Below are 72089 nucleotides of genomic sequence, written 5' to 3' on the forward strand. Positions count from 1 at the left end.
ATTCTAAAATTCTGTTCTATACATCTGTGTCTCTTTTTCTGTTTTGCATATAGGGTTATCGTTACCATCTTTCTAAATTCCATATATATGTGTTAGCATGCTGTATTGGTCTGTGGGAGAAGGCGAGGGTGGGATGTTTCGAGGGAACAGCATCGAAACATGTATATTATCTAGGCTGAAACAGATCACCAGCCCAGGCTGGATGCATGAGACAAGTGCTCGGGCCTGGTGCACTGGAAAGAATCCAGGGGAATCGGGTGGAGAGGGAGGTGGGAGGTGGAGATCGGGATGGGGAATACATGTAAATCCATGGCTGATTCATGTCAATGTATGACAAAAACCACTACAATATTGTAAAGTAATTAGCCTCCAACTAATAAAAGTAAATGAAAAAAAAAATAAAGATTGAGAAAACCTGTTCTCCTGGCAAAAGTGGACAGCATGTATGAACATATGAGAAATTTTAAAAGAATGAGGGCCAACATTTTAAATTTTATAATACCATACTTTTTTTTTTAATACCATACTTTTAAAAAAAATCTAGTCATAGAAAAAATTGACAAATTTTACTACTCAAATGTTTCTAATAATTAAAGACACCATTTACAAAGACCGAAGACAAATTAAATTATTTGCAATGTTAGTAAGATACCAATACACACAGTGTATTAAAAAGTGTAAAATTCAGCAATAAAAAGGTTAACAAAAAGAGATTTTTATAAATAATTAACAAAAATAAAAATAAATTGCTTAAAAAGAGAGTGGGATGTTTTGAGAGAATAGCATTAAAACATGTATATTATCTAGGGTGAAACAGATCACTAACCCAGGCTGGATGCATGAGACAAGTGCTCAGGCCTGGTGCACTGGGAAGATCCAGATCGGGTAGAGAGGGAGGTGGGAGGGGGATCAGGATGGGGAATACATGTAAATCCATGGCTGATTCATGTCAATGTATGACAAAAACCACTACAATATTGTAAAGTAATTAACCTCCAACTATTAAAAATAAATGGAAAAAAAAAATACCTAGTAGTCTAGGAAATTGGATTTACTACAAGGAGCAAATACTGCCATGCATTAGATTAGAAAAATCTACAGATCTGAGTAACATTCAATATCAGTTACACCAGGGTAAAATGGATATTCCTATATGGTACTAAGGTAAGCTTATATAGACACTTTACTCAGGAATTTGGTAGCAGCTATGGAAGTTTAAGATGCACAGACCCTAGGGTTCAGCAATCCTACTTTTAAAAATCTTCATTCAAGACACATTCCTATGATTGCAGAAGATATTTACAAGAAGGTTTTTTGCATTACATTCACAAAATAGAAATATTGAAAGGTAGGTGAGCAAAACAATGTACGCCAAGAGTGAATCATAATGTAAACTATGGACTTTGGTTGATCATGATGCATCAATATAGGTGCATAACTTGTAACAAATGTGCCACTCTGGTGAGTGATACTGATAACAGGAGAAGCTATACATGTCTGGAGGCAAGGGGAATATGAGAAAACCTCTGTACCTTCCTTTATTTTGCTGTGAATGAAAACGTATCCAAGTAATACTGTCCAAAAAAATGAGCAATTTTGTTGACACCCAAATCTCTTGCACTTTTCCACTTGGCCTTCTCAGTTGCCCCTGAAACTACAACATTGATGTGGTCATTATCACCTCTTTGTTCTGAGATCACTGGTTGGCTGGGAGAATCTTTCTGATGGTTCAGTTCAGTTCAGTCGCTCAGTCGTGTCCGACTCTTTGCGACCCCATGAATCACAACATGCCAGGCTTCCCTGTCCATCACCAACTCCCGGAGTTTACTCAAACTCATGTCCATCGAGTCGGTGATGCCATCCAGCCATGTCATCCTCTGTCATCCCCTTCTCCTCCTGCCCCCAATCCCTCCCGGCAACAGGGTCTTTTCCAATGAGTCAACACTTCACATGAGGTGGCCAAAGTACTGGAGTTTCAGCTTCAGCATTGGTGCTTCCAATGAATACCCAGGACTGAGCCCCTTTAGGATTAACTGGTTGGATCTCCTTGCAGTCCAAGGGACCCTCAAGAGTCTTCTCCAACACCACAGTTCAAAATCATCAATTCTTTAGCGCTCAGCTATCTTCACAGCCCAACTCTCATATCCATACATGACCACTGGAAAAACCATAGCCTTGACTAGACAGAACATTGTTGGCAAAGTAATGTCTCTTCTTTTTAATATGCTGCCTAGGTTGGTCATAACTTTCCTTCCAAGGAGTAAGTGTCTTTTAATTTCATGGCTGCAATCACCATCTGCAGTGATTTTGGAACCCAGAAAAATAAAAATCAGCTGCTGTTTCCACTGTCTCTCCATCTATTTGCCATGAAGTGATAGGGCCAGATGCCATGATCAGTTTTCTGAATGTTGGGCTTTAAGCCAAATTTTTCACTCTCCTCTTTCGCTTTCATCAAGAGATTCTTTAGTTCTTCACTCTCTGCCATAAGGGTGGTGTCATCTGCATATCTGAGGTTATTGATATTTCTCCCAGCAATATTGATTCCAACTTGTGCTTCATCCAGCCCAGCATTTCTCATGATGTACTTTGCATAAAGTTAAATAATCAGGGTGACTATATACAGCCTTGATGTATTCCTTTTCCTATTTGGAACCAGTCTGTTGTTCCAAGTCCAGTTCTAACTGTTGCTTCCTGACCTGCATATAGGTTTCTCAAGAGGCAGGTCAGGTGGTCTGGTATGCCCATCTCTTTCAGAATTTTCCACAGTTTATTGTGATCCACACAGTCAAAGGCTTTGGCATAGTCAATAAAGCAGAAGTAGAGGTTTTTCTGGAACTCTCTTGCTTTTTTGATGATCCAGCAGATGTTGGCAATTTGATCTCTGGTTCCTCTGCCTTTTTTAAAACCACCTTGAACATCTGGAATGTCACGGTTCACATATTGCTGAAGCTTGGCTTGGAGAATTTTGAGCATTACTTTACTAGCGTGTGAGATGAGTGCAATTGTGCAGTAGTTTGAGCATTCTTTGGCATTGCCTTTCTTTGGGATTGGAATGTAAACTGACATTTTCCAGTCCTGTGACAACTGCTGAATTTTCAAAGTTTGCTGGCATATTGAGTGCAACACTTTCACAGCATCATGTTTCAGGATTTGAAATAGCTCAACTGGAATTCCATCACATCCACTAGCTTTGTTCGTAGTGATGTTTCTAAGGCCCATTTGACTTCACATTCCAGGATGTCTGACTCTAGGTGAGTGATTACACCATCATGATTATCTGGGTCATGAAGATCTTTTTTGTACAGTTCTTGTGTATTCTTGCCACCTCTTCTTAATATCTTCTGCTTCTGTTAGGTCCATACCATTTCTGTCCTTTATCAAACCCATCTTTGCATGAAATATACATAGTTGAGTGTAAAAAAGGCAACTTGAAATACAATGGGCATAGTATTAGTGAGTTAATTCTTAGAAAGAGTAAAATATTCAATTTTTTCAGGTGCAAGGCAAAGAGCCTAAGTTTGGGGCAGTGATTAGAGGCATGGTAACTTCTGTAATGTCTGAGATGTTTCAGCAAGATATATTTTACTAATGTGATACTAATATATTTTACTAATGTAACAGGTTATGTGTTAAAAAGCAGAGGCATTACTTTGCCAACAAATGTCTGTCTAGTCAAAGCTATGGGTTTTCCAGTAGTCATGTAGGGATGTGAGAAATCCACCAAAAAGAAGGCTGAATGCCAAAGAATTGATGCTTTCAAACCGTGGTGCTAGGGAAGACTCTTGAGAATCCCTTGGACAGCAAGGAGATCAAACCAGTCAATCCTAAACGAAATCAACCCTGAATATTCAATGGAAGATCTGATGCTGAAGCTGAAGCTTTGATACTTTTCCCACCTGATGCAAAGAGCCAAATCATTGGAAAAGACTCTGGTATTGGGAAAGGTTGAAGGCAAATGGAGAAGAGATCAGCAGAGGGTAAGGTGCTTAGATAGCATCACTGACTCAGTGAACATGAATCTGAACAAAATCCAGGAGACAGTGAAGGACAGGGAAGCCTGGCATGAAGCAGTCCATGGGGTTGCAAAGAGTCAGACACAACTTAGCAACTGAATGACAAGAGCAAGTTTTGTCTTGAGTTTAGAAGATAGAATACACATCCTAGTCATAAAAAATAAGAATTCTGCTGAGGGCACTGGGATAGGGACAGTATTCAAGAAGCAATTTGACACAATTTCTCAATTCTAGTAAGTTATTTAAAATTACAACATAAGCACTTAGTGCCTGTGTGAAGTGAAACTGTTAGTTACTCATCATATCCAATTCTTTGGGACCTCATGTTATGTAGCCCACCAGGCTCCTCTGTCCAAGGGATTCTCCAGGCAAGAATACTGGAGAGTGTAGCCATGCCCTTCTCCAGGGATCTTCCAAAACCAGGAATAAAATCCATGTCTCCTTAATAGCAGGCAGGTTTCTTACTGTCTGAGCCACCAAGGCAGCACCAGTGCTTATGTGCTTCACAATAAATAGAGTATAAAGAATAAGAGAGAACTTCTGAGGGTTTGGATAAATAATTCAAGTGTTCTCAGTGACTACTGGTGTTTTGAAAGAAAGAGCAAAGAGAAATGCAAAAAAAAAAAAAGAAGAAGAAGAAGAATAGAATACTAAAATTTATAAGAAAGAGCAGTAGACTGGGGACACAGACATCTCTGGGGAACCAGGTCTTATCTGTCTGGTTGTGGGGAGCCACAATCCTCCCCTAAGTGTGGGAGTCATGATGCTCTGAGTGGTGGGGGAACCATAAGACAATGTTACCAAAAGGAAGGTGTGGGGTCCGGCTTCTCACCACTCAAAAGCCAATAAACAAGCCAGGATGGTAGAAAGGAAAATTTGCTTTATTTCAGATGCTGGCAACTGTGTCGGGGGAGGGTGGCAGACACCTGTCCAAAGACCGACACCCCTCCCTCGACAAGCAGAAGGTAAGGCTTTTATAGACAGATTGTGGGAGTGGGGTGCTACATACAGTCATCTCTAACAGTCATCTTCAGATTGATTGGCTATCAGTGGTCTGGCCAGCATCATCTTGAAAGTTTTAGGTACAGCTCATCTTCAGCTCCAGGGTCCAATTGTTCCCATTTCTTTGTGGTCAATTCTCAGAATTGTGGCAGCTCAAGTCTTGGGTACAGTCTGGTCATCATGTCGCTAACTTCTCCATCTAGGGTTTTAGTATCTATAAGACAGCTCCCAGGATATGGCTCAGAATATTGTCTATAACCCTTGAGAAAGAACTAAAAGTCTTTGACTATGCTTAATGACTATATCATTATAATTTAGTCTCCTTTGACTGTTTTCTGTTGTTCCATTTCTCATTTCTCTGATTAAACTTATTCTTTGACTAAAGTTTTCCACAGGCAAAAGAAAAGCAGAGGACATAGGGGTTGGGGGAGGTGGGGTGTGGCAAGGACCATAGAGCTCTGCTCCGTTTCAATAAGAGTGTCCATAGGATCATCCTCTCCCTGCTCCTTAAGAGGAATACTCTGTTGAGTCATTCAACTTTTCTTGCCTCCCAGTATTGAAGTCCTATATTCTACAGTTGATCATGGTCCTTATCTTTTGCATATTTCAGTAATGGCTCAAGGATTTCACAACCAGGTATGGGGTCTTTGCCCTCCTCCACTTTAAGTATCATGTTCATGTACATATCAAATAATCAATCTGCACCCACTTCAAATGTGCAATTCTCCTTTAAAAATAAAATATTTACTAACAAGGCAGAGTTAAATCAGAGTTCAATTATAATAAGAAAATACATAGTGCTAGGAATAAAACCAGAAGGCATATATACTTAAAAGGAATATTTTTATGTGAAAAATGCTAGTCACATAATCCTACATATAGTTTGAAACAATATTTTAAAAATATATAGATACATAAATCCATGTAGATTAATATTTAGAAAGATTAAAGGGTTATTGCAAAATTTAAGTCATAAGTGCCTTCATAAGGGAGAAAGAAAATGCATGTACACTTGTGTTTTGGACAGGCCAGCTGTGGGTAAGGAAAATTTTTTTGTATTTTGCTGTATCAGTACATATATAACTTCTTTGAAGAGAATATTCATATATTGTGATAAAACAAAAATTATAATTGCTATCAAAGAAAAAGTAACACATGTATGAATAATTTTCCACTTCTCAGTTTAAAGTGTTCACATCTAACTTACATGGTATTTCTTCTTCAGACTATGGTGGCAATTTACAATTTTTCTCTTGGTGTGTTTGTATTTTCCATACCAGTTGCTGCTTCCAATCTCTGTTCCTGGAATCCATTATTTTCCACAGGACATACATTCTTTGGATGTGGGATAAGGAGAAAGAGTAAATCAAACCCAATCACCCCTAATATGCTACTTTCACCTCACTGCTTGAAAATTTCTAACTGTTTCCTGAAGCAGACTGTACAAAGCACTTTTCTCAACAAGCAAACCCCATGGAAACAAGCCTTCATCCACTCCTCCAAAAAGAACCCTACAAAACAATGTCTCCCAGGAGTGATCCCAGGTTCACCTCCTACCACACTCATAACTTTTCCTAGCTGGGAAATTCATTTTGTACTGAATACAGTTTAAGCAATGTCCCAGCCCTTTGCTGTGTGTTTCCCCTTGAATTATTTCATATCATATATCTTAGCTTCCTCAGTTCAATTCCCTCTCATTATTATTCCCCAATCATCTCTGCTGCCACTCCAGATTTCCCTATCTAACTCCTTCAGGACATGATCCTCTTTACTCGATCAATCTTTCATATTCTCTCATCAAGACTCCTCAACTACAGACTGTCAATCTGGGTGATCAATTTAGACCCACAATAATCTCTCTCATTATGTGACACTCAGTTTGCTTTCAGGCTCTACAGTCATCCAATTTTCACATCCACCAAGAGTAGATGGATTCTCAGCATCTCCAATGTTCAAGTCTTAGATTCTTGAGTCATGCTCCTCGATTTCCGCACACACAAGGTTTCAATTCCCCTAATTCTCGTGTTTCCATTTCAATTCCCCTAATTCTCGTGTTTCCATGGTTTCCATACCATGACAGGAAGTCATGGTACATGGTTTCCAGTCTACTCTAGTCACAAACTTCTGGTTTCCAGATCTCTGAGAATACCAACAGAAAAGAAAAGAGGTGAATCTTAGCAAAGGTCCTTTTTTATCTATCAGACAATAGGAAGTCTCTGCTCTAAATGCTTCTAAAGCATGGAGCTCAAGGAGAAGATTGGTTCATTGCAGCACTGTAAGAAGAAAACACAAGCTACTCAAATGAACCATTAATAAACTATAGCAAAATGAAAAGTCATCTCAATGTTAAGGAATGCCTGTCCACAGACCCAAAGACTTCTACCTATGTTGACAAGGAAAAATTTCCTTGTATGCTATAAAGAATGGTCAAGTTTTTGGGTGATTTTCAGTAAATGCTTCATAGTTCCAAAAGTATATGTTTATTAATATTTGAATATTTAGGGAATAGTTTGTAACTGTCAAGGTTAAAATATAGATTCTATGTATACCAGAAAAAACTATAGTTTTGTGATAGTAGATAATAACTATGAAAGGGAGACAAGATCAGGGTAGGAATCGATCATATATGTCTTGTGTTTTGGGTTTATTTTTTCAATCAATATTTATTCATGTTGTCCTTGTTATCAATTTTTTTTCAAGTTAAATAATGTAAGAATATAGCTACTGAAAAGCACCATCTAACACATGACATACATCAGCTCTGTGTGCTCTGCCAAATTCCTTATGCATACAGAATATCTGATATATTTTCTTAAAATGCAATTTATAACTCAATAACCACTGAACTTTTACCAGTAAGGAATCAGGACTTATTGTGGTGCAACCACATGGAGAACTATTAAATGTTCATCTCAAAATATTTGAACACTGGTACTTGAGTTGTCTTACAAATCTTTATCCCACCTCCAAACTCACACAAGTGCGATTAAAAATGAAAGATACAAGTGCTTGAAAGAAATACACAACAGAGTCTTTATTTGCAGAGGGCAAGTTGTCTATCAAAGAAACTTCAGCGAGTTTATTGAAAATATTGAGTTCTACATCTATAGCAAGATCAACTTGTAAAGTACAATGTTTTTTTCTATAAAAAAAAAAAACCATTTTAAAATGATATAGGAAAATTGTTTGAAATTTAAGAACAATACTAGGAACAATCTTCCAAGAATGCACGAAGTTCTTAGGCAGAAAACTGGAAAGTATAATTGAAAGAAATCATAAGCTACATAGGCTGTTATACTGGAAGGGTTGGGAAATCTTAGTTTCATAAGGAATCTATTACCTCCAAATTAATCTACAGAACCAGTTCAATCAAAATCAAAGTCCCAAGACATTTTTTATGGAACTTACTAATGTTTATATGGTATAAAAAATGTGAAAAAGGAAATTGCACAGTTCTAAAGAATGGCATTTATAAATTGCTATTTCTTACCCTTTGCTTTGCCTTGGTCAAGCTTGAAACAAGTGCTTCTCTTTTCCTACAGGTCTCTGAACTAAGTTTATCCACAAGCCTGAGTAAGAACCAAAATAAAGTAGAACATGCCTTCATTTTTAACTTCTCCTGGAAAATGACTGACCACATTAAAATCAATTTCCTGTCACAAACTGAGGATAATTTCCCCTTACTTGTCCAACTCCCCTTTCCAAAAATTAAGTTTATCTCTGCTTGTTTCCTCCTTTACACTATAAAAGAATTTTTTTTTCAGTATGATTTTGAGATCCTCACAGATTTCTGAGATCAGAGCACTCTCCCTGTTACAATAGACTTTCTAGTGAAAGTCTATTCTTATCCAACCAGATTTACACATTTAACAGGAAATACAGAAATTTGCTTCATAGCACTTATAAAAACAAAACTAAAGCATTTTAACTGTGTTACTGGTCTGGGAATGGGAAAATGGATTTCTGAAACAGAATAACAAACATACCATGTATAGAAATTTAATGTTCAGTAGATATGGCATTTCAAATCAATGTATGAAAGATGGCATGTGAAGTCAGGAAAGACACAATAACTCCTCCAATAAATCACATCAAGATAGCATGTTATTTATTCAGGAAAAATTATTGAATGAACAAATTCCAAGTATACTAACAATCTACCAAATAAACATTGGAAGATGAAGAACAATGCCCTAGTCATGGCTAAAGCAAAATCCACATAGTAAATAATTGAAAACTAGACCAAAATAAAAGTTTGTAATGACATAGCTGTCAATTTCATCTTACTTCAGTTGTAATGAGAATGATGTTTACCCTGTTTACTATCAACATGAGCACAGACATGCAGCATCATCAAATGAGCCTGATGTTCAAAGATACTCCTATCCAGAGAGGTCAGAAAATGTTCAGTGAACAGGGTGTGCACGTCATCTTGGACCCATTACACAGCATTCAAATTTTTGATGGGTGCATCCTCAGTATCTGGCTTTCTTGCCAACATAGTTACTTATTCCAACCCCTGGAGGCAGCTGTGAGCTGGACAGGGCCATCAGTAGTCAAATCCCAGTTTAGAAGGAGTGACTTGACTGTACCTAGTTAATAATGTCTTTGTTCTTCAGGTTCCTGGGGCTTCTACTATGGGTAGGAGACCAGCTGAATTCAGACAGAATAGAACTGTGACTTACGCACATATTTTCATTTAAAAAATCTGCATTTGAAAGGAGTAACTTCACCCTAATTTCTGTGTTCAAACCCCACTTGGTGTTACTGAGCTTGCTTTTCTTCATTCTTTTATCCCAGTGAAAATGGATGATCTTGCTCTAGTCTCAGCATTCCCTTTACTGAGAATATTCTTAGGGGCTTAAAATTATTGACACTGCTGCTTCCAGCATAGCTGCCTCTCAAATTAAAGTGAATATCTTCTCTTTTTTGTTTACCCTTCTCCAGAAATAAAATAGGTAACAGGTTTTCGGGGGTGGGGGGTGGGGAATATGGTAACAAAGGACTCCACAATCAGAGTTTAAAGATGTGATACCATTAAAAACTTTGCATTTTGTTTTTTCAAAACAAAGATACACACACACATCATACACATGTATATATTCTTAACAACTTAAGTAAATACAATGAATAAAATAGTTTGCAAAAGATATGAGTATATAATTCACAGAGTACCATGAAAATACAAAAATATGTGAAAATTTCAACTACACTGGTAATCAAAGAAATACAAATTTTTCTGAGATTAAAGTAAATTGTTTATCCATCAAATTGGGGAAGTTGAAAGCATTTGATAATGTATAATTTCAAGATTCCTAAGTCTCTTAATGTTTAAATGCCAACCTTACAGAATCTTACAAATGTAAAGTTGAAAGTTCCTTTACAAATTATCTAGACTGATTCTTTACAAATTATATACTTTCATTCTATTCAGGAAAAAGAAAAACCTATGCCTCCTTCAGAGACAGTAACTCATAAGCTTGAAGTTCTGACATTTTTGTATCCACAGATATGTCAGATCAGTTTCTTTCTCTCCCTTAGTTCTTGTCTCATCATAACAAAGATTTGAAATGACAAAATAATCACAGTTCAAGCAGGCAGGATTTCTCAGCTCTTGTCTCCTCATAGCAAGGATTTGGGACAATAGCCTAGTTATAACTCAAGTAGCCAGGATTTATTAAGGAGACAGCAGATAGCTCAGCCTCAAGGTTATTGTCTCATCAACAGACTAGTTACAGCTCATATAGGCTAGTTAGAGTGCAAGACGGCAGCAGGCAGTAGACAGTACACCCTCAATATGGTAGAGCAGGCTGATCCCACAGGAGAGATTTGATCTCTCTTGTCTTCCCTTTTTATACTTTCTGTCTCATCCTCCTGGAGTCTGATTGGTTCAGCCTTATGCAAAATAGAACTTGTACCCACCACCAATCAAGAAAGAGAATGCAAAAAGGCATATGCTCAAGACCAATAAGGGAATGGAACATGTTCTGGGCATGTTTTCTTACCAGAGGCTCTCACTCCAGTCTTCAGCTTCCTCTTTTAAAGGTTTTTTCTTTGTTTGCCCTCTGCATGGTTTTTCCTAGCCACCATCTTGGACTCCCCTTTCCATTCTAATGACCTAATATAAAATGAATTAACTTCCTAACATTTTTAAGTTCCTATATCTTAGTCTCCTATTAATTTCATTCTAAGTGAGATAATGGAGAAGGCAATGACAACCCTCTCCAGTATTCTTGCCTGGAAAATCCCATGGACGGAGGAGCCTGGTAGGCTGCAGTCCATGAGGTCTTGAAGAGTCAGAAACGACTGAGCGACTTCATTTTCACGCATTGGAGAAGGAAATGGCAACCCACTCCAGTGTTCTTGCCTGGAAAATCCCAGGGACGGAGGAGCCTGGTAGGCTGCCGTCTATGGGGTCACACAGAGTCGGACACAACTGAAGCGACTTAGCAGCAAGTGAGATCAATGATGGACTAGTACATATGTCACTTAAACCAACTGACAAAAAACATTTTACATTAAAAATGAAAAAAGTATGGCAGCAAGAGTGTTAACTTCATATAGGAAGTTGACCCTATCTTATAGCACCAATGGCACTCTGAGTGTCATTAAATACAAGAGTTATAGAATTTATCACAACGTAAGATATATATACTCTACAACCCAAGATTAGAACCACATAATGTCTCTTCTAAGGAAAATATCAAATGTTCTTATGGTACTTTTGAGATATTCACTGCAGCATTATTGTATGGGCATAAAAATAGAGAATGGAAAAATATAATTTCTTCATATTGTAAAATCTGGATACATGCAACAGCAGCAGAAAAGAAAAATGTGGATTTACATTCAATGACATGAAAGAACTCCCCAAGAGCTATTGCTGACTAAAGAAATTTTAAAGACAAAGTTCTTAGCATGAAAAATCTTATTTGAAACACAATGACATCCAAAGTATGTATAAACATCTTATCTATCAGACAAACATAAGACTCTAAAAGATTTAGAGAAGCAAGATAGGACAAAAAACAAGTTTGTAAATATAGAGAAGAGAGGTCAGAGAGGGGAAGTGGGTGAAGGATATCAAAAGGTACAAGCATCCAGTTATAAAATAAGTCATGCAGATATAACGTGCAACAAAGCAACAATAGCTAATAATATTGTATTGCAAGGTTTCTAACAAAGTAAACCTTTTTTTTAATGCTCCATTCAGAATTTAATGATTCTTCTAAATCAGTCTTATCCATTGACAGTAATCACGGTGAGAGGCCCTCTCTCCCTCTCTCTCTCTCTCTCTCTCTCTCTCTCTCTCTCTCTCTCTCCACACTCCCCAGATTAAGCAATCGGGAAATTTATTATCTTACATACTGGGAAGTTCTGAGGTCAAACAAACTTCAGCGTTGGGTGATTCAGCTGATCAACAATGTCATCAAGGTCCATTTTTCTGCTCTGCCTTTCTGACTGGACTGGTGCCCCTTTTCAGGCTGCTGGATGGAGCCATTCCAGCATTGCATTCAGAAATTGCAATGCCCAAAAAGAAAAGGGATGTCAGGGTTTTTTTCTTAGGAACAAGGTATCTTACTAGAAGCCCCACAGCTTTTGGTCCTCATTGCAAGAATGGAGTCACCAATCCATTCTGAAACCAACCTCTGACTGGGGATGGGGCACCATAGCTGTCTATGGTCAAACAGACTGTACCTTAGAAATGGGGGGATGGTGGTGGTGGTCATCGTTGTTCATAACTGGAGCTCTTGGACCCTGAGGACAAAGAAAATAAATGTGAGGGACATCAAAGAACACCTGCCTGTGAGTTAACTTGCCTAATTCAGTTGAATTTTTTTTGTCGAGTTAATAATTGAATTGGCCAAAAAGTTGAAAGTTCCCATCACAAGCAAAAACAATTCGCAACTGTGTAGTGATGGATGTTAATGACTTATTTCGGTAATCATTTGGCAATATATACAAATATCAAATAATCCTGTTTCACATTTGAAACTCATATCATATTGTGTGTCCATTACAATATGATTTTTAAATGTCCACTAATAAATACATAATTCTGCTCACTCTGACCTAAGAACCTCATAGGGGTAAAAAGTCCAGTATGATTATTCATGTTGGGGAGGCTTTCTTATACATAGTGTCGCACCTTCGGAGAGTGAAAAAGTTGGCTTAAAGCTCAACATTCAGAAAACTAAGATCATGGCAGATAGATGGGGAAACAGTGGAAAGAGTGGTTGACTTTACTTTTATGGGCTCCAAAATCACTGCAGATGGTGACTGCAGCCATGAAATTAAAAGACACTTAATCCTTGGAAGGAAAGTTATGACCAACCTAGATAGCATATTAAAGAAGAGACATTCTTTTGTCAACAAAGGTCCATCTAGTCAAGGCTATGGTTTTTCCAGTGGTCATGTGTGGATGTGAGAGTTGGACTATAAAGAAAGCTGAGCACCAAAGAATTGATGCTTTTGAACTGTGGTGTTGGAGAAGACTCTTGAGAGTCCCTTGGACTGTAAGAAGATCCAACCAGCCCATCCTAAAGGAGCTCAGTCCTGGGTGTTCATTGGAAGGACTGATGTTGAAGCTGAAACGCCAATACTTTGGCCTCCTGGTGCGAAGAGCTGACTCATTGGAAAAGACCCTGATGCTGGGAAAGATTGAGGGCAAGAGGAGAAGGGGATGACAGAGGATGAGATAGTTGAATGGCATCATCAACTCGCTGGACATGGGTTTGGGTGGGCTCCGGGAGTTGGTCATGGACAAGGAGGCCTGGCGTGCTGCGGTTCATGGGGTCACAGAGAATTGGACACGACTGAGTGACTGAACTGAACTGATACCAAAAAGATTCAAAAACCACCTTCAGTGAGTATTTCAGTACAAATACTATGTGAAAGTCGCTCAGTCGTGTCCCACTCTTTATGACCCCATGGACTATGCAGTTCATGGAATTCTCCAGGCCAGAATACTGGAGTAGATAGCCTTTCCCTTCTCCAGTGGATCTTTCCGACCCATGAATCGAACCGGGGTCTCTTACATTGCAGGCAGATTCTTTACTAGCTGAACCACAAGGGAAACCCAAACACTAATTCAGTATAAATACCATGCACATAGTTTAAAAATAGAACTGCAGTTTCTAAGAAGCTAATCATAGGGCAGATTAAAAGGGGGAAAAGAATCCAGATCAGCATTTTCCTCAGTCAGCTTCTTCAAAATGCAAGTGACACTTAAAACAAGAAGTCTTTTCAACACACACAGACCAAGATCAGATGTCTTCCGTGGCTGGGCTTGCTGGTCTCTACATCATGAAAAACGGCTATCTAAGGTTGCTTCCAGGTGTGTAGAATTATAACACGGGATATAGAAAAATAAAGCTGTTTGGGGACTCTATCCAATCTGAATATTCTCTTCTTTCTTTCATCCTTGATATTTAACTTGCTTTCCTACTATCTCTATAAGGGATAGACAAGTAGAAATTTTAAGGATATTAGCACATTGATAATAAGTTCCAAAGGAGAAAACCGGTGAAACTTACTTCTAGGTAAATTGGGGACTTAAAGATTTCTCATTTTACCACCTGTATTAGTCCAGGTTTCCCTGAGAAACAGAATTCACTGGAATGTTTATAGAGAAGGAAGGAGAAAGGGATTTATTGAAGGATCTTGTACATGGGACTGCAGAGGTTGGAAAGTTCAGAATCTACAGGACAGGGAGGCAGGCTGGAAACCCTGGAAAGACCTAATGCTGCTTCTCAAGTCCAAATGCAATTCTGGAAGAATTCTCTTCCTCAGTGAGGTCAGTCTTTTTACTCTAAGATTTTCAACTGTTTGAAAAAGGATCACATATATAATGGAGAGTAATCTGCTTTACTCAAAGTCTATTGATTTAAATGGGTGTGTGCAGGCATGTTTAGTCACAAAGTCGTCTCAGATTCTTTGGGACCCGATGGATTGTAATCCACCAGGCTTCTCTGTACATGGGATTTCCCAGACAAAAATACTGGAGCAAGTTGCTAATTTCTTCTCCAAGGGATCTTCCCAGCCCAGGGATTGAGCCTGCGTCTCCTGCTAGGCAGGCGGATTCTTTACCACTAAGTGACCTGGGAAGCCCTGATTTAAATGTTAATCTCATTTCTAAAAAGCAAAACAAAACTCTGCAGCAGCATCTAGACTAGTGTTTGACAAAATATCTGGGTACCATGGCTGAGACAAACCTGATAAACTTTCTTTTTTTGTTTCAGAAGAGTAGAAAACCAACCTACTTGAAAATTCTAATGACATAAGAAAAACACCATTACTTAGTCTATAGGCTTTATGTGGGATGGAATGATTTGAAGGAAACCACTCCAGTATTCTTGCCTGGAAAATTCCATGGACAGAGAAGCCTAGTGGGCTGCAGCCTATGCGGAGGCAAAGAATCAGACACAACTGAGCGACTAACACTTTCAATAGTGAATTGGTGAAAAAACAGTATCAGGAAGGTCAGCTTAATTCTGATGAATCTGTATTTTCTTCACTGTTTATAATAATACCTGTTACCTAGTAAGTCAAGTGTTCCTTATATGTTGTCCTCATTGCTTGTAAATTGTTTCCTGGTTTTTATGAGAATGGCCATATTTCTTATCTTCTGATATGTGGAACATGACTTTTCTTAATGCTGGGCACATTTGGGGAAAATTCTGTGCAGACTTACAGATCATAAAAAATATTCATAGGGTTCACTGCCTCACATGGATAAGATGACAGACTCTAATATGTGGTCCACATATTGCCTATAAGAGTAAATTTTATCTTTGCACCCATACTTTTATTTTTTATTCATTTTTTTTAATCTTTTATTTTGTATTGGAGTGTAGCCAATTAGGGACTTCCCAGATAGCACAGATGGTAAAGTACCTGCCTATCAATGCAGGAGACATAATGAGGTGTGGGTTCGATCCCTGGGTCAAGAAAATCCTCTGGAGAAGGGAATGGCAACCCACTCCTGTATCTTTGTCTGGAGAATTTCATGGAAAAAGGAGCATGGCAGGCTTCAGTCCATGGGGTTGCAAATAGTAAGACAGGACTGAGCAATGAACACACACACACACACACACACACACACACACACGTCCAATTAATAATGTTGTGATAGCTTCAGGTGAACAGTGAAGGTACTCCGCCATGCATGCACATGTATCCATTCTCCCCCAAACTCCCTCCCATCCAGATTGCCACACAACATTGAGCAGAGTTCCCTGTGCTGTGCAGTAGGTCCTTGTTGGTTATACATTTTAAATATAGCAGTTTATACAGGTCCATCCCCAACTCCCTAACTATCCCTTCCCTCCATTCTCCCCCCCTGGCAACCATAAGTTCATTCTCTGTGTCTATGAGACTCTTTCTGTTTTGCAAGTAAGTTAATTTGTATTATTTCTGTTTAAATTCCACATATAAGGGTTCTTTTCATAACAGAAAACTTGATCAGTAACTCGTTTTCTCGGACCAAACTGGCAGATCAAGAAAAAAGGCTGTGCTTTTGATACACTATAGCAGGGCCAGGAGTTCACTTGGAAGGAACCATAGAAGTCATTGGACTTCTCTCATGGCTCAGATGGTAAAGAATCTGCTGAAATGCAGGAGACCCAGATTTGATCCCTGGGTGGGATAGATCCCCTGAAGAAGGGAATGGCTACCTACTCCAGTACTGTTGCCTGGAGAATTCCACGGACAGAAGAGTCACCTGGTGGGCTAAAGTCTTTGGGATCAAAAAGAGTCAGACATGACTGAGCCACTAACTCTTTCAGTTTCATAGAATTTATTGGTGCTATATGTGGAGAGGCCATTTAACAAGGTGATAGTGAATCTACCTTAGTTCTTCTACCTTAGAAGTTGCCTTAGTTCTTACCTCTCACATGCTCTAAACTCCCTGTCTCCTGATTCCAGGGCTCCATGCCCAGCTGATGCAACTGTGAGCTAGGGTGCCAACTCAGGGCTGTTTCACTTCTACTACCCAAAGTCATCTGTGTCAGGTATGTTAAATGTGAAGAGAGATCCTGAAAGAGAAATCTTCAGAGCAGATTTCTGCCATTGTCAGAGAACAAAGAACCTAGGTACACCAATCTAAAGAACTTTCTCCTCCACAATTTAACACTTCCACTGGAAGAGGTTGGAATTTCAAAGATGTGTTGCTGACATCAGCTGTCGGTCTATGTATTGCCTGTCCTTTACCTGTAGCACCTGATTCTCCATGAGGACTGTGTCCATTGCTGCCTGACTCCTCAGGGAGATCCAAGACTTGGAGGTGAAAGGCTGAGTTCTTGATTCTGAGTACAGTAGCAGAGAATATGAGATGTCACTGGAAAGCTGAAGGATACAGGGCCCAGAAGCACATCCCCAGGACGCAAAGGCTATGGGGACAGGGGGTGAAATTGAGTCTACTCGGTCATCTTTCTGCTTCTCTGCCCCAGGATTCTTGATTCTGCTGTTTTTGCCATCCGAGGCCACATCCTTGAACAAGAAACGTAAGTCTGCTCAGCCAGCCCGATTAGTGACATAAGCTGTGGAGCATATGCTGGGGTCTGTGTCCTCTTACCAACAAAGGAAGAAGAAAGTAGGTTTATCCTGAATGTAAGGCTCGGACACAGTTTTATGAATGTAAGAGAAGCTATTCCTCCCCACTCCAACATGCTCAGAAGTTTTTGTCTCTTCCTATTCCAAGAGAGGGCTTCCCAGGTGACTCAATGGTAAAGAATGTGCCTGCCAATGCAGGAGACATAGGTTTAGTTCCTGGATCATGAAGATCCCCTGGAGGAGGAAAATACAACTCACTCCAGCATTCTTGCCTGGATAATTCCCTGGAGTCTGGTGGGCTGAAGTCCATGGGGTCACAAACAGTCAGACACGACTTAGTGTCTAAACAACAACTTCCAATGGAAGCCATCCCATCCGTTCCTTCCCTTCCTCTCCTACTAGACCACCAGCTTGAAGCGGGCTTTGTTCCTCCTTGACCTTCTGACTGAATCTCCATCTCCACTGCTTCTTCCCTCACAGCCTGTGCTTGGTGGTGCCCTCCAAACCCTCCATGTGTCAACACCGATGCCTGCCGCTGCATTCCCGGATTCAGTTCTGCATCTGAGGACAGCTCCACCAGCCCCTTGGGTTGCCATGGTACAGAGCCTTGGGGTGGTGGAAATGCTCAGACGGATTTGGGGATAGGCTGCGCTACATGTATAGCATTCAGCTCTGAAGGCAGCTCAGAAGCACTTTGTTGAGAATAAGAAAGGAAACACTTTAAGAAAGCATGAAGGAAGTGAGCAGTCCCAGAGGGGCTGCAAATTTAATTGATACCAACATTGGAAAAAAATCCTTTCCTCCACATCATCACTAACACTTGTTCTTTCTTGTCTTTTGATAATAGTTATTCTGATAAGTGGAGAAGGCAATGGCACCCCACTCCAGTACTCTTGCCTGGAAAGTCCCATGGGTGGAGGAGCCTGGTGGGCTGCAGTTCATGGGTTCACTAAAAGTCGGACACAACTGAGCGACTTCACTTTCACTTTTCACTTTCATGCATTGGAGAAGGAAATGGCAACCCACTCCGGTGTTCTTGCCGGGAGAATCCCAGGAATGGGGGAGCCTGGTGGGCTGCCGTCTTTGGGGTCGCACAGAGTTGGACGCAGATGAAGTGACTTAGCTGCAGCAGCAGTATCTTAATAAGTGTGAGGTGATATCTGATTCTGGTTTTGATTTCCTTTTCGTTGATGATTGGTGATGTTGAACACGTTTTAATGTACCTGTTGGCCATTTGGTAGTCTTCTTTGGGAAAATGTCTATTCAGATCATCTACCCATTTTTTACTCAATCATTTTGTTTGGTTCTTTTTTTGCTATTGAGTCGTATGAGTTCTTTATATATTTTGGATATTAACCCCTTATTTATGTATGATTTGTAAATTAGTATCTGATATTATAGATTTTCTTTTCATTTTTGGGATAGATCCCTTTGCTATACAGTCTTCCCTGATAGCTCAGTTGGTAAAGAATTTACCTGCAATGCAAGAAACCCTGGTTCAATTCCTGGGTCGGGAAGATCCTTTGGAGAAGGGATAGGCTACCCACTCCAAAATTCTTGTGCTTCCCTTGTGACTCAGCTGGTAAAGAATCTGCCTGCAATGTGGGAGACCTGGGTTCAATCCTTGGGTGGGGAAGGTCCCCTAGAGATGGTAACAGCTACCCACTCCAGTATTCTGGCCTGGAGAATTCCATGGGTTGTATGTTCCATGGGGTGGGACGCGACTGAGTGATTTCACTTCATTTTGCTGTACAGAGCTGTGTAGTTTGAAGGAGTCCCACCTCTCTAGTTTGCTTTCATTGCTTTGCTTTTGCTGTCAAATTCAAAAAAAAAAAAAAAAGTTATTGCCAAGATCAATGTCAAGGAGCTTATACAGTATGGTTTTTTCTATGAATTTTATGATTTCAAGGTAACCTGATTTTTGTAATTAGCAAATTCAGGCTCAAAGAGATTGAGTGATGTCCAAAGTTACATAACTAATAAGGTAGTAGTAATAGACCATGTCTAAAGGCAAGGAGTTTTTATTCTTCAAAAAAATAGAACCACAAACAAATTATTAAACATAAAGTGAAGATGAAAACTTTTGTTATAGGCGTTTTACTGCATATTTTTTTTAATGAGGGAAAATAAAATTATATGATTTTTCATCAAGAAATATTCTTCATCTACTCATAATAGTCTGAGTTACTGGTAATAAAATGAATTATTCCTAGCATATTGGAATCAATGAGTAAAAAAGAAAAAGCCTACAATATTCTAGGATACTAGACTTCTGGGTGATTTTTTCCTTTTTTTTTTTTTTTTTTCTTAACTTCTTCTCTGTTTTCTAAGTATCCATTTATTATTTAAAATTTGGGAGAAAGTAAATTTTATCAAAGAAAGGAAAAGATGTTGTGATCACTGCACAGCCCTTACTTGACCCTGGAAGTATCCAAAAGATTCCTTTGTGAACTTGCATGTGTGTGTCTCAGGGAGATATGCAGACTCTTGTACATGGAGAGAAAATCTGGCTGCTGCTGTAACTGGATTCCAGCTCCTTCCTTGGCCTACACTTGTCAGGTTGAGGAATCTCCCATCCTCATGTCTTCCCCTTCCAGTACTCATTCCAATATCCCCCCACTCCATACCTCCCTATCCCTCAGCCTTGAATATGGGTCTCCAGCTATTGCCATCATCTGAGAGGAGGAAGTCTCAGTCATCAGATGGGGGCTGAACAAGAATTCCTCAGCTATGCATCCCTTCCCCTTTCATTCATATCCTTATGTTAATACTATCAACAACCTGGACCTGGGGTCTTAGAAGGGAATGTCAAGAGTCTGGATAAGAAACTCTGACCTGGGAAAGACCAGTTGTCTACCCTGACTGATCATGACCCTGTGAGTCCTTCCAGGCTCTAAATGTCTTTGGTCCCCTGACCGGAAGAAGCTCATACATGTACAAGAGCCAAACATTCTATTCCTGCATTTTTACTAAGTTACTGTGTTCTTAGCATTGGTGTCCAGAACTTGCTTTATGGTTCCCTGACCTATCCCAAGGGGACCGGGCTCGTGGGCACCTTTCCTCCTAAGTTTAGGAACAGGGAGAGGTAAAACACCAGAGAATACCTGCAGTGACTCAGCTGTGAGCTGCTTCCTCTTTCCCATGCATAACAGGCTCTGATAAAATGGGATTTCTACAGAAATGGAGAGAGCAAATCTCCCCTAAAGACATCCTGGAGCATCTCGAGAAGTCTTAACATTGAGAGCAGGGGGAGTGCCTGATAAAATTGTGGGGAGTACTAGGGCTTCTATGACTAAAGTGGAGGTGGAGGGGATCACTGGGTAGGAGCCTGATCACCTAGCCCTATCCTCTGCTGTAAATGATGGATATCACTCTGGACAATCCTCCAGCCGTGACTGCCTCCATTTCCTCAGCATTGTGGGATGCCTTCAGTGTCACTGTCACTCACAGTTGGGATTGACTGGAGCTCACATGCATGTCTCTGATGATGCAAACAGCAACAAAGAGAATGGTCTGGAACCAAGTCATTTTTTCTGTCCACCCCAAAAGGCCTGCAGTGGGGATGCAGACCTCCTTCCAGTCCCCATATGACACAGCAGAGTGTTTTAATCAAGGTACGTGCAGATCCAGTCAGAGAGCAGGGATGAGTAGAACAGTAAGCCAGCTTTCTGGAGCAACTGGTGCTAGTTCAGCCTAACCCTACAAGAGCTAATGAGGAGCTGAGTCAGTTCAGTCCTTGTGTCAAGATCAGGATGGAGGTGAGTGCCATGTGAATCCAAAATGGAATTCATCCCTTTGAGAGGTGACCTTTTGCCCTGTTGTGTTCCAGACATCAACAAGTGTGGACCATCATGGAACGTGTCCTGTGGAATATATGTAGACTGCCAGAACTTTAACAACACACGGCGTCAATGCAGAGGAATCAGAACTCTTTCTCAAAAAGAATTTGAGAATGAGTGTACTAAGAAAACACGTGGTAAGAAGGAACCAATTTTTTCATTTCCTCATTCATTAAGTTTGGCCACTTACTCCAGGCCACAGGCCTATTCTCAGCACCTACTGGTATCCCCTCTCTCTCCAAACCCCAAGGGTCATAACCCCACACAGAGTGTCATTTCTACAATATTTGATGCCCCCTTGACACTTGGCACCTTATTTTATCAAAATAAACAGAGGAGTGGTATTCAAGGCATTTCAGGAGTTGACATCCAGTGCAAGGAGTCCCAGGACACGACCTGTATTCTTCATCATTAATTACCAAGATGAGACCTTTCTCACCTGGATCCCATACAGGTTTGGGCAAGCTAGGGGTCCTTTCAGACTCTCCTGGAATGATGGACCTGAGAACTCTGTCTAGAAATGTTGAAAGGGGGATATTCAAGGGTGGTCCCATCTTCCCCAGCCAGCCCTGTCCCTGGATAACTTTACCCAGTTCCTTGGCCAGTCAGCCTTTGTTTATTTCACTATGCAAGTATCCACCATGCCCCTAACCAATAATTTCGATTAACGAGCCTATGGGAAACTTAAATGCCTGGAACCTGGGAGGATGTTATGTCAGAATGGGTGGGTGACATGAACCACACCACATATACTCAAAGTGGCTCCCATCTGGCACAGATGGAAAGGGAGAGTGTCACTGGCTTCATTGTCCTAGCCCGACTCTCTACTTAGGAGGTCAACAAAGGCCCCACATTGACTCAGACCACTTGAGCCTTGTGCAGAAGGACCCCACAAGTTTTCATCCTTAGTTGGATGCCCAGGGCCAAGGAGACAGAAACACCAGCCACTCCTCATCCATCACCACCTGCTTCCTTCTTCAGCCACCCAGCCCTCACACAAAGCTGGCCTCACTCAGATGATGAGTCTTATCATTTCATTTCAGTTTGGAAAATGCCTTCCAGGGGTACAGGAAATGGATCCTCACAGCACCAAGCCTGCATGGCTTGAAGTAGACCCCCGTTGTACCCCCAGTCTGGTCCCCAATGTCCAGGAGCCTCTGGCCTGTCTGGCATCATCTTTATACTCCTCACCCCTTCCTGAAAGCTTATTGTGGGTCCTGACTCAGGGAAGGGTCTTGGACCAGCTTCATGGAGCTAGAGTCTGAGCTGGCATGGATGGGAGAGCACTATTCTTTCTACAAACGTGTAGAACATAAGGTTCCACTGGGGCTGTATCTATCAGTGACTGATCCCTCAAGAGGCCTGAGAAATAGAGGGAAAGTGTTGATTCCTTTATTTCAAGTAAAGTACAAGAGCCCCAGGAATGTTGCTGAGAGTGAGCCAGAGACATCCAATAAGAAGGCAAAGGCTGTGGGGATAGTGGTTGCAATTAGAGTTCAACTCTCCCCTCTTTGTTATCTCTGTCTTTCTGCCGCAGAACTCAATCTACTACTGCTGAATACAATGAAGACTGCAGTCCAGAAACTTAAACGTGAGTCTCTGTACCCAGCTCCATTGGTGACGTAAGCTGGCATTGGTGTACGCCGTGGTCTGGGTCCTCTTACCAATAAAATGGGGAAAGGAGGTTTATTCTGCAAAAGTATCCTCTAAGGATACTAACAGCTGTTACTCTTCCCCACTATGTCCAGAGTTTTCTGAGGCTTTTCACTTCAGATGGCAGCCATTGAACATTTTCCTCCCCTCCTCTACTATTGGGTCTCTAGCATGCAGCTGACTTCCTCAGTTTCTTGGGTCTTCTGACCATGATCTTCATCCGCACAGACTCTATCAAAACACGTTGTGCTCGGTGGTGCCCTCCAAACTCCAAATGTGTTGATGCCAACACCTGTCGCTGCATTCCAGGATTCACGTCTTCAACTGGGGAAGTCATCACCAGCCACTCAGAGACTTGTGATGGTACAGAGGCTTGGGGGTGGCATTAACTTGCAGGTGGCATATGCTGGGGGGTGGTATGTAGAGATTGTGGGAGGACACAATGGGACCTCCAGAGCCCTCAGCCATGGGAGCAGCACAGAAGTATTTTAACAAGAGTAACATAAAGGTGACAGCACAGGAAAGTATGAGGGGAGTGGGTAATCTTGTTTTCATGATCAGTTGGGAAAGGGCTGAGAGCTGACACAGCAGAGTTGGGCAACCTGGTGCAAAACGTAGCTCAGACACAGGCTCTTTGACATTTAGGAAGTTGTTTTTCCTCTCTGTGCATTATTTGCTTGTCTGTAAACCAGAGGTAGTCATCGTACCTACCCCATATGGATGAACTTAGATTTATTATTTACCTTAGTGAAGAAAAGCTAAAGTTTCAGTTCAGTTCAGTCGCTCAGTCCTGTCCGACTCTGTGTGACCCCGTGAATCGCAGCACACCAGGTCTCCCTGTCCATCACCAACTCCTGGAGTCCACCCAAACTGATATCCACTGAGTCAGTGATGCCATCCAACCGTCTCATCCTCTGTCATCCCCTTCTCCTCCTGCCCTCAATCTTTCCCAGAATCAGGGTCTTTTCAAATGAGTCAGTTCTTCACATCAAGTGGCCAAAGTATTGGAGTTTCAGCTTCAACATCAGTCCTTCCAATGAACACCCAGGACTGAGCTACTTTAGGATTGACTGGTTGGATCTCCTTGCAGTCCAAGGGACCCTCAAGTCTTCTCCAACACCACAATTCAAAAGCATCAATTCTTCTGCACTCAACTTTCTTTATAGTACAACTCTCACATTCATACATGACTACTAGAAAAACCATAGCCTTGACTAGACGGACCTTAGTGCGGAGAAAATTGTCAACACATGAGAGTTATTATCGTCATTCATACTGTTAAACTATTGTTATTTTTATGGAAAAAAGAAATGGGGGAAATAAATGAACCAACAGAAGGAAAGAAACTCCCAGGAGGAAGCTCAGACTCTCTCACTATCTCAAGCTCACCAGGAACTCCTCACTGACCATTGTGATTTCCCACATCAATCCTCACAGCAGACCCAGGATGCTAGCACACTTAGAATTTTTTTTTCCCCACCTTCTCCCAGTTTGCCCAAGCATCATATTTTATTCTAGGAGTTTTACTTTTTCAGGGCAGAATCTATTTTTCAATAATCATATTTGGGCCCAAAGAGCTTAAGTTATATATCCAAAGTCACACATTTAGTAGGATCATAGAACCAAGATGCAGATCTAAAACTTAGAGTTTATTTTCAACAATGTAAGATCATAAGGGAAATTACATTGCTTAAAACATTTTTAAGATGGTAAATTTTATGTTTTATGAATTTTACCACAATACTAAAAAGTAGGGGAGAATTATACGATTTTTACAAGAAATAGTCCTTGTCTACTGATAAAAGTTTTTGATGGACATTTATTGCTACTGAAGAAAAATATTCCTAATATGTTCAATATGATGAGAAAAAAAATTCAAAGAAGTTTCAAGGGATCTGTGTAATGGCCATAGGAGTGATTTTCTTTCTTCTTTTTTTTTTCATGTTTTAAATTATCTTGTTTTCCAAGTATCCACGTGTTACTTAATATTTTTTATAAAAGTAAATCTTATCATCAAAAAAGTCTTTGACTGATGTTCAGTCTTTCTGACACTCTAGAGGTATTTCTAGAGTTTCCTTTATGCATTTATATGTGTATCTCATGAAGATTTATAAACAGCTGAACATGGAGAAGAGATCTGGCTGCTAGTCCCAGCTCCTTCCTAGGAGCACACTTGTCAGGTTGAGGAATTCCAAACCCTCATATCCTCCCTTCTTCACACCCCATTTCCACTATCCTGCACTCAATTCCATCTCATCTCATCAACCTTTAAGACAGGTCTCCATTGACTGCCACCATCTAAGAAGACAGGAAGATGTCTCAGTGTCCAGTTAGAGGTTGAACTTGAGTCTCTCAGTTATGCATCCCTCCTACATCTTGTTCTGTCTTACTGCAGACCCTCCACCTGGGTCTGGGGCCTCAGAAGAGAAACCCTTAGATCCAGAGATGAGGACCCTCATCTGGAGGGACTAGACAGCTGCCCTGACTCATCATGATGTCATGAGTCCTCTGAAGCCATAAAGTCTTTGGTTCCCTAATTGGAATATACAGTATCAAGCATTCTGTTCCTTGTTTTTGATTTGTTCTTATGTTCATGGTTCTTCTTAAACTGTTACTCTGAGTAACCAATATTCAGGGATTAATGTCTGGGATGGTACCTGACCTGACCTGACCCCAGATCCCACTCACAACACACACACACACACACACACACACACACACACACACATACACACACACATATGCTCTCACCCCTAATGATCTATTGTACTGTTCCCTGCAGAAATCTCCATCCACACCTGGACCGCACCCTCAAGTATCAACAGCTCGGTGAGTGACCAGCAGACAACACGTGAAAACCTTCCATATATTCCACCTATTTCCCCCAAGTTCTAACCTGCTCATATTTCTCCTCCCAGACGCTCTCCTGCTTCTTCAACAGAGTCCAGAATCTTAGTGAAAACGTGAAGTCAGTCCCTGTCCAGGACACTATCCAGGTAAGGGTAGGACCCAGGGAGGCAGGTGGAAGCTTCCTACAGGTGCTGTGGGAAAATCTGATCTGGGCAGAGATACCTCAACGTAATGGTGCACTGCTCTGAGGCCCTGCCTCTCCCAGGGTGGGTGGGAAGTGTAGACATGTGTAGTCACTGTTACACTCCCACGTGCACCTTCTAAAAACTTTTAATCTTGCAGCTCCTGAATATTGGGTTTATGTCGTCCTTGGCATTCATGTACAAGATTGACCTCTGAATGGCTGGATTCCAGGGGCAAAGACGACCCAAAGAATCCCACCTGGCCCTGCCTTTATCACTCAAACAGTTTCCAAGCCCTATTCTCTGTGAGTGAGTGGGTAATATCTTCATACAACCTCTCAGGTGTGTGATCTACTGGCTCTGTGTCCTTATCTCTGCAGAACCTCATACAGGGGGTAGATGAAATGCTGGAGGCCCCCCGGGACCTGGAAACCCTGCCCAGCTCAGAGCAGCGCCTTGTGGCCTCTAACCTGCTCACTGGCCTGGAAACTGTCTTGAGAGGACTGAGCAGGTCCCTGGACAATGAGTCACTGCACTTCAGTTCACCTTCAGGCACAGGTAATTACCTGGAACAGCCTCCAGGCTCCTGCTCTGCTCATTCCTGGTTCATTCCCTTTCCAATCTCACTAGAGCCCAGGGATCAGAGTTGTATTTCATGTTGATCTCATAAATAAAAACAAATTTTAAAAAATAAATAAATTATTGTGTTAAGCAAAACAATAAGACAGAGGAAGACAAATACCCAGGCTTCTCTAATGGTTCAGATGGTAGAGTTAGTCAGCCTGGGCTCAATCGCTGAGTCAGGAAGATCCCATGGAGAAGGGAATGGCAACCCACTCCAGTACTGTTGTCTGGAGAATCCCATGGACAGAGGAACCTCGCAGTCTACAGTCCATGGGTTGCAGAGTCAGACATGACTGACCATTAACACTTTCAAAAAACAATACAAACACCAAAGTCATCAACATAGAGAACAGATTGGTGATTGCCAGAGACCAGGATAGCAGTACAGGAAATGGTGCAAAGAAGTCAAAAGGTACAAGCTTCCAGTTAAAAATAAGTTATGGGAATGTACAACATGGTAACTATAGTTAATAGAACTGTACTGTGTATTTTAAATTGCTTTGAAAGTACATCTTAAAAGGACTTACCACAGAAAAATTTGGAACTCTGTATGATGACAAATTTTAGCTATCTTTTGTGGTGATCGTTTTGTGATATATTCAAGTATAGAGTCACTATACCTGTCAATTATACCTCAATAAGAAAAACATAAATGAATAAAATTATATATAATATACACTTTCATTGTAAATAAATTATGAGCATAAAAATCATGATAATGAAAAGTTTAAGACAAAATAGAAATGGTTACAAAAGGGAAAATCTTTAATTTGGAATAACATAATTTCCTCATGTTATTTGTCATGTAGATATGATCTGTTTCAATTGAGTATTTGTTTTGCTTAGCACAATTATTTATTTATTTAAAAAAATTTATTTTTATTTATAGCAGTTTCAGGAGTATAGCATAGTAATTTGTATTTTTACACAATACACTTCATTACAAGTTCTTACAGGACAATGGCTATATTCATTATCCTAAACAATATATCCCTGTTGCTTATCTATTTTAAACATAGCAGTTTGCACTTATTAATCCCATAACCCTAACTTGCCCTTCCACCCTACCATCTCCCTTTTGGTAACTCCTCTTTTCAATATCAGTTAATCTGTCTCTGTTTTGCATACCTTGGTTTATATTATTTTTATATTTCACATAGAAATGATAGACAGTATTTGTCTTTCTCTATCTGGCTTATTTCACTAAGCATAATACTCTCTAGGTCCATTTACAATGTTGCAAATGACAGAATTTCATTCTTTGCTGTGGTAGATTAATATTCTATCCTACTTAATCACCACATCTTTTTATCCCATTCCTCCACTGACCAACACTAAAGTTCACAATTTTAATCAAAGTGTAAAATCTAGTAGCATTTAGTACATCATAAGGTTGTGATCATCACCTCTATTTATAAAATAACTTCACCTCTCCAAAAGTAAAAACTGTAGCCACTGAACAAACACTCCTCAGTCCTCTGTTCTCCTGGTCCCTGGCAACCACTGATTGTGTTTTCTGTCTCTATGAATTTGCCCTGCTGGAAATTTTGTATAAATAGAATTAAAGGTATATGACCTGAATGTCTAGTTTCTTTCACCTATCATAATGTTTCCAAGGTTCATCCATGTTGTAGCATGTATCAGTATTTCATTCTTTTATGGCTGAATAATAATGTATTGTAAATTCCATATATATGTGTTAGTATACTGTATATTATTGTAAAGTAATTAGCCTCCAACTAATAAAAATAAATGGAAAAAAAATAATGTATTGTACATAGATGTACCTCCTTTTGTTTATCCATTCATTCATTGATGGACATTTGGCTGGCTGCCACATTTTCACTCTTGTGAACAATGCTTCTATGAATGTGGTGTTTCTTTTTTGCCCACACCTCACAGCATATGGGAAGTAGGATCTTAACTCCTTGACCAGAGACCAAAACTGTCTCTTGCATTGAAAGCACGGAGTCTTGGAAGCACTGTACCACTAGGGAAGTCCCTGTAGCATAAGTTTTGGTTTGAATAACTGTTGAATAAATTTTGGGGGCACATAATAGAGTATAGAATTGCTTGGTGATGTGGTAGTTCTATTTTCAGTTTTTTAAGGAACCACCAAACTAGTTTTCCAAAGTGGCTATTTCTTCGTTTTACATTATCAACAACAATGTGTGAGGGTTCCAATTTCCTCATCCTCAGCGACACGTTACTTCCATTTTGCTTTCTTTTTCTTGTAGCCATTCTAGTGTATGCCCAGTGATATCTCATCATGCTTTTATCTGCATTCCCCTAGTGACTAAGATGTTGAACATCTGTTCATGTCATTGTTGAATTTGTCTATATTTTATTGGAGAAACATATACTTGAGTGTTTTTTTTCTTTGCAATTTCAATTTTTTACATTTGGTTGTTAAGCTATAAGAGATCTTCATAGATCTTAATTCAGATCCTATGAGATATGTCTTTGCAAATATATTCTCCCTTCACTTTTCTGTGGTCTTTTCACTTTAATGAATAGATATTTCCACTTTGATGAAGTCCATATAATCTATTGACACTTAGTTTTAACTTTTAAACGTAGATCTTTGACCCATTTTGACCTCAATGGGTCTTTGACCCATTTCTTTATTAAAATTTGTTGTGTGAAGTAGGTCACTGAATTCCTTCATTTGCTTGTGGAAAGCCGGATGTCTCAGCATCATTTTTGAAGAGATTTTTCTTTGCCCACTGATGGTCTTGACACCCCTTTGTGAAAATCAACTGACCATAGATGTATGGATTTATTCCTGGGTCCTCAGTTCTGTTCTACTGCTCTGTATTCATATAGCAATTTCCCACCATTTTGAATACTGTAAGTTGGCAGTAAGTTTTGAAATCAGAAATTGTAATGCCTCCAAATTAGTTTTTCACCTTTAAGATTGCTTTGTTTATCCAGGTTGCTTGCAATCCATTATGGATTTTAGGATGAACTTTCCATTTCTGCTGAAAATTAATTTAATGATGTCGGAATTTTGATACAGATTGCATTGAATCCATAGATCATTTTGGGGACTACTGAGATCTTAATAGGATGGTTCTGATCCATGAACACAGGATGTCTTATGATTTATTTAGAGTTTCTAATTTCTTTCAACAGTCTTTTACAGTGATCAATATACAAGTCTTCAGTTTCCTTGGATAACATTTTTCCTTGTATTTTGTTGACTATTTGTGTATCTATGTTCAAATTGACATTGGTTTATTGGGATTGCTGTGATGCATTATCTTGTTTTGTTCTTGGGATAATGGTGGTCTCATAGAACTATTTAGGTAGAGCTATTTCTCTTCTATTCTATAGAAAAGTTTACAAAGGTTTAGTGTTAATTCTTCCAGAATGCCTGGGAACATTGACTGTAGAAGCCATCTGTTCTGATCTTTTCATTTTGGAAAGTTTTGGATACTGATTCAATATACTTATCTGTTATTGCTTTGCTATGATTTTCCATTTTCTTAAGTCAATTTTTTGTATTTTGTGTCTCTAGGAATTTCTCCATTTTATTTAGGTTGCATTTCATGTTGTTGAATAATTGCTCATATATTTTCTTACAATCCTTTGTAAGTGTAAATGATATATGTATATACCACTATTATGTGTACCAAATGATATTGTTTATAATAGTAATAATATCATTATTTATAATAAACATTATTGTAAATATTATTTATATATCATTAATAAAATGATATATAATCATTTATGTGATTGTGCAATCACATAAATCACATAAATGATCACACATATAAATCATGATATGTCATATGATTTAGATATTTTGACATCATATTTAGATAGCATGTAAATCAATGATAAAAATATATCATTGTTTCCTGATCTTCCACAAAAGCCCATATAATATACATTATGTAATATATAAAGTGTCTACATATTTATATGATATATTAAGGGGCTTCCCTGCTAGCTCAGCTGGTAAAGAATCTTCTGGCAAAACAGGAGACCCAAATTTGATTCCTGCATTGGGAAGATCCTTTGGAGAAGGGATACACTACTGATACTAGTATTACTGAGTTTCCCTGGAGGATCAACAGTAAAGGATCCAATATTAACCCAAAGTTTCCAGTGCAGGATACCTGGGCTTGATCCCGGGGTTAGGAAGATCTCCTAGAGGAGGGCATGGTATCCACTCCAGTATTCTGCCTGGAGAATCCCCATGGACAGAGGAGCTTGGCAGGCTACCGTCCCTCGGGTTGCAAAGATTTGGACACCATTGACCAAATAAGGGCAGCACACAGCACATAATATATTAAAATATTTATTTCTATGTATGCAAATAATGGTAGTATGTGCACCATCATAGGCACAATTACTAATCTAACTCTTCTGTAACCCTCACAACTCTTAGAAATGTCACTGAAGGCACTGGATAAAGAAGATAAGAATGTCACCTTGATTCAGAATAACATAAAGATGATACTGATCTGGGATACAGTGCATGAATCTAATGACTCAGGTAATGGTTATGGCAGGGTACAGGTCCCTATGGATTCAAAGTGAGATGTGATATTCAAAGGTGCAATAAACAGAAATGTATACTTTAAAGGAAACTATGGGTAATGGTGAGGCCACAGGGACATAGTTCATTAAAGGAGGAGTCATGTTGGATACCCCAAGATATAAACCTTGCCCTTGTCCTGCAGGTCCCATGGTGGTGGGCCTTGTCTCCATGCCTGGGATTGAAAAGTTGCTGGATAAAGTTCCCCTGATAGTGGATGCTGAGGAACAGGCAGTTCCACATGAGACACACAAGGAATTGCTGCAGGAAACTCCCCCTATCCTGCTGTCAGATGTCATATCCGTTTTTATCAGCAACAGTAACACACAAAACCTCAGTTCTCCAGTCAAATTTGTCTTCAAATATGTGAGTCCTGGGGGGGATGAAGCTGTGGGTGTGGGAGAGACCTGAGTCCTGGGCACAGCCTTTGTGCTTCAGGGATGTCTGTCACGGATGCATCATATCCCAAGGAAAGTCCATCATAAACTAGATTTGGGTCAGCATTTCTAAGCAACAGAACCACCAGCTCAAACCTACTTCCTGTTTCTACAGTCAAGGACCCCTGAAACAAAGGGGAAGGTGCACTGTGTCTTCTGGGAGCAAGGCCAGAATGGAAGTGGCCACTGGGCAACCAGAGGTTGCAGGACGATGGACAGCGGAGATGACAGCACCACCTGCCAATGCACCCACTTCAGCAGCTTTGCCGTCCTCATGGCCTACTACGATGTGCAGGTGACACCCCTCAGAGGGGCTACATTCAATATCTTGATGTGGAACAAATTCTCACACATGTAAAACCTGAAAAAAGTACTATCTCCCAGTTATCGCAGGTCAGTGATCTGGCATGGTGTAGTGGAGATGTCTGCTCAGGTTCTTCCAAGGCTGAATCATTCTGTCAGCCTAGACTGCATTTTGATCTGTGGTTTGCTGTCCTCCTCTAACCTTCTAATTTTTGCCACAATTCAGTTCCTTGTGATAGTAGGACTGAGGTCTCCTTGACTTCCCATCTGTCAGCAGGTGTCCATGTTTAGCTCTTAGGGGCTACCTGCATTTCTTCCCATGTGGACCTCTCTTGGGAACTTTAATACAGCACAAAAATTAGTTTTATGCAATAATCCAAATAGTCTCAAAAGTTAAAGTGTGTCAGAATCATCTGGAGGGCTGGTTATTTATTTTTAAACATTTCATTCCTAAACAAAATCATATGTAGAAACATGCTGCAAAAATAAATTTGGTACTATCATACTCAATTGCTTTTTATCAAGAAGCACCTAATTTGCAGGTTTTAACACTCATTTTCTTCATCCTTTGTGCACCTCCCTCTTTCTTATTCCCTCTCTCGCTTCACCCAGACTTATACTAAAAGGAAATTGGCAGATATTTTTTCCTCGTCCTCAGGTATTTAGGATGATTTCCAAAAAGAGGTGAGCTTCCCAGGTGGCTCGGTAGTAAAGAATCCACTTGCCAATTCAGAAGAGGCAGGAGACTAAGGTTCAATGCCTGGGTTGGGGAGATCCCCTGGAGAAGAAAATGGGAACCCAGTTCTCTATTTTTGCCTGGAAAATTCCATGGACAGAGGTGCTTCACGGGCTACAGTCCTTGAGGTCACAAAGAGTCAGACACACCTGAGTGACTGAGAACACATGCACACCAAAAAAGAGGCAGACATTATCAATTTTAAGCTACAGCCAACATCCAAGTATAGTAATGTTTCTCTTTTACCCAAGAATTTAGTTCTAAATCTGTAAGGATTGGTGGCCATCATGAAGAAATAGTACAGGGATAAACTGTGCAGAATTCAGAGTTGGGAGTTGATACCTGGACATCATGACAATGGGTAGAGACTTTGTCATACATCATTACATTATGTGGATGGACGATGGTGCTCAAAATGTAGCTTCTCACCTCTGTGGACCTATTGTGGTAACTGGGAAGCTTAGTCATGCTCAAAAGTCTAGAGGGAAATAAACCCTTGTGAGAATCAGGGCTTGGTATTCATCAGTTCAGATCAGTTCAGTTGCTCAGTCATGTCCGACTCCTTCAGACCGCATGAACTGCAACACACCAGGCCTCTCTGTCCATCACTAACTCTCAGAGTCCACCCAAACCCATGTCCAACGAGTCGGTGATGCCATCCAGCCATCTCATTCTCTGTCATCCACTTCTCCTCCTGCCCCCAAACCTTCCCAGCATTGGGGTCTTTTCCAATGAGTCAACTCTTCACATGAGGTGATCAAAGTATTGGAGTTTCAGCGTCAACATCAACCCTTCCAATGAACACGAAGGACTGATCTCCTTTAGGATGGACTGGTTGGATCTTCTTGCAGTCCAAGGGACTCTCAAGAGTCTTCTCCAACACCAAAGTTCAAAAGCATCAGTTCTTCGGCACTCCAGCTTTCTTTATAATCCAACTCTCACATCCATACATGACTACTGGAAAAACCATAGCCTTGACTAGACAGACCTTTGTTGGAAAAGTAATGTCTCTGCTTTTAAATATGCTATTTAGGTTGGTCATAACTTTCCTTCCAAGCAGTAAGTGTCTTTTAATTTTACGGCTGCAATCACCATCTGCAGTGATTTTGAAGCCCAGAAAAATAAAGTCTGACACTGTTTCCACTCTCTCCCCATCTATTTGCCATGAAGTGATGGGATCAGGTGCCATGATCTTAGTTTTCTGAATATTGAGCTTTAAGCCAACTTTTTCACTCTCCTCCTTCACTTTCATCAAGAGGCTTTTTAGTTCCTCTTCACTTTCTGCCATAAGGGTGGTGATATCTGCATATCTGAGGTTATTGATATTTCTCCCAACAATCTTGAATCCAGCTTCTGCTTCTTTCTCTTGATGTACTCCAGCCCAACATTTCTCTTGATGTACTCCTCATATAAGTAAATAAGCAGGGTGACAGTATACAGCCTTAATGTACTCCTTTTCCTATTTGGAACCAGTCTGTTGTTCCATGTCCAGTTCTAAACTGTTGCTTCCTGATGTGCATACAGGTTTCTCAAGAGACAGGTCAGATAGTCTGGAATTCCCATCTTTTAAAAATTTTCCACACTTTATTGTGATCCACACAAAGGTTTTGGCATAGTCAATAAAGCAGAAATAGATGTTTTTCTGGAACTCTCTTGCTTTTTCAATGATCCAGTGGATGTTGGCAATTTGATCTCTGGTTCCTCTGCCTTTTTTAAAACCAGCTTGAACATCTAAAATCAGCTTGAACAGCTGAAGCCTGGCTTGGAGAATCTCACACTAGCGTGTGAGATGAGTGCAATTGTGCGGTAGTTTGAGCATTCTTTGGGATTGCCTTTCTTTGGGGCTGGAATGAAAACTGATCTTTTCCAGTCCTGTGGCCACTGCTGAGTTTTCCAAATTTGCTGGCATATTAAGTGCAATACTTTCACAGCATCATCTTTCAGGATTTGAAATAGCTCCACTGGAATTCCATAACCTTCACTAGCATTTTTCCTAGTGATGTTTCTATGGCCCACTTGACTTCATATTCCAGGATGTTTGGCTCAGGTGAGTGATTATATCATCATGATTATCTGGGTCGTGAAGATCTTTTTTGTACAGTTCTTCTGTGTATTCTTGCCACCTCTTCTTAAGATCTTCTGCTTCTCTTAGGTCCATATCACTTCCGTCCTTTATTGCGCCCATCTTTGCATGAAATGTTGCCTTGGGGTCTGTAATTTTCTTGAAGAGATCTCTAGTCTTTCCCATTCTGTTGTTTTCCTTTATTTCTTTGCATTAATCACTGAGGAAGGTTTTGGGTTTTTTTTGTTTGTTTGTTTTGTTTTGTTTTGTTTTGTTTTTTAATCTCTCCATGCTATTCTTTGGAACTCTGCATTCAAATCTCCTTTGCTTCTCACTTCTCTTCTTTTCACAACTCTTTGTAAGACCTCTTCAGACAGCCATTTTGCTTTTTTGCATTTCTTGTCCATGGGGATGGTCTTAATCCCTGTTTCCTGTACAATGTCACAAACCTCTGTCCATAGTTCATCAAGCACTCTGTCTATCAGATCTAGTCCCTTAAATCTATTTCTCACTTCCACTGTATAATCATCAGTTCAGTTCAGTTCATTTCACTTGAATCGCTCAGTCGTGTCCGACTCTGCGACCCCATGAATCGCAGCATGCCAGGACTCCCTGTCCATCACCAACTCCCAGTGTTTACTCAAACTCATGTCCATTGAGTCAGTGATGCCATCCAGCCATCTCATCCTCTGTCGTCCCTTTCTCCTTCGGCCCCCAATCCCTCCCAGGATCAGGGTCTTTTCCAGTGAGTCAACTCTTCGCATGAGGTGGCCAAAGTATTGGAATTTCAGCTTCAGCATCAGTCCTTCCAATGAATACCCAGGACTGATCTCCTTTAGAATGGACTGGTTGGATCTCCTTGCAGTCCAAGGGACTCTCAAGAGTCTTCTCCAACACCACAGTTCAAAAGCATAAATTTTTCCGTGCTCAGCTTTCTTCACAGTCCAACTCTCACATCCATACACGACCACTGGAAAAATCATAGCCTTGACCAGACGGACCTTTGTTGGCAAAGTAATGTCTCTGCTTTTAAATATGCTATCTAGGTTGGTCATAACTTTCCTTCCAAGGAGTAAGAGTCTTTTAATTTCATGGCTGCAGTCACCATCTGCAGTGATTTTGGAGCCCAAAAAAATAAAATCTGACACTGTTTCTACTCTCTCCTCATCTATGTATAATCATAACAGATTTGAATATAGGCCATACCTGAATGGTCTAGTGGTTTTCCCTACTTTCTCCAATTTAAGTCTGAATTTTGCAATAAGGAGTTCATGATCTGAGCCACAGGCAGCTCCCAATCTTGTTTTTGCTGACTGTATAGAACTTCTCTATATTTGGCTGCAAAGAATATAATCAATCTGATTTCAGTGTTGACCATCTGGTGATGTCCATGTGTAGAGTCTTCTCTTGTGTTGTTGGAAAAGGGTGTTTGCTATGACCAGTGTGTTCTCTTGGGAAAACTCTGTTAGCCTTTGCCCTGCTTCATTCTGTACCCCAAGACCAAATTTGCCTGTTACTCCAGGTGTTTCCTGACTTCCTAGTTTTACATTCCAGTCCTCTATAATGAAAAGGACATCTTTTTTGAGTGTTAGTTCTAAAAGGTCTTGTAGGTCTTCATAGAACCGTTCATCTTCAGCTTCTTCAGTGTTACTGGTTGGGGCATAAACTTGGATTACCGTGATATTGAATGGTTTGCCTTGGAAACGAACAGAGATCATTCTGTCATTTTTGAGATTACCTCCAAGTGCTGCATTTTGGACTCTTTTGTTGACCATGATGGCTACTCCATTTCTTCTAAGGGATTCCTGCCCACAGTAGTAGATATAATGGTCATCTGCATTAAATTCACCTGTTCCAGTACATCTTAGTTCAGTGATTCCTAGAATGTCGACGTTCACTCTTGCCATCTCCTGTTTGACCACTTCCAATTTGCCTTGATTCTTGGACCTAACATTCCAGGTTCCTATGTAGTATTGCTCTTTACAGCATCGGACCTTGCTTCTATCACCAGTCACATCCACAACTGGGTATTGTTTTTGCTTTGTCTTCATCCCTTCATTCTTTCTGGAGTTATTTCTCCACTGGTCTCCAGTAGCATATTGGGCACCTACCGGTCTGGTGAGTTCATCTTTCAGTGTCCTATCTTTTTGCCTTCTCATACTGTTCATGGGGTTCTCAAGGCAAGAATACTGAAGTGGTTTGCATTCCCTTCTCCAGTGGACTACGTTCTGTCAGACCTCTTCACCATGACCCGCCCGTCTTGGGTGGCCCCATACGGCAAGGCTTAGTTTCACTGAGTTAGACAAGGCTGTGGCCCGTGTGATCAGATTGGCTAGTTTTCTGTGATTATGGTTTCAGTGTGTCTTCCCTCTGATGCCCTCTCACAACACCTGCTGTCTTATTTGGGTTTCTCTTACCTTGGACGAGGGGTATCTCCTCACGGCCGCCCCTCCTGACCTTTAATGTGCAGTAGCTCCTCTCGGCCCTCCTGTGCCCATGCAACCACTGCTCCTTGGATGTGGGGTTGCTCCTCTCAGTTGCTGCCACTGGCCTCGGAGTTGGGGTAACTCCTAATGGTCTTCATTAGGACTCTCTTATTCCTCAGTCCTTCCATGCACAGATTTTATCATTCAGATCCCATAAATTTCTAAATTTCTGAACTGAGAGAAAGTTATCCATAAACATAACATAAACATAACATATCCATAAACATATCCATAACATAATCTACTCAGCACCTCCATTCCTGATTTCTGTATGTCTAAAAATAAAATTGGCGGAAGGGTCAGTACCCCACAGCAGGAAAGCATGACTGATCTTCTCTCTTCTGGGTCCCAGGAGGAGGATCCTGCACTGACTGTGATCACTTATGTGGGACTGAGCCTTTCTCTGCTGTGCCTCCTCCTGGCGGCCCTCACCTTCCTGCTGTGCAAAGCCATCCAGAACACCAGCACTTCGCTCCACTTGCAACTCTCACTCTGCCTCTTCCTGGCCCACCTGCTCTTCCTGACAGCCATCGATAGAACTGAGAGCAAGGTACATATACTGTCCCAGAATACCCCTGCCCCAGGGATGCTGAGTTCATGGGGCCATACTGCATTGGAATCCTTAATATAATGGGATTCCAGGTAATGTTAGAGGGATAAGTAGCCAATTCACATGGACTGACACAACTAGAAAGCAAACATTCAATTGATAATTCATTCATTTACATCAGAGTTATCCCCAGTGGCAAGTCATAAAAGCCCTGGGGCCATGCTCCATCCTGACAAACCATCCTGGTGACACCTTCTTCCTCCCCCAGGTGCTGTGCGCCATCATCGCAGGTGCCTTACACTATCTCTACCTGGCCTCCTTCACCTGGATGCTGCTGGAGGGTCTGCAGCTCTTCCTCACTGCCCGCAACCTGACAGTAGTCAACTACTCCAGTGTCAACAGGTTCATGAAGAAGCTCACGTTCCCAGTGGGCTACGGAGTCCCGGCTGTGATTGTGGCCATTTCTTCTGCATCCAGGCCTCATCTTTATGGAACACCCAAACGGTGAAAGCAAATTCCCGCCATCCTAACTTCTCATGCATGACTATGGCTGTCATAGAACCAACATAGCACTTTCATTTTATCTTTCTTAATTTATTCATTTTAATTTAAGTATAATTACTTTACAATATTGTGGTGGCTTTGCCATACATCAACCTGAATCAGCCTCAGGTGTACATGTGTACCCCCATCCTCAACACCCCTGCTTCATCCCTCCCCACCCTATCCCTCTGGGTTGTACCAGAGCATCGACTTTGTGTGCCTTGCTGTTTGCATCGAACTTGCACTGGTCATCTATTTTACATGTAGTAATATACACATTTCAATGTTATTCTTTCAAGTTATCCCACTGTCCCCTTCTCCTGCAGAGTCCAAAAAAATCTATTCTTTACACCTGTGTCTCTTTTCCTGCCCTGCATATAAGATCTTCATTACCATCTTTCTAAATTTCATATTTAGGCATTAATACACAGTATTTGTCTTTCTCTTTCTGACTTACTTCACTCTGTATAATAGGCTCCAGTTTCATCCACCTCACTAGAATTGACTCAAATGAGTTTCTTTTTACAGCTGAGTGATATTCCACTCTGTATATGTACCACACCTTCCTTATCTATTCATCTGCTGGTGGACATCTAAGTTGCTTCCATGTCCGGGCAATTGTAAATAATGCTGCAGTGAACATTGGGGTATATGAGTCTCTTTCAATTCTGCTTTCCTTGGGGAGTATACCCAACAGTGGGATTGCTGGGTCATATGACAGGTCTATTCCCAGTTTTAAAGGAATCTCCACACTGTTCTCCTTAATGGTTGTACCAGTTTGCATTCCCACCAACAGTGTAAAAGTGTTCACTTTTCTCTACACACTCTCCAACATTTATTTTTGCAGATTTTTTGATAATGCCCATTCTGACCAGGGTGAAATGATACTTCAATATGGTTTGATTTGCATTTCTCTAATAATGAGATGTTGAGCATCTTCATGTGTTTGTTAGCTATCTGTATGTCTTCTATGGAGAAATGTCTGTTTAGTTCTTTGGCCTACTTTTTGATTGAGTTGTTCATTTTTCTGGTACTGAGCTGCATGAACTGCTTATATATTTTGGAGATTAATTCTTTGTAAGTTGTTTTATTTGCTATCATTTTCTCCCATTCTGAAAGCTGTCCTTTTACCTTGCTTATAGCTTCCTTCATGGGACACAAACTTTTAAGCTTAATTAGATGCCATTGGTTTATTTCTGCTTTTCTCCATTATGCTGGGAGGTGGGTCTTAGAGGATCTTGCTGTGATTTATGTCAGAGACTGTTATGCCTATGATTTCCTCTAAGAGTTTTATAGTTTCTGAACTTAACATTTAGGTCATTAATCCATTTGTAGTTTATTTTTGTGTTCTAGTTTCATTTTTTTTACAGGTGACTGACCAGTTTTCCCAGCACCACTTGCTGAAGAAACTATCTTTTCTCCATTGTATATATCTGCTTACTTTGTCAAAGATAAGGTGTCTATATGTGCATGGATTTATCTCCAGATTTTGTTCCAGTGATCTATATTTCTATGTTCCAGTACCATACTGTCTTGATGACTGTAGCTTTGTCATATAGTCTGAAGTCAGGAAGATTGTTTCCTCCAGTTCCATTCTTCTTTCTCAAGATTCCTTTGGCTATTTGAGGCTTTTTTTGTTTCATTGCAAATTGTAAAATTATTTGTTCTAGTTCTGTGAAAAATAGTATTGGAGTTTCATAGGGATTGCACTGAATCTATAGATTGCTTTGGGTAGTATACTCATTTTCATTATATTGATTCTTCCAATCCATGAACATGGTATATTTCTCCATCTATTTGTGTCATCTTTGATTTCTTTCATAAGTGTTTTATAATTTTCTATATACAGGTCTTTTGTTTCTTTAGGTAACTTTTTTCCTAAGTATTTTGTTCTTAACATTGCAATAGTGTATAGGATTGTTTCCTTGATTTCTCTTTCTGATTTTTCACTGTTTGTGTATAGGAATGCAAGGGATTTCTGTGTATTAATTTTATATCCTGCAGCTTCTCTATATTCATTGATTAACTCTAATAATTTTCTTGTGACATCTTTACGGTTTTCTATATAGAGTATCATGTCATCTGCAAACAGTGAGTTTTACTTCTTTTCCAATCTGGATTCCTTTTATTTCTTTTTCTTCTCTGATTGCTGTGGTTAGTACTTCCAAAACTATGTTGAATAGCAGTGGTAAGAGTGAGCACCCTTGCCTTGTTCCTGATTTAGAGGAAATGCTTTCAATTTTTTGCATTGACAACAATGTTTGCTGTGAATTTGTCATATATAGTTTTTGTTATGTTGAGGTATATTCCTTCTACACCTACTTTCTCGAGTTTTTATCATAAATTGTTGTTGAATTTTGTCAAAGGCATTATCTGCATCTATTGAGATAATCATACCATTTTTATCTTTCAATTTGTTAAGATGGTGTATCACATTGTTTGATTTGAGAATATCTTGCATCCCTGGAATAAAATCCACTTGATCATGATCTATGATCTCTTTAATATGCTGTTGGATTCTGTTTGTTAGAATTTTGTTGAGTATTTTTACATTTATGTTCATCAATGATATTGGTCTGTAGTTTTCTTTTTTGTGGTTTTGTCTGGTTTTGGTATCAGGATGATGGTGGTCTCCATAAGGCTCTGACCCAGGTGTGCTGTGCATTTTGTGCCCTTCCCAGATCCAAGCAACTCAGGCGACCAGATGCTTGGTGAGTGCACTGTCCTAGGTGGGCCATGCCTCTTATACACCTCCCCAGTCCAAGCTGCTCAATTTATCTGTTGCACATCTATGCCAGGTGTGCTGTGTGTCTCCTCTGGGGAGCTGGTCTCAGGCTGTGACACTCCTGGCCAATGTGAACTGTCCAGGATCCAAGGAAGATGTGGTTATCGACTGACAGCCTGCTCACAGTTTGGTAGGAAATGCAGTCTTGGGGCCAAGATTGCAGCAGCCCCTTGCATTCCAGCTCTGGCTGTCACACCATTACCTCTCCAGGGAAGGAGGGTCGTAAATGGCAGCAGCTTAGTCTCCTTTGGTTTCACTAGGGCACAATATTTGTTCTGTGAGCTCACCAAGTGTCACCATGGAGCACTTGAGCCTACCTGCAGGAAAAGTCCTTTGGCTTTTTTTATCTCTCTTTGGTCCTTTGGCTTTCTTTGGTGTTCACATGGTTTGGGTTACTGTGTTACTTTAGCCCCCTCTGATTGTCCACAGGGCATTCAAACCCAGTCTTTACCCTAAGAACCAGTCATGCAACTCAAACCTCTGTACCCAGCCCCCACTAGCTGCCAGTGGACTTGAGAATCTGAGCTACTTATCCACTAGTAATTGAGGCTCAGCACGTATTCTGTGGTGATTTTTTGTTGTTGTTGTTGTTATGTTGCCCCCTGAGATTCCTCTATCTCCCAGAGTTTGTTTAAGTTTTTATCAGTTGCGTCAGTGATGCTATCTAACCATTTCATCCTCTGCCACTCCCTCCTCCTTTTGCCTTCAATCTTTCCCTGCATCAGGATATTTTCCAATGAGTCAGCTTTTCACATCAGGTAGTCAAGGTAATGGAGTTTCAGCCTCAGTCCTTCCAGTTAATATTCAGGGCTGATTTCCTTTAGGATCAACTAGGTTGATCTCCTTGCAATTCAAGGGGCCCTCAAGAGTCTTCTCCTGCATCACAGTTTGAAAGTATCAATTGTTTGGCACTCAGCCTTCTCTATGATCCAACTCCCATACCCATACATGACTACTGGAAAAACTATAGCTTTAACTATATGAACCTTTGACAGCAAAATGCTGTTTCTGTTTTTCAATATGCTGTCTAGGTTTGCCACAGCTTTCCTTCCAAGGAGCAAGCGTCTTTTAATTTCATGGCTGTAGTCACCATCCACAGTAATTTGGGAGCCCAAGAAAATCTGTCACTGAAAATCTGTTTCTGTTTCTATTTGCCACCACGTGATGAACAGGATGCCATGGTGTTAGTATTTTTTAATGTTGAGCTTCAAGCCAACTTTTTCACTCTCCTCTTTCACACTCATCAAGAGACTCTTTAGTTTCTCTTCACTTTCTGCCATTAGAGTGGTGTCATCTGCATATCTGAGGTTGTTAATATTTCTCCCTGCAGGCTTGATTCCAGCTTGTGATTCATCCAGCCTGGTATCTTGCATGATGTATTCTCAGCCTTAATGTAAGCGTTCCCCAATTTTGAACCATTCAGTTGCTCCATGTCCAGTTCTAACTGTTGCTTCTTACCTACATACACGTGTCTCAGGAGACAAGTATGGTACAGGTATGGTGGTCTGGTACTCCCATCTCATTAAGAATTTTCCACAATATGTTGTGATGTACACAGACAAAAGTTTTAGTGTAGTCAATGAAGCAGGAGTAGATGTTATTCTGGAATTCCCTTGCTTCCCCATGAGCCAGCGGGTGTTGGCAATTTGATCTCTGGTTCCTCTGCTTCTTTGAAACCCAGTTTGTACATCTGGAAGTTCTTGGTTCACATACTGCTGAAGCCTAGCTTGAAGGATTTTGAGCAGAACATTGTTAGCTTGTGAAATGAGCACAATTGTACAGTAGTTTGAACACTCTTTGGCATTTCCCTTCTTTGGGATTGGAATGAAATATATTATGATATCTGTCTTTCTCTGTCTGCCTTACTTCACTCAGTATGACAATCTCTAGATCCATCCATGTTGTCACAAATGGCACTGATTCACTCTTTTCTATAACTGAATAGCATTCCATTGTATATATGTACCACTTCTTCTTTATCCATTCCTCTATTGATGGACATTTAGATTGCTTCCATGTTCTGGCTTTTACAAATAGTACTGCAAAGAACACTGGGGTGCAATTATCTTTTTAAGCCATGTGTTTCTCCCGATATATGCCAGAGTGGGATTCCTAGATTATATGGTAGCTCTATTTTTGGTTTTTTAAGGAATGTCCATATTGTTCTCCATAGTGACTGTACCAATGTACATTCCCAGGATTAGTGTGGGAGGATTATCTTTTTTCCACTCCCTCTCCAACATTTATTTTCTGCAGACTTTTTGATGATGGCCATTCTGGCTGGTGTGAGGTGGTACCTCATTGTGGTTTTAATATCCATTTCTCTAAGAATTAGCGATGTTGAGCATCTTTTCATGTGTTTTTTTCACTATGTATGTATTTTTTGAAGAAATGTCTGTTTAGGTCTTTCTCCCATTTGTTACTGGTTTACATATATATAGAGAGAGAGAGAAAGAGAGAAAGAACTGTGTACATGAACTCTGTACACTTTGGAGATTAGTCCTTTGTCAGTTGTTTCATTTGCATCATTTGCAAATATCTTCTCCCATTATGAGGGTTGTCTTGTCGTCTGGTTTATGATTTCCCTTGCTATGCAAAAGCTTTTAAGTTTAATTAGGTCCCATTTTTTATTTTAATTTTATGTTCATTACTCTAGGAGAAGAACGGGATAAAAAGATCTTGCTGTAATTTATGTGAAAGAGAGTTCTACTTATGTTTTCCTCTAAGAGTTTTATAATGTCTGGCCTTACATTTAGGTCTTTAATACATTTTGAGTTTATTTTTGTAGATGATGCTAGGGAGTGTTTAATATCATTCCTTTACAAGTAGCTGTCTAGTTTTCCCAGAACCACTTACTGAAAAGATTGTCTTTTCTCCATTGATATATTATTTTTATTGTGTCAATATTGTTCTACAACACTCTATATGTTTTATGTGTATGACATATTTCTATGTTTTATACTCTACAATCTGTTTACCACTGATAATTGGGTTTCTATCCATCACCATACAGTCGAACCACTTTGCCCATTTCACATCTCCCCAAGCTCATGTTTTCTCCTCTGTCAGTACTCTATTATCTTCATCTATGGGGAGAGGGCATTTGTTTGATTTAGGTAGTTCATTTATTTTGTTTGTTTCTTGGTTTGTTATATTCCACATGTGAATAAAATCAGACTGTATTTGTCTTTCTCCATCTGACTTCTTTCACTTAGCATAACAAACCCATCATCCATTCATGTTGTAACAAATAGCAAGATTTCCTCATTTTTACGGCTAGGTAGTACTGCATGGCTGGTGTGTATGTGTGTGTATCACATCTTCTTTATCCTTTGATAGGCACTAAGTATGCCTCCATATCTTTGCCATTGCAAATAATGCTGCAGTGAACATAAAAGTCTGCACATCATTTTGAGTTAGTGTTTTTGTAGTCTTTATAATTACCCAGGCACGGGATAGCTGGATCACATACTAGCTCTATTCTTAATGTTTCTGAAGGTCTCAATACTGTCTTCCATAGTGATTGCATCAGTTTACATTCCTGGCAACAGTGTATAAGAGTTCCTTTTTCTCACTGACAGTGATTATTACATGTGTGTTTGATAAGAGCCATTCTAACAAGTGTGCTGGAATGTCTCGCTGTGGTTTTGATTTACATTTCCCTAACATTAGCAATATTGAACATCTTTCATGTGCCTGCTGATCATCTCAATGACTTCTTTAGAAAATGTGTCTTTAGTCCTGTGCCATTTTTAAATTAGGCTGTTGGTGGCAGAGATGTGATCAAATGCACACTGGTACTCACAATAAATTCCTATGCTGGACCATAAAAAAATCCGAATGCCAAAAATTGATGCTTTTGAATTGTGGTGCTGTAGAAGTCTCTTGAGACTGCCTTGGATAGCAAGGAGATCAAACCAGTTAACCTTAAAGGAAACCAACCCTGAACATTCACTGATAGGATGATGCTGAAGCTGAAGCTCCAATACTTTGGCCAACTAGTGCAAAGAGCTGACTCCTTGGAAAAGACTGTTTCTGGAAAAGATTGAGGGCAGGAGAAGTGGGTGACAAGGACAAAATTGTTGGATAGCATCACCCACTAGGTGACATGAGTTTGTGTAAACTCAGGGAGATAGTGAAGGACTGGGAAACGTGGCATGCTGCAGTTCATGGAGTCACAAATAGTTCGGCAAGACCTAACAACTGAACAACTCACAACAAACTCCTATGCTGGTAAAAATTGATGTCGACCTGCATCAGATGGTTTCTGGATCACTGGCCTTTCTAGATAGTTTAGCAAAAATGTCGGAAAACTTTCCCTATAAAATGTAAGATAGTAGATTTTTTGGTTTTGTGGGTCAAACAGTCTCAGTTGCAGTTATTCAGCTCTGTCCTTATAGTTCAAAAGCAGCCACAGAAAATATATAAGAAAATGAGTGTAACTCTGACCCGGTAAAACACATTTTCAAAATCAGACAGCAGCCCAGTGTGGACCACAGTCTGCAGTAAACCAACCCCTGTCTGTGTAGCTCTCTCTTTGGTTCTTCCTGGTGGATCCAACTAACATGATCCTAACACCTCCCAAATCTCACACAATTCCTAATTGGGATCAAGTACCAATTCTATCATTTCTACCAATGTGAACTTCAGTTACTGATTCTGTATCCTTGTGCCTCAGATGCCTGATCTGTAATCATTTGATTACCTATGTTATCATGAGGAATAAATTGTATAACGCACATGAGCCCAGCCATAGCAGTGTCAGGCTTGCTGTTGTTCTCTCTCTCTCAATCACTCTCTCTCCCTCTTTCTGTTCTTGTCTGTCCCCAACTTTTCATCCTATCTACACCTACTCATCCTTCACCTCTCATCATAAACACAACAGAATTCTCTCAGGGAACCCTTCCCAATATCACAAACTCCTACAGGTCTAACTAGGTTATAGATCCAACTATGTGTTCCTAAAACTCCTCATATTTGATCGTAAGTTTCATCACTTTAATTGTTTCTATTGTCTAACTATCAACAAACCTACAGAGCTAGAAAATCCTTGAAGAAAGAGATCACTCTCTTAATCATAACTGGATCTTCAGAGCCAAGTACTGACCCTGATAGAGAAAGGGAGACTCTGTATTTTTCTCATAAACCATAAGTTAATTTTTATTGATTTTTTCTTTAAAACATGTACCTTTTTTTCTGCCAGCATATGAGGGCCAAGACTTAAAAGGGCTTTTTAAAATAAATTTATATTTATTTAAAACCACTTTTTTACATTGTGATTTACATGGGGAAAACTGCACATGATTAATGTGTATAACCTGACAAATTGGGAATAAGTATACACCCATGGCCTTTACTAATATCAAGGACATACATAAGCTTTCAGTTATGCAAAATAATAAGTTCAGGAAGTCTCCTATAGAGCATAGTGCCTATAGCTAATATTGTGTTGTGTATTGAAATGTGCCAAGGGTGATCTTATGTGAAATATTCTGACAAAAAAAAAAAAAAAAACAATAATAACTATGATTAATAATAAAGGAGTCAGGAAAGACTTTGAGGAATGAGAGATATGTTCATCTATCAATTCTTTATCCACAAAGGCTAATACACTCTTGATTCTCAACCACCTCTCTTAGATGCTGGCTCAGCACAGAAAAAGGATTTGTATGGACATTTCTTGGCCCTGTCTGCACCATCTTCTCTGTGAGTAATGGATGACATCAGAGAATCTTTCCTCCATGGCTGAGGGTAAATTAAAAGCACAAGCAAGAAGAAGGCTACGGACAGGGTGACCGATTATTCGTGTTAGCTCAGGAGTGAGAGGGTCCCAGGATGCAGAAATTTCCACTTTAAAACCAGGAAGGAGCATTTCCTTAGACATGACACTCTCAGTGTTTAAACATGTAAATCCCCATGCAAACTGAGTTACTTGGAGTTCGGTCTGGTTTTCTATGACTGTTACAAAATACAAACCCATCCTACCTGCTGATTTAGATGTTGGATGAGCCACAAGGAAGAATTAGCAGATGTGGATGCACTTAATACCACTTGTGATGTTTCTGCAGATTAATTTAGTTTTCTTCCTGATAACATTCTGGATTGTGAAAAAGAAGCTCTCCTCACTCAACAGTGATGTGTCTACTCTCCGGAAGACTAGGTGAGATACATCAGAGGTACACATCGCCACCCTATCCAACCGCAACCTCTCAACCCCGCACCATTAAAAAGCATGGTCCAGGAGCAAGGACATAGAGTTCCAAGCTCCTGATGTCCCTTCACAGGGTTTCAAGGGGACTTGAGAGGAGGAATTCAGCCACCCTTCTTGGAAGCTCGAATACTGTTTTGTTGCTGACAGTCAAGTCAAAAATATTCCATTCATCTTTAACCCAAGAATGGAACTATCTTAGATACTGAGGAAATTGATTTTGTTCTGATAAACAGGGATTACCACCATGACCCTATGAGAAAAGTCCTGAGAATATGTATAAATATCTTGCATACCTGACACAGGCCCCAGCATACCCTTTCATGCCCATGTCTTTACTCATGTTTATCCCACGACCCTCATCTGCCCTGCTCTTCCTGGTGAAGTCAGGTTATTCATCCACATATCATATCTTCTAAGAAGCCAAGGATATCCTTTGATTTCTTTTCATTTACACAGAATGAATTATCTGACAAAGCTTGCTCTGGGTCAATTCATGGAGATGGAAAAGATAGGGGCATCATTGGAGAGACCAGGGCAGAGGGACCTTCAATTTCACAAGTATAATTGACCGTTTGTATTTCTCTTCCCACTAGGTGGTAAGGTTTGTGAAATCAGAAATCTTGCGTTTGTTATTTTTAATGCACAGGACGAGCACAAAGCCATGTGCACAGAGCATCCACAGTAATATTAGTTGATTGAAACTGGGAATATTCATCCTATTACTGAAAGCCACATTGTGAAGCTTCACTACCAACTTCAGTCTAAGATAATATGCCATTCTGGAATCAAAAAAAAAAAGAAAAATTCTTTTAGATAATCGTTCACAGTAAAGGTCAGAACGGCCACAACTTAGTCACAGACATTCTTTGAGTTGAAAAGAGATGGACTTGACTGTTTTGATCAGGGTACATTGTGAACCTTTTTTGTCCTCCTACTCAGGATGCTAACATTCAAAGCCACAGCTCAGCTCTTTATCTTGGGATGTACATGGTGTCTGGGAATCCTGCAGGTGGGACCAGCTCCACAAGTCATGGCCTACCTCTTCACCATCATCAATAGCCTGCAGGGTTTCTTCATCTTCCTGGTGTACTGCCTCCTCAGCCAGCAGGTACCACTGTCTAACTCCTGCTCAGGACTCTTCTCATCCTCATTTGTCTCTGTGAGCTGATGCAGAGCATGCTTTGTCTCTATAGGTGCAACAGCAATACAAAATATGGTTCAAAGGGATCAAGAAAAAGAAAACTGAGTCTGAGGAGTACACACTCTCCAGCAGGGCCATGTCGGAACCCTCTAAACACAGTGAGGTAAGATCATGCATTGCCTCAGAGCACTTCACTGATTGATTCATTGAGCAGTACATGCCTATCCTACTGGACAATTGGGTATAAAGCAGGTGATAACTTACGATGACTCACACTGCTTTACATCTAAACTCACTCAGGACATTCCTCTGTCATGAAAGAATGTCTTCCTCTTACTTCTGCTCATCGCATTTCTTTTTTTTTTTTTTTTTTTCATTTATTTTTATTAGTTGGAGGCTAATTACTTTACAATATTGTAGTTCTTTTTGTCATACATTGACATGAATTAGCCATGGGTTTACATATATTCCGCATCCCGATCACCCCTCCCACCTCCCTCTCCACCTGATTCCTCTGGGTCTTCCCAGTGTACCAGCCCTGAGCACTTGTCTCATGCATCCAACCTGGGCTGGTGATCTGTTTCGCCCTAGATAATATGCATGTTTTGATGCTGTTCTCTTGAAATATCCCACCCTCACCTTCTCCCACAGAGTCCAAAAGTCTGTTCTGTACATCTGTGTCTCTTTTTCTGTTTCGCATATAGCATTATCATAACCATCTTTCTAAATTCCATATATATGTTATACTGTAATGGTCTTTACCTTTCTGGCTTACTTCACTCTGTATAATGGGCTCAGTTTCATCCATATCATTAGAACTGATTCAAATGAATTCTTTTTAGTGGCTGAGTAATATTCCATGGTATATATGTACCACAGCTTCCTTATCCATTCGTCTGCTGATGGGCATCTAGGTTGCTTCCATGTCCTGGCTATTATAAACAGGGCTGTGATGAACACTGGGGTGCACGTGTCTCTTTCAGATCTGGTTCCCTTGGTGTGTATGCCCAGAAGTGGGACTGCTGGGTCATATGGCAGTTCTATTTCCAGTTTTTTAAGAAATCTCCACACTGTTTTCCATAGCGGCTGTACTAGTTTGCATTCCCACCAACAGTGTAAGAGGGTTCCATTTTCTCCACACACTCTCCAGTATTTATTGCTTTTAGACTTTTGGATAGCAGCCATCCTGACTGGTGTGAAATGGTACCTCATTGTGGTTTTGATTTGCGTTTCTCTGATAATGAGTGATGTTGAGCATCTTTTCAAGTGTTTGTTAGCCATCTGTATGTCTTCTTTGGAGAAATGTCTGTTTCATTCTTTGGCCCATTTTTTGATTGGGTCATTTATTTTTCTGGAGTTGAGCTTCAGGAGTTGCTTGTATATTTTTGAGATTAATCCTTTGTCTGTTGCTTCGTTTGCTATTATTTTCTCCCAATCTGAGGGCTGTCTTTTCACCTTGCTTATAGTTTCCTTTGTTGTGCAAAAGCTTTTAAGTTTCATTAGGTCCCATTTGTTTATTTTTGCTTTTGTTTCTAATATTCTGGGAGGTGGATCATAGAGGGTCCTGCTGTGATTTATGTCGGAGAGTGTTTTGCCTATGTTTGCTCATTGCATTTCTATGCTCATCTTGACTCTCCTACATAACTATCTTCTTATTCTCCACCTGGGTTGAGCACCCACTTTGTCCATGCAGCATGGACTTTTTCATGCTCAAACACTTAAGGAAGAGAATACTCCTGTGTTAAGCTCAATAAGCAAACTCTGAATCTGAAGCAGAGAGGCACAATCTAACCAGAGTCACAAGACCATCATTTATCTCATGTCAACCCCAGGACCCCTCTATATGCATATATGTGCCAAAATGCTTCAGTCATGTTTGACTCTTTGTGATCCTATGGACCATAACCTACCAGGCGTCTCTGTCCATGGGATTCTCCAGGCAAGAATACTGGAGTGGGTTGCTATGCCCTTCTCCAGGGGATCTTCCCAACCCAAGTGTTGAATTCTTGTCTACTGAAACTTTCTGTATTGGCAGATGGGTTCTTTACCAATAGTGCCACCTGGGAGGCCACCCCTGTATATAGAAAACAGTAAATACATGGTTTGTGTAGTCATAAAAGTAAAGTGAAATAAGGATTACATTCGATTGGAGAATTTCCTTAAAAGTATGTAATCTAAAAAAATAAAAATTAAAAAATTTAAAAAAAATTGTTTTAAAGTATGTAATCATTCCTGGGATTTGCAGCACACACAAATAATGTAAAACATCAGAGAATCACAGGAGTCATAGAGAGATCCTGGCAGTGTGAATCTTACCAAGAATTTGTATTTTTGAGTTCACAAAAACAGTTCTCATGTTTTCTGTTCATATATTCTTCACATCACCACATTACCATGTTTCCATTCAATAGGTGAAAGCACTGAGACCCATGGGGTCTATATGAATTGCACAAGGACTTCAACCCACCCTTTCTCTCAATGTTTTCACTCTCTCATAGTGTCAATTGATGCACAAAAGTTTCAAAATTTGATTGATTTATCTATTTTAATTGGGGGCTAATTACTTTACAATATTGTGGTGGTTTTTGCTGTACATTGACATGAATCAGCCACAGGTGTACATGTATCCACCCTCTCAAGTCCCCTCTCACATCCCTCCCCATCCCATCCCTCTGGGTTGTCCCAGTGCAGCATCTTTGAGTGCCCTGTTTCATGCATCAAACTCGGAGAGGTGATCTGTTTCACATATGGTAATATACATGCTTCAATGCTATTCTGTCAAATCATCCCATCCTCGCCTTCTCCCACAGCGTCCAAAAGTCTGTTTTTACATCTGTGTTTCTCAGATCACCAGCCCAGGCTGGATGCATGAGACAAGTACTCTGACCTAGTGCACTGGGAAGACCCAGAGGAATCGGGTGGAGACGGAGGTGGGAGGGGGGATCGGGATGGGGAATACATGTAAATCCATGGCTGATTCATGTCAATGTATGACAAAAACCACTACAATATTATAAAATAATTAGCCTCCAACTAATAAAAATAAATGGAAAAAAATTCTAATACATCTGTGTTTCTTTTGCTATGTAACATAAAGGATCATCATTACCATCTTTCTTAATTTCATATATATGCATTAATATACTGCATTGGTGTTTTTCTTTCTGATCTACTTCACTATGAATAACAGGCTCCAGTTTCATCCACTTCACTAGAACTGATTCAATGCATTCTTTTCAATAGCTGAGTAATATTCCACTGTGTATATGTACCACAGCTTTCTTATCAATTCAGCTGATTATGGACATCTAGGTTGCTTCCATGTCCTAGCTATTGTAAACAGTGCTGTGATGAACACTGGGGTACACGTGTCACTTTGAATTCTGCTTTCCTTGCTGTATATGCCCAGTAGTGGGATTACTGGGTTGTATGGCCGTTCTACTTCCAGCTTTTTAGGGAATCTTGACGCTGTTCTCCATAGTGGCTGTACTAGTTTGCATTCCAAACAACAATGTAAGAGGGTTCCCTTTTCTGCACAACCACTCTGGCATTTACTGTTTGTAGACTTTTTGATAGCAGCCATTCTGACTGGTGTGAGATGCTACCTCATTGTGGTTTTGATTTGAATTTCTCTGATAATGAGTGATTTGAGCATCTTTTCAAGTGTTTTTTAGCCATCTCTATGTCTTTATGGAGAAATGTCTGTTTAGTTCTTTGGCCCATTTTTTGATTGGGTTGTTTATTTTTTGGAATTGAGCTGCATATTTCTGACATTAATTCTTTGTCAATTGCTTCATTAGCTATTATTTTCTCCTATTCTTAAGGCTGCCTTTTCACCTTGCTTATAGTTTCCTTCGTTGTGCAAAAACTTTGAAGTTTAATCAGGTCCCATTTATTTTTGCTTTTATTTCCATTACTTTGGGAAGTGGGTCATAGAGGACCTTGCTGTGATTTATATCAGAGAGGGTTTTGCTTAAGTTTTCCCCTAGGAGTTTTATAGTTTCTGGTCTCAGATCTTTAATCCATTTTGAGTTTATTTTTGTGTATGGTGTTAGAAAGTGTTCTAATTTCATTCTTTTACTGGTGGATGACCAGTTTTCCCAGCACCACTTGTTAAAGATATTGTCTTTTCTCCAATGTATACCTTTGCCTCATTTGTCAAAGATGAGGTGTCCATAGGTACATGAAGTTATCTCTAGGCTTTCTATTTGTTCCATTAAACTATATTTCCGTTTTTGTGCCAGTACCATATTGTCTTGATGACTGTAGCTTTGTAGTATAGTCTGAAGTCAGGCAGGTTGATTCCTTAAGTTCCATTCTTCTTTCTCAAGATAGCTCTGGCTATTTGAGGATTTTGTATTTCCATACAAATTGTGAAATTATTTATTCTAGTTATGTGAAAAATACCATTGATAGCTTGATAGCAATTGCATTGAATCTATAGATTGCTCTCTGTGTGTAGTATACTCATTTTCACTATATTAACTCTTTTGATCCATGAACATAATATATTTCTCTATCTATTTGTGTCATTTGAGATTTCATTCATCAGTGTTTTATACTTTTCTTTATATAGGCCTTTTGTTTCTTTAGGTAGATTTATTCCTAAGTATTTTATTCATTTCATCACAATGGCGAATGGAATTATTTCCTTAATTTCTCCTTCTGTTTTCTCATTGTTAGTGTATAAGAATGCAAGGAATTTCTGTGTATTAATTCTATGTCCTGCAACTTTTCTATATTCATTGATTAGCTCTAGTTATTTTCTAGTGGGATCTTTAGTGTTTTCTATATGAAGGATCATGTCATCTGCAAACAGTGAGAGTTTTACTTCTTCTTTTCCAATCTGGATTCCTTTTATTTCTTTTTCTGCTCTGATTGCTGTAGCTAAGAATTCCAAAACTATGTTGAATAGTAGTGAGAGTGGTCACCCTTGTCTTGTTTCTGACCTTAGGGAAAATTCTTTTGATGTTTTGCCATTGAGGATAATGTTTGCTGTGGTTTTATCATATATGACTTTTATTATGTTGAGGTATGTTCCTTCTGTTCCTGCTTTCCATTTATCATAAATGGATGCTGAATTTTGTTAAAGGCTTTCTCTGCATCTATTGAGATAATTATATGGTTTTCCTCCTTCAGTTTTATCATATGGTGTATCACACTGATTGATTTGTGAATATTGAAGAATCCTTGCATCCCTGGGATAAAGCTCACTTCCTCATGATGTATGATCTTTTTAACATGTTGCTGGATTCTGTCTGCTAAAATTCTGTTGAGGATTTTTGCATCTATGTTCATCAGTAACATTGGCCTGTCGTTTTCTTTTTATGGCATATTTGTCTGGTTTTGTTATTAGGGTGATGGTGGCACAATAGAATGAGTTTGGGAGTTTACCTTCCTCTGCCATTTCCTGGGAGATTTTGAGTAGGATGGGTTTTAGCTCTTCTCTAAATTTTTCATAGAATTCACCTGTGAAGCCATGCAGTCCTGGGCTTTTATTTTTTTATTACAGTTTCGATTTCCATCCTTTGATAGGTCTCTTAAGGTTTTCTATTTCTTCCTGGTTCAGGTTTGGAAGGTTATACTTTCCTAAGAATTCATCCATTTCTTCCAAGCTCCATTTTATTGGCATATAGCTGCTGATAGTAGTCTCTTATGATCCTTTGTATTTCTGTGTTGTCTGTTGTGATTTCTCCATTTTCATTTCTAATTTTGTTGATTTGATTCTTCTCCCTTTTTTTCATGATGAATCTGGCTAATGATTTGTCTGTCTTATTTATCTTCTCAAGAACCAGCTTTCAGTGTGGAGAAAAGGGAACTCTCTTACACTGTTGGTGGGAATGCAAACTAGTATAGCCACTATGGAGAACAGTGTGGAGATTCCTTAAAAAAAACTAGAAATAGAACTGCCATATGACCCAGCAATCCCACTTCTGGGCATACACATTGAAGAAACCAGAACTGAAAGAGACACATGTACCCCAATGTTCGTCGCAGCACTGTTTATAATAGCCAGGACATGGAAGCAACCTAGATGCCCATCAGCAGACGAATGGATAAGGAAGCTGTGGTACATATACACTATGGAATATTACTCAGCCATTAAAAAGAATTCATTTGAATCAGTTCTAATGAGATGGATAAAACTGGAGCCCATTATAGAGTGAAGTAAGCCAGAAAGATAAAGACCAATACAGTATACTAACGCATATGTATGGAATTTAGAAAGATGATAATGATAACCCTATATGCAAAACAGAAAAAGAGACACAGATGTATAGAACAGACTTTTGGACTCTATGGGAGAAGGCGAGGGATGATCTGAGGGAACAGCATCGAAACAGGTATATTATCAAGTGTGAAACAGATCACTAGTCCAGGTTGGATGCATGAGACAAGTGCTCGGGGCTGTTGCACTGGGATGACCCAGAGGGATGGGATGGGGAGGGAAGTTGGAGGGGGGTTCAGGATGGGGAACACATGTAAACCAATGGCTGACTCATGTCAATGTATGGCAAAATCCACTACAATATTGTAATTAGCCTCCAACTAATAAAAATAATTGGGAAAAAAATAAAACTGAATAGAACAGCAGCAACAAAAAAAAAAAAGCTTTTAATTTTGTTGATTTTTGCTATAGTCACCTTTGTTTATTTTTCATTTATTTCTGCCTTAATTTTTATGATTTCTTTCCTTCTACTAACTCTGGGGTTCTTCATTTCTTCTTTTTCTAATTGCTTTAGGTGTAAAGTTAGGTTATTTATTTGATTTTTCTCTTGTTTCTTGAAGTAAGCTTGGAATGCTATGGACCTTCCTCTCAGCACTGCTTTTACTGAATCCCATAGGTTTTGGGTTGTCATGTTTTTATTTTCCTTTGTTTATCTACATATTTTAATTTCCTTTTTTATATCTTTCATGATTTGTTGGTTAGTCAAATCATGTTGTTTAGCCTCCATATGTTTCTATTTTTAATAGTTTTTTCCTGTAGTTGATATCTAATCTTACTGCATTATAATCAGAAGAGGCTTGAAACGATTTCAATTTTTTTATTTTCCTAAGGCTAGACCTATGTCCCAGAATGTGATAAATCCTGGAGAATGTTCCGTGTGCACTTGAGAAAAAGGTGAAATTCATTGTTTTGGGGTGAAATGTCCTATAGATATCAATTAGGTCTAACTGGTCCGTTGTATCATTTAAAGTTTGTATTTCCTTGCTAATTTTCTGCTTGTTTTATCTATCCATACGTGTGAGTGAGGTATTAAAGTATCCCATTATTATTGTGTTACTGTTAATTTCCCCTTTCATACTTGTTAGCATTTGCTTTACATATTGAGGTGCTCCTATGTTGAGTGTATATATATTTATAATTGTAATATCTTCTTCTTGGATTGATCCTTTGATCATTATGTAGAGTCCTTCTTTGTCTCTTTTCATAGCCTTTATTTCAAAGTCAATTTTATCTGATATGAGTATTACTACTCCTGCTTTCTTTTGGTCTCCAGTTGCGTGAAGTATCTTTTTCCAGCCCTTCACTTTCAGTCTGTATGTGTCCCTTGGATTGAGGTGGGTCTAGTGGAGACAGCATATATAGGGGACTTGTTTTTGTATCCAGTCTTTGCCTTTTGGTTTCAGCATTCAACCTATTTATATTTAAAGTAATTATTGATAAGTATGATCGTCCTACCATTTACTTTGTTGTTTGGGGTTCGGGTCTATACAACTTTTCTGTGTTTTCTGTCTAGAGAAGATCATTTAGCACTTACTGAAGAGCTGGTTTGGTGGTACTGAGTTATCTCAGCTTTTGCTTGTCTGTAAAGCTTTTGAATTCTCCTTCATATTTGAATGAGATCCTTGTTGGGTATAGTAATCTGGGTTGTAGGTTTTTCTGTTTCATCACTTTAAGTATGTCCTGCCATTCTCTTCTGGCCCGAAGACTTTCTATTGAAAGATCAGCTGTTATCCTTATGGGGCTCCCTTGTGTGTTATTTGTTGCTTTTCTCTTGCTGCTTTTAATATTTGCTTTTTGTGTTTGATCTTCATTAGTTTGATTAGCATGTGTCTTGGGGTGTCTTGTCTTGGGTTTATCCTCTTTGGTACTCTCTGGATTTCTTGGACTTGGATGGATATCTCCTTCCCCATTTGGGGGAAGTTTTCAACTATTCTCTCCTCAGGTATTTTCTCATGCCTTTTCTTTTTGTTTTCTTCTTCTGAGACTCCTATGATTCAAATGTTGGGGTATTTAACATCATCCCGGAGGTCTCTGAAGTTGTCCTCATTTCTTCTATTTTTTTCTTTTTTCTTCTCTGTTTCATTTATTTCCACCGTTCTATCTTCCACCTCACTTATGCTATCTTCTGCCTCAGTTATTCTACTGTTGGTTCCCTCCAGAGTGCTTTTGATCTCAGTTATTGCATTATTCATAATTTATTGTCTCTTCTTTATTTCTTCTAGATCCTTGTTAAACATTTCTTGCATCTTCTCAATCCTTGTCTAAAACTTATTTATCTGTAACTCCATTTTGTTTTCAAGATTTTGGATCATCTTTACTATCATTATTCCGAATTCTTTTTCAGGTAGACTCCCTATCTCCTCCTCTTTTGTTTGGTCTGGTGGACATGTATCATGTTCCTTTACCTGCTGAATATTTCTCTGCCTTTCCATTTTGTTTAGCTTGCTCTGTTTGGAGTGGCCTTTCTGTATGATAGAAGTTTGAGGTTCCTTTTTATTGTGGATCCTGCTCCCTGTGGACTAAAGGCTTGTCAAGGTTTCCTGGTTAGGGGAGCTTGCATCTGTTTTTGGTGGGTGGAGCTGGATCTCTTCTCTCTGGAGTGCAATGAAGTGTCCAGTGGTGAGTTTTGGGGGTGTCTGGGGGCTTGGTATGGCTTTGAACAGCCTATCTTTTAATTCTCATGTCTGTGTCCCTGCTTTGCTGGAGAATTAGCATGGTATGTCTTGTTCTGGAACTTGTTGGCTCTTAGGTGGAGCTTGATTTCAGTGTAGGTATGGAGGCTTTTGGATGAGCTCTTGTGTATTCGTGGTCCCTGGAGTCAGGAGTTCTCTGATGTTCTCAAGTTTGGGAGTTAAGTCTCCTACCTCTGGCTTTCAGTCTTATTCTAACAGTAACCTCAAGACTTCTCCATTCACAGCACAAATGATAAAACATCTAGGTTAATGGTGAAACAATTCTCCACAGTGAGGGACACTCAGAGAAGTTCACAGTTACATGGAGAAGAGATGAGGGAGGAGGGAGATAGAAGTGACCAGGAGAAGAACAGGGAGAGTCAAAATGGGAGAGAGCAGTCTAGCCAGTAATCAAATCCGTATGTGCTCCCCACAGTCTGGAACACCTAGAGAGATTCAGAGTTACATAGAGAAGATAAGAGAGATGAGGAAGATAGAGGTGACCAGGAGGAGAAGAGGGAGGAGTCAAAAGAGGAGAGACAAATCTAGCAAGTAATCAGTTCCCTAAGTGTTCTCCACAGCCCAGAACATCCAGAGAGATTCACAGAGTTAAGTAGAGAAGAGAAGGGAGAGGGAGGAGATAGAGGTGACCTGGAGATAAAAGGGAGAATTCAAAGAGGAGAAAGCAATCAAGCCAGTAATCAACAACCCTAAGAGAGGGTCTTTTTTTGCAAGGTAACAGTAGGTTGTAAAAATGAAAATTAAAGGAGTAATAAAGAACATAAATTTTTAAAAAACTAAAAAGTGATGATAGCAAAAGTATATCTAGGAATTTCTCTGGAGCTCTTGTGAGTAGTGTGGAGTCAGTTCAGTTTCAGATAGCTCCTTGTTCCAGCTTGTACTTGTTCTCAAGTTCTACAGGCCCCCTCCAATGCTTAGTCAGTGTTAACTACAGGGTTTTAATCTGTTGCACCTGTCACTTCCAGAGTGGTTCCCTCTTCTTTGTTAATTTTGGCTTCCTCTGTTTGCAAGTCTCTTTGGTGTCTTATTTCTGCCCTGACACAAGGGGGTGAAGGTGGTCACGTATTTAGGCTCACTTGTCCAGTTGTGCTGTGGGGAGGGAAAAACACCACAAGCTAATATGTGTGGGGAGTGCTCACAGTGTATGGACCACACTGGGTTTGTCCCAGGTCACAGCGGCGTGTGCTTTCCCGGTCTACACTGCTCAGGCTCCAGGGTGCTCTGCAGGGCACCCAAAGTGGGCCCTGCATTTCGTGCACTTCCCAGGCCTAAACTGCTCAGGTTCAGGTTCTCAGTTACTCCACAAGGGCACAGACTCGATTGGGCATGCATTTTGTGCCCTTCCCAGGTCCAAGCAGCCCAGGGAACTAGGTGCTTGGCAAGCGCACTGCCCCAGATGTGCCATGCATCTTAATCACCTCCCAGTCCCAGCTTGGTTTCCCAGGTGCAGCATGAGAGCACAGTCTCATGTGTGCTGTGTGTCTCCTCTGGGGAGCTGGTGTCAGGCTGCAAGCTTCCTGGCAGATGTCAAGCGTCCAGGATCCCAGGAAGACGTGGTTAGCAACCGGGAGCCTGCTCACAGTTTGGTAAAGGATGCTGGTCTCTGGGGCTGAGATTGGAGCAGCTCCTTGCCTTCCAGCTCTGGCTGTCATATGCCTGCCTCTCTGCCTCCAGCAGCGTGGCCTGTACACAACCAGATTGGTGGATCTGAGCTTCTGGGCTACTTCTCCACTGGCAGTTGTGGTTAAGTGCCTACTCTATGGATTTTCTTTTTTTTTTTTCCTCCCAGTTATGTTGCCCTCTGAGATTCCAAATCTCCCCACAGACCTGCCTGTGAGAGGGCTTCCTACTGTTTAGAAACTTCTCCTTCACGACTCCCCCCATCCCCCATGATGGGTCTCTGTCCCTAACTCTTTTGTCTCTCTTTTTGTCTTTTATATTTTGTCCTACCTCCTTTTGAAGAGAATGGGCTGCATTTCTGGGTGCCTGATGTCCTCCACCAGCATTCAGAAGTTGTTTTGTGGAAGTTGCTCAGCATTCAAATGATCTTTAGATGAATTTGTGGAGGAGAAAGTGGTCTCCCCATCCTATTCCTCCACCATCTTGGGACCATCCCCCAGAAGTTTTTATTTTTTAAGAAATCCAATTTCTCTATTTTTTGTTCACTTGTCCTTTGAGAGTCTTATCTTAAAACAATGACCTACCACAAGGTCACAAAAATTTTGATGCATGTTTTTTCCAAGACTTCAGTACTTTTAGAAATTGCGAATAGGTGTTGTCTATAGTAATTGTATATAAGTATTGCTTATAGTAATATAGTTTTACATATACTAACTGTTTCCCAGGTGGCGCTACTGGTAAGCAATCTACCTGCAATGCAGGAGACCCAGGTTCAATCCCTGGGTCAGGAAGGTCCCCCAGAGGAGGAAATGGCAACCAACTCCAGAATTCTTGCCTGTGGAATACCATGGACAGTGGAGCCTGACGACCTACAGACGATGGAATCACAAAGAATTGGACATGACTGAGCAACTAACACTTTTACTTTCATAGGTATATGAATTTGTAATTAACATTTTAATGGTATGAGTTTTATATTTTTTTGTGAGGTCCACATTCTTTAGCATGTAGATATGCAATTGTCCCAGCATCATTTCTGAAAACGGTATTCTTTCTCCCAGTGAACTGTACTAAAAACCTTGTCAAAATAAGTTAGCCTAAATATAAGTGCTCGTGTCTGTACTCTAGGTTCTTTCTTTCATATATCTTGATTCCAGTATTTTGTAGTATATTTCGCTTTGGAAAATTGACTCTATCAATAAGTTTCTCTCAAGACTTTTTTACTGTTTGGAACCCCATAGTCCCCTGTAAATTGTAAGAGATGCTTGTCAGTTTCTGAGAAAAGTCAGGTGAGATGTTGATAAGGATTGTGTTGAGTCTATAGATCAATTTGGGGGAATGCTGCCATATTAACTATATTACCTTCTGATCCATGATCATGCAAAGTTCATTTCTCTGAGCCTTCTTTGACTTCTTTTGACTATGTTTTATAGCTTTTGATGTAAAAGTCTAGCACTTTTTAACAAAGTATTATTTTTCACACTTTTCTTCTCAGGATAATTGAATCAGTCAGTAAACCAGATGATCTGGTATCCTGGACAATGAGGAAAATTCTGAACTATCATATCTGTGAGGGGGGAAAAAAACACACTTTTTCATGTTTGTTTCAAGTAACTCTTCATGGAACCATTGTGAAAGAAAGCATAGAGGGAACGTCTTATATTCAGATTGCTGGAGAATTTGGGTTTTCTGTTCCATGTGGGATGCTTACTTCACTCACAGCATAATCAAGGAGCTATGACCCAATTCCCCAGTTGCCTTGGATTAAGTCACCTGCCTCAACCTTTTTTTCTACAAAGTTCCTCTAATTGAAGATATATGGCAAGGGAAATGAGCTTCAGAAGTCAAACTTAAAATACAGTAAGAGAGGAAATAAGGTCAAACCCTACATAGAGGGTAATACAACTAATATGGTTTCCCAAGATTTTTCTGGATTATGTCCTAAAAAACATTTGAGTCACAGACAACCTGGGACAGATGGTCTTCATACATACATGCTTCAACTTCTTCACTCCCCATTTCTAAAGATTGCTAACTTATTCATTAGAAAAATATATATTAGTACTCACCATATGCTCCACTAAATTAAGAGATTTTCAGTTTCTAATTTCACTTACATGATAAATAAAGTGATTTATCAGAGTAAAATCAGAACCTTGTGAATAAAATCTCTTAATTCGTGTATCTTGTAAACTGAATTGGGCAAAAAAAAAGTGTATATTATTACTGCACAGTTTTGTTTTGTTTACATACATAACAAATTATTTGTTTCTCAGAATGCGACCTATGCAAGAGCTAAACCAGAGGATTACATCTACAATAAATGTCCTGCAAACACCCACTAATCTCTTTGTATCACTTTAAACAAAATGGAAAATGACTGCAAGTTATCATAATATATAAAATTTTAAATATCCATGATTTGTTGCTGTTTAGTCACTGAGTTATGTCTGACCCTTTTGAAACCCTATGGAATGTAGCCCACCAGATTCCTCTGTCCATGGGATTTCCCAGGCAAGAATACTGGAGTGGGTTGCCATTTCCTTCTCCAGGGGATCGTCCCATCCCAGGGGTCAAACCCACATCTCCTGCATTGGCAGGTGGATTCTTTTCCACTGAGCAACCTGGGTACTGCTGTTCTTCAATCAGTAAGCCATGTCCGACTCTGCAACCCCATGAACTGCAGCACACCAGGCTTCCCTGTCCCTCATCATCTCCCAGAGTTAGCCCAACTTCTTGTCCACTGAATCAATGATGCCATCCAACCATCTCATCCTGTCTTCCTCTTCTCCTTCTGCCTTCAGTTTTTCACAACATCAGGGTCTTTTCCAATGAGTCAGCTATTTGTGTCAGGTGGCCAAGTATTGGAGTTTCATCTTCAGCATCTGTCCTTCCAAAGAGTATTCAGGGTTGATTTCATTTAAGATTGACTGGTTTACCACCACCGTGTACGTATAACTGAATGACTTTTCTGTACAATGAGAATTAACACAACATTGTAAATCAGCTATACTTCAGTTAAAAATAAATAAAATTTATTATTATTAAAAAAAAAAAAAAAAAGATTGACTGGTTTGATCACCTTGCTTTCCAAGGGACTCCCAAGAGTCTCCTCCGGCACTACAGTTCAAAAGCATCAATTCTTCAATGCTCTGACTTCTTTATTGTCCAGGCTCACATCCTTAGATGACTACTGAAAAGACCATAGACTTGACTATACAGACCTTTGTCAGCAAAGTGATGTCTTTGCTTTTTAATACACAGTCTAGGTTTGTCATAGCTTTCTTGCCAAGAAACAATTGCCTTCTAATTTCATGGCTATAGTCATTATCTGCAGTGATTTTAGAGCCCAGGAAGAGGAAATATGTCCCTGCTTCCACCTTTTCCCCTTTTATTTGACTTGATGTAATGGGACCAGAAAGCTGAGCACCAAAAAATTGATGCTTTTGAACTGTGGTGTTGGAGAAGACTCTTGAGAGTCCCTTGGACCACAAGGAGATCCAACCAGTCCATCCTAAAGGAGATCAGTCCTGGGTGTTCATTGGAAGGACTGATGCTGAAGCTGAAACTCCAATACTTTGGCCTGGCCACCTCATGCGAAGGGTTGACTCATTGGAAAAGACCCTGATGCTGGGAGAGATTGGGGGCAGGAGGAGAAGGGAATGACAGAGGATGAGATTCCTGGATGGCATCACCGACTTGATGGACATGAGTTTGAATAAACTCTGGGAGTTGGTGATGGACAAGGAGGCCTAGCATGCTGTGATTCATGGGGTCGCAAACAGTCGGACACGACTGAGCTACTGAACTGAACTGAACTGAATGGGACCAGATGCCATGATCTTAGTTTTTTAATATTGAGTTTTAAGCTGGCATTTTCCCTCTCCTCCGTCACCCTCATCAAAAGGTTCTTTAGTTCCTCTTTGCTTTCTGCCATTAGAGTGGTATCATCCACATATCTGAGGTCCTAATAATCTTTATTCCAGCTTGTAACTCATCCAGCCTGGCTGACATATAGCATGAAGTGCTCTGTGTATAAGTTAAATAAACAGGGTGACAATAAACAGCCTCATCATTCTCCTTTCTCAATTCTGAACCAGTCAGTTGTCCACACAGGGTTTCAACTGTTGCTTCTTGACCCGCATACAAGATTCTCAGGAGACAGTTAAGATGGTCTGTTATCCACAACTCTTTAAGTTTTCCCAATTTGTTACGATTCACACAGTCAAAGACTTTAGAATAGCCAATGAAACAAAAGCAAAAGTTTTGGGGGGAATTCCCTTGCTTTCTCTATGATCCAGTGAATGCTGATAATTTTATCTCGTTTACTCTGCATTTTCTACACCCAGCTTGAACATCTGGAAGTTCCCAGTTCACATAATGCTGAAGCCTAGCTTGAGGATAGTGACAAGAAAAGTATCAGCCAATAAATATGGAAGATATGACAGAAATAGATCATGATAACTCTACAGTATTTAGTAAATCACCACTAAAAGTACAAGGGGAAAACCTTGTTGAAAGACAAGTCTATCCCACAGAATTTCCTAAGAGATAACTGATTAATTACGAGGAACAAAGTGTCATTTTACACTGTTAGATTAGACAACCACCAGATAAATTAATAACCAATCTCAACATCAAAAGTATGTCTGACATTTTATATTTCCTGATAAAACATGACTCTACAACATCTCACTTATGAAATAAAGGATTGTGACAAATCAGCCTAACCTAAATCCAATCCAGGCTTTAGTTGTTGGAGAAGACTCTTGAGGGTCCCTTGGACAGCAAAGATATCAAACCAGTCAATTGTAAAGGAAATCAGTCCTGAATATCCATTTGGAAGGACTGATGCCATAGCTGCTTTCAAGCTACAATTTCAAGTTGAGTGCTTGTGAAAAAGAGGGATGGGGAGGGAGGTGGGAGGGGGGATCAGGATGGGTAACACATGTAAATCCATCTGATTCTTGTCAATGTATGGCAAAAACCACTACAATATTGTAAAGCAATTAGCCTCCAACTAATAAGAATAAATGAAATTAATTAATTAATTAAAATCCAAAAAAAAAAAGAGAGAATGCAAGATCACAAAGCCGAAAATACTTACCTTCCAGCCAATTCTAGAAAAAGCTTATAGGTACCTGTACTTCATGACCAGACTTTCAGTACACATGAAATACAGGAGAAAGGCACACAAGTTAAATGACATCATGAGGAAACAATTAGGCAAATGCAGACTCTTCTAATGTCAGTATCCTTATAAAAGGTGCATAAGGCTATCCTAGATCAAAGTGACAAAAGTGACATGACAGTCAAGTTTGATGTCAATTTTAGTAGGCCTCTGGTTTGGATATATATTATAAAAATATTTGGGAGACAATGGGATAATTTGAATATGCATCAGATATTTAAAGTTACTTTGAAACTATTTATTTTCTTGGGTGAAATACTAGTATTATAATTATGCAGATCATATTCTATAAATTCTTCAATACTTGATGAAGACATTATAAAGAATAAAGTTTTATAATGTCTCCACTGAAAATCAAGTATTAACAGCAAAATAAACATACATGTATAAACATTATGAAAGATTTTATAATGTGGCACTGTGTTATTAACTGTGGTCTCGGGGTGTAGTCTATATAAGATTTTAGTATGTCATTGCACCAAATTCTCTCTATGTTTAAAATTACACATGAAATCTATTATAAAAGTAAATAAATGCATAATCAGCTATCAATTTCTTAAAAACATATATACTCATAAATTTTCAGGTTTACAAAATATGTCTTTTTTTATACAAAACTAACTTTGTAAATTGCTATAAATATATGAATTTGTTTGGCTCTATGCTGATGATTTAAAGTGTAAAACTTAAAGCAAAAATTTTAAAATATTGAAGAAAATAGAGAGTATTCACACATCTGGCTAAGAAATAGAAAATGGAAAAAGGTAATACCAAAACTAGTAATGAGAAATAGTTCTAGAAACTACAAAGTCATACGTTTCCTTGGACCCAGAGAAAGCTGATATACAAAGTAACCTAAACTCTAAGAAAAAATCATCCACAGAGATACCATCAGGAACACTGGTTGACATATGCAGTGCACACACACACAAAATGATGTGACTATTACAGAAATGGTTAAGAGGAATTTATCTGAATTTTTTTATTAAGGAAAATGCTTTCAGCTATCCACTCGAGTATGATGGCTAACTCTGGGTTGGTTTTATATGTCCTTTTTCACAAAACTTAAAGAAAAAAAAGTTCAATTTATATGGAATAGCAAAAGCAATTTTGAGAAAGGTAAACAGAACTAGAGGAATCGGAGTCCCTGAAATCTGTACTAAAACTCTGCAATTATTAAAATAGTATGGTACTGGCACAAAAATAGAAATCTACACCAATGGAACAGGATAGAAAGTTCAGAGATAAACACACATGCCTGTGGTTACATACTCTGACAAAGAAGGCAAAAATATACAGTGGAGAAGAGATAGTCTCTTCAATAAATGGTGCTGAGAAAACTGGAAATCTACATGCAAAAAAATAAATAAAATACTCCATAACACCACACAGAAAAATAAACTCAAAATGGTTTAAACTCCCAAGTGTGAGGCCAAATACTCTAAGAGTCTTAAAGGAAAACATAGGCAGAACTCTCCTTGGCATCGTAGCAATATCCTTTTAATCCCTTGTGGTCCAGTGAGTAAGAATCCACCTTGCAATGCTGGAGATGTGAGCCTGGTCCCTGGTCAGGGGACTATGATTACACATGCTTCGGGTGACTGAGCCCACATGCAACTAGTGAGCCCACACTGCAACAAAATATCCCACATGATGCAATGAAGACCCCACATTCCACAACTATTAATAAGATCTGACATAGCCAAATAAACAAATACATAAATTTTCTTTCTAAATGACAACATTCAGAATGGGAGAAAATATTTTCTGAAGCAGCAACCAACAAGGCATTGATCTCAAAAATATTCAAACAGTTCATGCAGCTTAATATTAAAATAAAATAAGCACAAAAGTGGGCAGAAGATCTATATAGACATTTCTCCAAAGAAGGCATTTGTGGGTGCGTGAATCATGTTTGACTTTTTGTAATCCCATGAACTGTAGCCTACCAAGCTCCTCTATCCATGGAATTCTCCAGGCAAGAATACTAGAGAACTATGGCTGATTCATGTTGAGGTTTGACAGAAAACAATAAAATTCTGTAAAGCAATTATCCTTTAATAAAAAATAAATTAATTTTTAAAAAAAAGAATACTGGAGTGGGTTTCCATGCCCTCCTTCAGGGGATCTTCCCAACCCAGGTATCAGTCCTGCATCTCCTGCATTGCAGGCATATTCTTTACCCAATGGGCCACCTGGGAAGCCAATGGAGCCACATAGAGATGGCCATAAAGGACATGAATGATGCTCAAGATCACTAATTGCTAGAGACATGCAAATCAAAACTATAAAGAAGTATCACCTCACACTGGTCAGGATGTCCCTCACCAAAAATTCTACAAACAACAAGTGCTGGAGAGGATGTGGAGAAAAGGAACCCCTCCTACATGTTGGTGGGAATGTAAACTGGTACAGCCACTATGGACAACAGTATGGACACTTTGGGGTGTCAGAGGCACTAAGGAGCAGCACAGAAGCACTTCATCAGGGGAATGGAGGCCAAGGGGAGAGTGAAGGGAATAGGACACCGGTGTTGTCATGTCTAAGAGATGGAGCATGAAGCGCTCAAGCTTTAGAACTAGAGGACACCAGTGATCACTGCCTTTCCACATAGAGGGGAAGGGTCACATGAGGACACAGTGAGAATGGGGCCAGGTACAAGCCCAGAGAGAGCTTTCACCAGAAACCACCCATACCAGCACTTGATCTTGGACATCCAGCCCCAGAATTGTGAGTAAATAAGTTTCTGCTGTTTAAGCCACTCAGTCTATATTTTATTGTGGTGGCTCTAGCAGACCTAATAAACACAGCCACATAGAAAATAATAAAGTTAAAAACTAAAAACAAAGAAAATTATCATAATTCCATCACATAGACTACTGGAAAATTTGAAGGGTATGCTTTTCTCATCTTTCAAAGCATATCAGGAAGATTTTCTTTTGTCAACAAATATGAATCTCAGACTATGTTGGGTCTTGTTGAAGAATAAAATCCTTAGTCTTAGACTTGCCATGGTTCAGGGATGCTGCAGTGGCATGACGGAGATCTTTGTGGTGATGGAATATTGATGTGTTTTGATTTCAGTGACAGTTACAGGAATCTACTCATGTGATAAAATGACATGGAATTATATACATGGTGTACCAGTGTCAATTTCTTGATTTTGATATTGGATCTTTTGTTGTTCTCGAGTCACTCAGTCTGTGTCCAACTCTTTGCAACCTGATGGACTATAGCCTGCTAGGCTCCTATATCCATGGGATTTTCCAGTCAAAAATACTGGAGTAGGTTGCCATTTCCTTCTCCAGGGTATATCCCCAACCCAGGGATCAAACCCATATCTCCTCCATTGCAGATGCATTCTTTACCACTGAGCCACCTAGGAAAACTGGATATTGGACTATCGTTACATAAAAACACAACCATTGTGGGAAAATGAGTGAAAGTTACACAAGACCTTTGGTAGTGTTTTGCAACTTCCTCTGAATCTACATTTCAAAATAAAACTTAAAAATTAAAAAAAGTGTTAATAAGTAATAAACAGATATTTCTATTCACTCTAAACAAAAGTCCTTATAGGAGCAAAGACCAATATAATAATTCTTCATGTCATAGATTATCCTATATCAAAAAGATATAGAAATTGCCCTTTTGGAGTCTTGCAGTGCAAATAGTAGTAATGCAATACAAATACTCTGAAATATCAGAGATGTAATCAGGGGAGAAAATCATCCATACCGGCAGTTTCCTGTCAGGTCATGTAAAGCACAAGTCATACTGAAAATTAGAAGTCCTTCCAACACACACAGACCAAGACAGAAGGTCCTCTATGGCTGGACTTGCTGGTCTCCAGAGCTTGAGAAATGGATATCTAAGTATGCTGCCAGGTAAGTAGAAATATGGGCTCTCCAGGTGGCACTAGTGGCAAAGAGCCTGCCTGCCAATGCAGAAGACATAAGAGACGTGGGTTTGATCCCTGGGTTGGGAAGATCGCCTGAAGGACTGTATAGCAACCCACTCCAGTATTCTTGCCTGGAGAATCCCATGGACAGAGGAGACTGGCTAGCTACAGTCCATAGGGTCGCAAGGAGTTGAACACAACTGAAGGACACTCAAAGGCTAGCAAGTAGAACCATAACAGTGGAGATAGACAACTAAAGCTGTCTGGGACTATTTATCCAATTTCAAAATGTCCTCTGTTTTGCTTTGCATCCAGCTTTTGCTTTATTTCTAGCTTTCCCACCATTTATATAAGGGAGAGAAGGGAAGGAATTTTAAGAAGGGTATTAACTCAATTATATTAAGTTCTCAAAGAAGAAAGTTGGTGAAACTTATTCCTAGGGAAGTGAGGGGACCTAACAGAGATTTCTCATTTTACCACCTGTGTTAGTCCAGGTTCTCAAGAGAAACAAAACCAATAGGATGAATCTATAGAAGAGAGAAATAACTTTATTTAAGGAGCTGCTTCATGAGATTGTGGGATTCATGAGGAAAGGGGTTGAAATTGAAGCTCCATTTTCCTCTTTTTCTCCTCTCTGTCTTACTACCCCAGGACTCTTGGTGCTACTGTTGTTGCCAATAGTACCTGCAACTCCAAATATTAGAGGTGAGCATTGGGAAGACAGAGAGTACATGACAGGGTCTGGGTTCTCTCACCAACAAAGGAGAGAAGGAGGCATATTTTTCAAATGAAGCTCAGCAATGGTTCTCTGGGAATAAGAGGAGTTGTTTTATCCTGCCTGGAGTGTTTTGAGCTCTTCCTCTTTTGATGGCATCATGTCTCTCCCTTCTCCCCTCCCTCCCTCCCCTCTCCCTTCCTTCCCCCTATTCATCCCTCCCTCCCTCCTTCAGCCCTTGGACCGCTAGCTGATAGCTGGTTTCCTTCATTCCTTGGATCTCTGACAAAAATCTCCATCCCCACAGCCTGTGCTCCATGGTGCCCTCCGAACTCCTCATGCGCCGATGACACCGCCTGCCACTGTGCTCCAGGACTCAATTCTCCTTCTGGGGAGATCTTCACCAACCCCTTGGAGAGCTGGGATGGTACAGAGGCTTGGGGTGGTGGAGGGACATGCAGAGATCGTGGGGCATACCCCAGTACTTGTGGAGGACATGAGTGTTGGTTGGGGGCCCAGCCTTCCTCCTCAGAACTGTCATCAAAGACTGAAAAAAGAGAAAAGAAAATATGTGAAGGTGGAGAGATAAGAAGTGAGTAAACTTGGCATCCTGGGGAGGAGAGTGTCTCCAGGAGTCTGGAGTTTGTGCCTCAGTTTATCCTTTCAGGAATGAGGAGGGGGATACAGAGCTTCCACCCACTCCCCACATCAGTCCTTCCCACTGTGTTCCATCTGAGGTTCCAGTCAGAGGACCAAGAAAAGCAGAGCTGAACTGCACAAGCTTCAGGAACAGTTTTCTCCTGCTGCAGCCTAGACTCAGCAGTATTGCCCAAGAGTCTAATTCTTTCCAAAATGACATGGAGTAAGCATCAGCCCAGAGCTGGGGAGTCAGGTACTGGGTGGGGATCTCAGCCTTGAGGGATCACAGACTTTAGGGAAGTGACCATTTTTCTTGCTGTGTTCAGACGTCAATGAGTGTGGACCCTTCACAGTGTCCTGAGGGAAATTAACAGATTGCTGGAACATGGCAGGGGCTTCTACTGCATGTTCATCCTAGGATATGAGCCTATTTCTGGGGCAACAATGTTCAGGAATGAGAGTGGGAACACGTGTTGAGGTAAGAATGACCCTGTGTCCTCCACCTCTCCATCCATGAGGGTTGGGATCAACCAAATGCTGAGTCATTCCTGCAGCATCCAGGGGGCAGGGCCTGGTTACAGGTGCAGCACTCAGATCTGAGTTGGGACAAGTGTAACTGCTGTTCCTGTCTCACCTGCACAGAGATGCAGGGTGGCATAATGAGCCAGGGACCCAAATCCTGGCTTTGCTACCTGATAGCTGTGAGTTTGACACTGGCCAGGATACTGATTTAGAAATCTTTCTTAACTTTTGAGATGTGATAATATTATTGTGATTTAATGTTTTCTTTTTTAAGAGTCCCTATCTATTACAGATAAAAACAAATGTAACTTTTCCTTTGGTTAACTGTGTGATCTTGGACAAATTACTTCACCTTTCTGTGCCCCAGCTTACCTATCTATAAAAGGGGATGCATAAAGAGGGGCTAACCATGGTGCTTACTGCATAGAATTGCTGTGAAGGTATATGAGATCACAAAGCACAAAACAGTGATGGCTACTGGGCTTTTAAATTATGGCCATGATGATCTAACACACCCTCTCCTGGATGGTCACCCTTGGGGACTGTGTACAGTGTGGGTGTTCAAAAGCAGCTGTGTTTGCCCAGCCCCTCACCACAGACACACGAGGAGCCTAGCCTCCACATAACAGCATGCTTTCCCCCCTTTCCATGGGGAACAGGCAGAGAAGGGGAAGAGGAGGCCAGCAGTGGGGCAAACAGGACTCCAAGAGCTGTCCATGAAGAGGGTTAGACTTGAATACTGAGGATAGGGAGGGGAGGAGAGTGAAGGTCGGAGATGAGGAAGTGGCTAAGCCCAGGGTCCAGAGGACTCTGAAAAGGGTCCTTTGACCCACCTGCTCCAGAGAGAAGAGCCCACAACCTTGGTCTCAGCCCCTTCCCAACTTCCCTGCAGATGGAGGCTGGCATAGCCTCCCTGGTGGGAAAAATGAGGGGACCTGCATCTGTGTGAAGGCTCTGCTGGTTCACAGGGTCCCCTGTGGGTGGATGTTGTGCTTTAAACATGTGGCCTGGGCAGAATTCAAAGCCTTCATGTGAATTAGATAAAGGTCCCTCATCTCCAGGTAAACGCTGCATGTTTGGGGAATGGAGATTGAGTTGGTTTTCCTCTTCGCATTTGACACCTTGGCCGGACACCCTTGTGCAGTGAACAACCTGCATAATTGCGCATGGCGGTCATGGATTCTACTCAGTGTTTCTGGACTGTGAGTGTCTCCCTCCCACTGTTGTCAACCCCTACTGAGACATGGATGAACAAGACTGAGGTGGGAAGGGCCCCTAGCGGACTTCAAGCTGGTTGGCTGAGAGAGCAATCTGTGGCTTTGGAGCAAAGCCTGTCACCTGAAGACTTAGCCCTGTGACAGGCTTGTCTGGACTGTCTGCACCACCACTTCAGCATTCCAGCCTTTGCTTCACCTGAGGATGTGTCTACCCATGTCCTGGTGTGGGGTCTGCTATGGGCAGGAGAACTGGGCTGCTCTTTGGGCTTCTTGTCCCACTTTCTTCAGGCATTAAAGGGCCATCCTTTATACCTACCTGGTCTCCCAACCCTCTCTGAACCCTAAAGCTCAGAACCTCTGCGGAGGGTGTCTTCTGGATGTTCAGAACATCCCCCCACCACCTGGCATCTTATTTGTAAAACAAAGGAGGGTGTGACATTCAAGATACTCAATGAGGTCACAGCACCGTGGGTTCCAGAACAGCATCTGTCCTCTTCACCATCGATAGTGACTGCTGGGAGGACACCTGCCCTCACTGGGGCCTTCTCAGACCCCCTGGGTCACGGTGGACACAGTTGACCTGTTCATAAATGTGGGAGCAGAAAGTATCAAGTAAAGGCCCACTATTCTCAGCTGGCCCTGGCCCTGGTAAAAAGCCCACTAGGGAAAGACAACTCCTGTCATCCTGACCCCACATCTCAGTTGCTCAGCTTTCATCTATTTCCCCACCCAAGGCTCCGCCCTGACCCTCCCCAGTAATTTCAGTTCATGGACCTGAGGCAGCTCTGACGACTGGGGCCTGGGAGGATATTGTGTCAGGGGTATGTCAGGGTAACATCAATGC

General features: G+C 40.3%; 1 protein-coding gene across 1 annotated transcript; it reads left to right on the forward strand.

The window, feature by feature from the left end:
* Positions 1-14281: 14281 nt before the first annotated feature.
* LOC136165797 (adhesion G protein-coupled receptor E2-like) lies at positions 14282-60319 on the forward strand. Its single transcript, XM_065932042.1, has 19 exons — positions 14282-14352; positions 17465-17518; positions 18048-18164; positions 21397-21543; positions 22944-22997; positions 23288-23422; positions 25842-25888; positions 25978-26055; positions 26472-26649; positions 31115-31222; positions 31410-31630; positions 31817-31996; positions 37641-37838; positions 38107-38342; positions 46806-46872; positions 47235-47326; positions 48317-48485; positions 48571-48681; positions 59786-60319. The coding sequence occupies exons 1-19, from the start codon at positions 14286-14288 to the stop codon at positions 59966-59968; spliced, it is 2442 nt and encodes an 813-aa protein (XP_065788114.1). The 5' UTR covers positions 14282-14285; the 3' UTR covers positions 59969-60319.
* The last annotated feature ends 11770 nt before the right edge of the window (positions 60320-72089 follow it).

The sequence above is a fragment of the Muntiacus reevesi genome, chromosome 1 (genome assembly GCF_963930625.1).
Source record: "Muntiacus reevesi chromosome 1, mMunRee1.1, whole genome shotgun sequence".
In the NCBI taxonomy this organism is placed as follows: domain Eukaryota; kingdom Metazoa; phylum Chordata; class Mammalia; order Artiodactyla; family Cervidae; genus Muntiacus; species Muntiacus reevesi.

Coding starts and splice junctions, on each gene's coding strand:
- LOC136165797 (XM_065932042.1), top strand. CDS start 14,286: ATGTCTTCCGTGGCTGGGCTTGCTGGTCTCTACATCATGAAAAACGGC. Junction 14,353..17,464: donor CTATCTAAGGTTGCTTCCAG/GTGTGTAGAATT, acceptor TCTCTGCCCCAG/GATTCTTGATTCTGCTGTTT. Junction 18,165..21,396: donor CAGCCCCTTGGGTTGCCATG/GTACAGAGCCTT, acceptor GTTGTGTTCCAG/ACATCAACAAGTGTGGACCA.